We start from the raw sequence: 71,848 nt of genomic DNA on the forward strand, positions 1-71,848 counted from the left end.
AATAAGTCAGAAAAAGAATTCAGAATAAGGGTCATACAGCTCACAAACCAGATGGAGGAAAAAAATCAACAACTTATGTAAGAATCAAGAAGAAATAATGAGTGATATAGCTGCAATAAAAAACACTATGGAAAGTTTCAGCAGTAGACTAGGAGAAGTGGAGGACTGAATTAGCGAATTAGAATACAGGAAAGCAAAACACACCCAAACTGAACTGTAATTGGAGAAAACAATTAAAGACAGGAGAAGAGCCTAAGGGAGCTTAGGGACAACATGAAATGAAGCAACACATGAATAATAGGGGTTCCAGAATGACAGGAAGTGGAACAAGGGTTAGAAAACCTATTTGAAGAAATAATGTCAGAACACTTCCCTGATTTGGGAAGATAAAAGTCACACAATTACAGAGTTCCAAACAAGATGAACCCCAAAACCCCCACACCAAGACATGTCATAATTATTATTTTTTTAAATTAAATCTTTATTGTTCAGATTATTACATTTGTTACTCTTTTTTCCCACCATAACTCCCCTCCACCCAGTTTCCACCCCACCCTCTGCCCTCACTCCCCACCCACTGTCCTCATCCATAGGTGCACGATTATTGTCCAATCTTTTCCCTCACCCCACACCCCTTTCCCTCCCCCCAAGAATAGTCAGTCCATTCCCTTTCTATGTCCCTGATTCTATTACAATCGCCAGTTCATACTGTTCATCAGATTATTTATTCCCTTGATTTTTAGATTCACGTGTTGATAGATGTGTATTTGTTGTTCATAATTTGTATCTTTACCTTTTTCTTCTTCTTCCTCTTCTTCAAGGATACCTTTCAGCATTTAATATAATACTGGTTTGGTGGTGATGAACTCCTTTAGCTTTTCCTTATCTGTGAAGCTCTTTATCTGGCCTTCACTTCTGAATGATAGTTTTGCTGAATAAAGTAGTCTTGGTTGTAGGTTCTTGGTATTCATCACTTTGAATATTTCTTGCCACTCCCTTCTGGCCTGCAAAGTTTCTGTTGAGAAATCAGCTGACAGTCATATGGGTACTCCCTTGTAGGTAACTGACTGTCTTTCTCTTGCTGCTTTTAGGATTCCCTTTGTCTTTTGCTATTGGCATTTTAATTATGATGTGTCTTGGTGTGGTCCTCTTTGGATTCCTTTTGTTTGGGGTTCTCTGCGCTTCCTGGACTTGTAAGTCTATTTCTTTCACCAGGTGGGGGAAGTTTTCTGTCATTATTTCTTCAAATAGGTTTTCAATATCTTGCTCTCTCTCTCTTCTTCTGGCACCCCTATAATTTGGATGTTGGTATGCTTGAAGCTGTCCCAGAGGCTCCTTACACTATCTTCGTATTTTCGGAATCTTTTTTCATTTTGCGTTTCTGGTTGGGTGTTTTTTCTTCTTCGTATTTCAAATCTTTGACTTGATTCTTGCGATCCTCTGGTCTGTTGTTGGGAGTCTGTATAATGTTCTTTATTTCAGTCCGTGTATGCTTAATTTCTAGTTGGTCCTTTATCACAACATTGAGGGTCTCATTAGATTTCTTGAAGATCTTACTACATTTATCGGCGGTCTCACCAGACTTCTTGAAGATCTCACTACATTTCTCGGCGGTCTCACCAGTCTTTTCGAGGGCCTTATTAAGTTCATTGGTGGCTTCTAGACAGTTCTTTAAAGACCTTAAAAGTGTGGTTTTGAACTCTATATCCAGCAGTTTGCTTTCCTCCAATTCTGTCGTTTGTGTCCTGTTTCTTTGTCTCAGCATTTTTTATGCTTCGCTATGTCGATAGAGTTCCTTTCTGTGCTAAGTGTCCCAATTACCTGAGGTAGACACTCGTAGTGCACCCCCTTGTGGGTTTTGTGCACAGTCTTGTTGTAATTAAGCCTTGATTGTTGTAGTTATCACTGTGAGAAATTGAGGAATTGACCTCCAGGCCAATTGGCTGTGAGAATCAGCTGTGTCTGCAGTGGGAGAACTTCTGTGCTGGAGACACCCCTGTGGGGGTAGACTTGCTTCGATGGGGCTTTGGTGCTCACTGAGTCTGCCTCCTGAGTGTGTCTTTTATGGTTCCACGGAGCTGCAAACTGGATCACATGTCATAATTATGATGGCAAATGTTTAGGACAAAGAGAGAATCATAAAGGCTGCAAGAGAGAGACAGAAAGTTACATACAAGGGATCTCCCATTAGATTACCAAATGATTTCTCAACAGAAACACATCAGGCCATAAAAGAGCAGAAGGAAATTTACAAAGTGATGCAAAGCAAGGGACTGAATCCAAGAATACTCTATCCAGCAAGGCTATCATTCAAAATTGAAGAAGAAATAAGGAGCTTCACAGACAAAAAAAAAAAAAAAAAAAGAAAAAAGAAAAAAAGGCTAAGGGAGTTTATCAATACCAAGCCAGTAATGCAAGAAATGCTAAGGAACTAGTGTAAAAAGAAGAAATAAAAAGGTAAGAAAGAACACAGGCACAAAAAATAAAAATGGCTCCAAAAAGTATTATCAATAATAACTTTAAAGGTAAATGAACTAAATGCTCCAATCAAAAGACATTGAGTGGCTGAATATATAAGAAAATATGGCCCATATATATGCTGTCTACAAGAGACCCACCTCAGAACAAGGGACTTACTCAGCCTAAAAGTGAAAGGATGGAAAACATCTTTCTGGCAAATGGAAATGAAAAAATATTTGGGGTAGCAATACTTATATATGACAACATAGACATCAAAACGAAGGCCATAACAGAAATAAGGAGGGCCACTTCATAATACTAAAGGGACTGATACAACAAGAGGATATAACCCTGGTATACATATATGCACCCAATGCAGGAGCACCCAAATACATTAAAAAAAACTCCTGTAAGATATCAAGGGAGAGATCAACAACAATACAATCATTGTAGGAGACTTTAATACACCACTGACATCACTGGATAAGTACTCTAGACAAAACATCAGCAAAGAAACAGCAATCCTAAATGACTCACTAGAGCAGAGGGACTTAATTGACATCTTCAGAACATTTCACCCCAAAGCCATGGAGTATATGTTCTTCTCAAGTGCACATGGGACATTTTCAAAGATAGACCACATATTTGGTCAGAGGCAAAATCTCTCCAAATTCAAGAAGATTGAAATTATATCAAACATCTTCTCAGACCACAATGCCATAATATTAGAAATAAACTACAATAAAAACAATCCAAAAAATTTAAACACTTGGAAGCTGAATAGCATGCTATTAAACAATGATTGGGTTACCAAAGAGATCAAAGAAGAAATGAAAAACATCCTGGAAATGAATGACAACAAAAACACAACAATCCAAAATCTATGGGACACAATGAAAGCAGTCTTGAAATAGAAGTTCATAGCTCTACAGGCCTACCTCAAAATGAAGAGAAAAATGGTAATAAGTTATGTAACTCTACAACTTAAAGAATTAGAAAGAGAGCAACAAGAAAAGCCCAGAGTGAGCAGAAGGAAGGATATAATAAAGATCATAGGGGAAATAAATGACATAGAGACCAAAAAACCAATACAAAAGATCAATGAGACAAACAGCTGGTTCTTTGAAAGGATAAAAAAAGATTTGTGGGGAGCTGGCACAGCCATGGCATACTCATGCCAGCTTAGCCTGATTCAGTTACCCTGAGTAGGGGCTATGAAAGGCTTAGAAAAGACAGACAAGAGAATGAAAGCTGGGTCTCGGTGGGACACTGCTCCTCTGATGGACAGCACCAGCGCCCACAAGCCGTGTCTTTATTTTATAGCAGATGCCACTAGGTAAAGTAAGGGTGTGATCAAGATGTTTACAACATTCTCGTTGGTTTCAATCCTACTCAACTACATGCACCTGAATTCTATCACTCATGCACTTGGGGCCACGTGTTCAGACCATAGGTTCAAGCTTACAGCTATAGCTGTTGGCTAATTGTGCTGGGAGGGCTCTGCCATCCAGGCTGGGACTGGCACGTGGCAATGAGAGGACTGTGCCCTCTCATCAGTCCAAGGCTTGAACCTGTCCAAAACACTGTAGCCGCACCCCACAAAGATTGATGAACCTCTAGCCAGTCTCACCAAGAAGCAAAGAGAGAGGACCCAAATAAACAAAATCAGAAATGAAAGAGGTGAAATAACCACAGGCCCCACAGAAATACAAAGGATTGTAACAAAAATACTATGTACAACTCTATTCCAACAAACTAGACAACCCAGAGGAAATGGACATATTTTTAGAAAAATACAGCCATCAAAAACTCAATCAGGAAGAATCTAAAAATCTTAATAGGCCTATAACTATGGAGGAAATTGAAGCTGTCATCAAAAAGCTTCCAGTAACAAAAACCCAGGGCCAGACGGCTTCACAGGGGAGTTTTACCAAACATTCAAGGAAGAACTAAAATCTATCCTCCTCAGACTATTCCAAAAAATTCAAGAGGAGGGAACACTTCAAAGCTCATTCTATGAAGCCAGCATTATCCTAATACCCAAAACCAGATAAAGGCAACACAATGAAAGAGAATTACAGGCCAATATCCCTCATGAACATAGATGCCAAAATCCTCAACAAAATTCTAGCAAATAGGAAGCAGCATTACATCAGAAAGATTATACACCATGACCAAGTAGGATTTATCCCGGGGATGCAAGGATGGTACAATATCTGCAAATCAATAAATGTGATACATCACATAAACAAATTGAGAGATCAAATCACATAGTCATATCAATTGATGCAGAAAAAGAATTTGACAAAATCCAACACCCCTTCTTAATAAAAATCCTCAGCAAAGGGGAATAGAGGGATCATACCTCAACATAATAAATGCCTTATATGACAAACCTAGAACCAACATCATATTAAATGGGCAAAAACTAAAACCATTTTACCTGAGAACAGGAACAAGACAGGGATGCCCACTTTCACCACTCCTATTTGACATAGTACTGGAAGTGTAGCCATAACGATTAGACAAAGAAGAAGAAATAAAAGGTCTCCAAATTGAAAAAAAAAGAAGTAAAATGGTCATTATTAGCAGATGACATTATACTGTACATAAAAACCCTAAAGACTCCATAAAAAATATTAGACTTAATAAATGAATTTGGCAATGTAGCAGGATACAAAGTTAATGCCCAGAAATCTACGGCATTTTTATACACCAACTAGAGGCCCGGTGCACAAAACTCTGTGCACTTGGGGAGGAGGACGGGGTCCCTCAGCCCGGCCTGTGCCCTCTCGAAGTCTGGGACCCCTCAGGGGATGACCACCTGCTGGCTTAGGCCCGCTCCCCTGGGGATTGGGCCTAAGATGGCAATCAGACATCCCTCTGGCAGCCCGGCAGCCCTTGGGGGATGTCCACTTGCCAGCGGGGAGCAGGCCTAAACTGCAGTCAGACATCCTTAGCGCTGCTGAGGAGGCAAGAGAGGCTCCCACCACCACTGCTGTACTGGCAGCCATCAGCCTGGCTTGTGGCTGAGCAGAGCTCCTCCCATGTGAGAGCACCCTGACCACCACAGGGCAGCTACTGCATTGAGCGTCTGCCCCCTGGTGGTCAGTGTGTGTCATAGTGACCAGTCATTCCCAGTCATTAAGCTGTTAGGGTCAGTTTGCATATTACCCTTTTACTATATAGGATAGAGCCCTGGTGCACGGGTGGGGCCGGCTGGTTTGCCCTGAAGGGTGTCCTGGATCAGGGTGGGGGTCCCGCTTGGGTGCCTGGCCAGCCTTGATGGGATGATGGCTGTTTGAAGCTGGTCACACCCCCTTCAGGGTGGGGGTCCCCACTGGGGTGCCTGGCCAGTCTGGGTGAGGGGCTGAGGGCCGTTTTCAGGCTGGCGGGTGACTGAAGCTCCCAACCTCTCCTTTTTTTCTTTTTCTTTTTTTTATTCTGGGATTTATTTACCTTCTATGGTTGTCTTTGGAGCTGAGAGCTGGCTTTAGCTCTGAGGCCAGCTCCAGCTCTGAGACCTCGGCTGCTGAAAGCAGGTATCTGTGTTTGTTTACCTTCTATAATTGAAACACTGTTGCAGCTCCAGCTCTGAGGCCCGGCTGGCTGAAAGCAGGTTTCTGGGGTTTGTTTAGCTTCTATAATTGCAACATTGTTTCTTAGAGTGCAGCTCAGAGGCCAGCAGTGGCAGGCGGGGAATCTTGGCTTCCTCCATCACTGGAGCAAGCAAGCCTCCTGTTCGCTTCAGCTGCCTGGCTGCCGGCCGCCATCTTGGTTGGCAGTTAATTTGCATATCGCCCTGATTAGCCAATGGGAAGCATGTCAGAGGTATGGTCAATTTGCATGTTTCTCTTTTATTAGATAGGATAGTGAACTTACAGAAAGAGAGATTAAAAAAACAATCCCATTTACCATTGAACCAAAAAAATTAAGATACCTAGGAATAAACTTAACTAAGGAGTTTAAAGACCTGTACTCAGAAAACTACAGGACACTGAAAAAAAAGATAGAGGAAGACATAAACAGATGGAAAAACATACCATGTTAGCTGGAACCGGTTTGGCTCAGTGGATGGAGCGTCGGCCTGCGGACTGAGGGGTCCCGGGTTCGATTCTGGTCAAGGGCATGTACCTGGGTTGCGGGCACATCCCCAGTGGGAGATGTGCGGGAGGCAGCGGATCGATGTTTCTCTCTCATCGATGTTTCTGGCTCTCTGTCTCTCTCCCTTCCTCTCTGTAAAAAATCAATAAAATATATTTAAAAACAAAAAAACCAAAAAAAACAAAAAAACATACCATGTTCATGGATTAGTAGAATCAACATCATTAAAATGTCCATACTACCCAAAGCAATATATAGATTCAATGCACTCCCCATTAAAAAACCAACAGTATGTTTCATAGACCTAGATCGAACTCCAAAAATTTTTTTCTGGAATAAAAAAAGACCCCGAATAGCTGCAGTGATCCTGAAGAACAAAGTAGGAGGGATCTCAATACCAGATATCAAGCTATATTACAAAGCCACTGTTCTCAAACTGCCTAATGTTGGCACAAGAACAGACATATAGACAAATGGAATAGAATAGAGAACCCAGAAATCAACCCAAACCACTATGCTCGATTAATATTTGACAAAGGAGGCAAGAACATACAATGGAGTCAAGACAGTCTCTTCAATAAATGGTGCTGGGAAAATTGGACAGAATTTTATGTATGAGCAAATTTTATGCATGCAAAAAAAATGAAACTAGACCACCAACTTACACCATACACAAAAATAAACTCAAAATGGATAAAGGACTTAAACATAAGACGGGAAACCATAAAAATGTTAGAGGAATCCACAGGCAGCAAAATCTCAGACATGTGCCGAAGAAATATCTTCACTGATACAGCTCCTAGGGCAATGGAAGCTAAAAAGAAAATAAACAAATGAAATTACATCAAAATAAAAAGCTTTTGCATAGCAAAAAGAAACCATCAACAAAACAACAAGAAAGTCCACTGCATGGGAGAACATATTTGCCAATGTTATCTCCAGTAAGGGTTTAATCTCTAATATTTACAGGGAACTCATACAACTTAACAAAAGGAAGATAAACAATCCAATAAAAAAATGGGCAACGGCCCTAAACGGGTTAGTTCAGTGGATAGAGCATTGGCCTGCGGACTGAATGGTCCCAGGTTCGATTCCGGCCAAGGGCATGTACCTTGGTTGCAGGCATATCCCCTGATTGATGTTTCTCTCTCATTGATGTTTCTAACTCTCTATCCCTCTCCCTTCCTCTCTATAAAAAATCAATAAAATATATTAAAAAAAATGGGCAACGGACCTAAATAGATACTTTTTGAAAGAGGAAATACAGAAGGCCAAGAGACATATGAAAATATGCTCAAAGTTACTAATCATCCAAGGGATGCAAATAAAAATGACAAAGAGGTACCATCTCACACCTGTCAGAATGGCTATCATCAACAAATCAATAAACTGACAAGTGCTGGCAAGGATGCGGAGAAAAAGAAACCCTCGTGTACTGCTGGTGAGTATACAGAGTGGTGCAGCCACTTTGGAGAACAGTATGGAGTTTCCTCAAAAAACTAAAAATGGAACTCCCATTTGACCCAGTGATCCCACTTCTAGAAATGTATCCTAAGAAACCAGAAACATCAATCAGAAAGGATATATGCACCCCTATGTTCATAGCAGCACAATTTACAATAGCTAAGATTTGGAAACAGCCTAAGTGCCTATCAGCAGATGAGTGGATTGGGGGGAGGAGGGGTAAGAGATCAACCGAAGGACTAAGCATAACCAATGGACACAAGACACTGGGGGGCATGGGAGGCCAGGAGAAGGACAAGGGGAGAAAAAAAAGGAGACATATAATACTCTTTGTAATATTTTAAGCAATGTAACAAATTTTTTTTTTATTAAATATATTTTATTGATTTTTTACAGAGAGGAAGGGAGAGAGATAGAGAGTTAGAAACATTGATGGGAGAGAAACATCGATCAGCCGCCTCCTGCACATCTCCCACTGGGGATGTGCCCGCAACCCAGGTACATGCCCTTGACCGGAATCGAACCTGGGACCCCTCAGTCAGCAGGCTGACGCCCCATCCACTGAGCCAAACCGGTTTCGGCGCAATGAAACAAAATTTTAAAAAAACAACAACTGGTTTACATCTACACAATGGAATATTATGCTGCTGTAAAAAGGAAGGAACTCCTACCATTTGCAACGGCGTGGATGGACCTGGAGAGCATTATGCTAAGTGAAATAAGTCAGATAAAGATAAATATCACATGATCTCACTCATTTGTGGAATATAATGAACAACATAGACTGATGAACAAAAACAGATCCAGAGACAGAGAAGCATTGATCAGACCGTCAAACCTCAGAGGGAAGGTAGGGGAGGGTCGGGGGAAGGGGGAGAGATTAACCAAAGGACTGTGTGCATGTAAGCATAACCAATGGACACAGACACTAGGGGGGTGAGGGCATGAGCGGGGTTGGAGTTGTGGGCAATAGGGGGATAAGGACACATATGTAATACCTTAATCAATAAAGAATAAAAAAAGACAATACCAAATTTGCTCATGATGATCATCCCATGGTATGATCCAGCGTGCACAGAATCCAGGGCAGTCAGGCCCGAGGCCATGCTGGATCATACCATAAAAGGGCTGAGCAATCTCTTTGGCGAGAGCAGAGATTTCCAGTAGGGCTGTGAACTGCAGAGCAAAGTTCCCCTTTTGGATGTTTCGGGATTAGGAGTTCCTGCCAGACAGATGGAGGTCCCTGATCTGACTGCCTGAGTAGAGAGGAGTCCCCTGGCTGTGCAGGCTGCCTCCTTTCATCTGGTAAGAAGGACAGAGAGCCAAGGATGACCTGAAGTAAGCAGAGGCTAAGTGAGCAGATAGAGAAACAAGCCCTAAGAGAAGCAGAGAACACCTAAACAGCATTTCAGCGAGATGAAGACTGTAGCATACTGCATTGATTAGCGGAAAGGACATGCTATATGTAGGGGCAGTTAGAAGGCAAGAGTTACTTAGAGATTAAGCATGCAGTTGCTGGAGTTAAAAATGTCCAACCCCCCCCCCACCCCCCCCAAAATAAAATGAAATAATGGAAAAGAGACCTGACCTGGTGGCTCAGTTGGTGGGAGCGCCATCCCATGCACCAAAAGACTGTGGTGGATTCAGTTTCTGGTTGGGACACATACCTAGGTTGCAGGCTCCTGCCTGGCCTGGGCCCTGGTCAGGGCTCCTGCAGGAGGCAACCAATCGATGTGTTTCTCTCACATTGGTGTTTCTCTCTGTCTTTCCCTCTCTTTGAAAATCAATGAAAAAAAAATAAATAATCCTAGGGTGAGGATTAAAAGAAAAGGTAAAGGACACAGGGGTGTCACATTCAAACCTGTCTCCCTAAAGGAGGCTTAACCATTGCTTATATACACTATTTGGTCAATTACATGTTGATTTTTTCTTTGCAATTGGCTACACTTCTCTGGTTAAGTTCCTGCCAAACTCATCCTGTTTACCACTGTGTCTGTAAAATATTGTGCTATATTTTAACATTTACCAAGAATAGTATTGAGTAAGAACCCCTCAGGCCTTGATACCCTGACCCATCTAACAGAGGAGACATCAAATATGAGAGACAAGATAAGGTCAGAAGAGATGACCTCCATGGCCAAGTTCTGCTAATGAGACATCCACTAACAAGCGCTCTGAGAGAGAGGACAGGGAAGGGGGAGGGGAAAATCAAGAAAAAGGAAGTTGCACAGTTAAGGAAAGATTTTACTTTGTGAATGAAAAGCTCACTTAGTGACAAGCACAAGAAATAGGAATAAAATATGTTCTTGTACACGTAGATCCATCTTCATGACATTTCAAAGCAACAAGGACAAGAAGATTCCAACACAGTAACATCTGGGGGGCTCAGGTATAGAAACCAGATTGTTACCAGCCCCAGTATAAGCTGGAGGACAAATGGAGCGATGTCTTCAAAATTTTGAGAGAAATTGATTTGAATTGGGTTTTAAAAGTACATTTTTTTTTCATTGATTTCAGAGAGAATAATTGACCAGTTGCCTCCTGTACGCCCCTACTGGGGATTGAGCCCAAACCCAGGCATGTGCCCTTGACCAGAATGGAACCTGGGACCCTTCAGTCTGTAGGCCAATGCTCTATCCTCTGAGCCAAACAGGCAAGGGTTAACTGGGATTTTTAAATGGGCTGGACTTGTACTGGGATTTTTAAATGCAGTTCATCCAGCTATGGACTGAATGGTCAGGGGAAAAATTTTTTTTTTTTTAAATATATTTTATTGATTTTTTACAGAGTGGAAGGGAGAGAGAGATAGAGAGTTAGAAACATCGATGGGAGAGAAACATCGATCAGCTGCCTCCTGCACATCTCCTACTGGGGATGTGCCCGCAACCCAGGTACATGCCCTTGACCGGAATCGAACCTGGGACCTTTCAGTCCGCAGGCCGACGCTCTACCCACTGAGCCAAACCGGTTTCGGCAGGGGAAAAATTTTTTTTTCTCAACATCAGGAATTTAGAAAGTTTGCTTCCCACACACCTTGAAGGTTTGTGCAGACAAAAGTAGGGTGGAAACCAACCAAAGGAAAGATGGGACCTACCACTGGATATGATCCAGAGGAATCCAGTTGGCAGCAGGTAGGGGAGGAGGGTATGGGTGGGAATGCAGAAAGAAGGGCAGGGCAAAGAGCCTCATACTGCATGCGAGAAGTTAGAAATAGTTACTGCTGTTGATGGAACAATAGAGTCGGGTATCTATACTAATAAAAGGGTAATATGCTAATTAGACCGGGAGACCTTCCAGGAGACGTTCTGGATGTCCTTCTGGACAAAGCCATGGTGGTGGGGCCAAGGCTGAGGCCGTTAGGGGCGATCAGGCTGGCAGGGGAGGGCAGTTGGGGGTGATCAGGCCAGCAGGGGGGGCAGTTGGGGGTGAGCAGACTGGGGGGACAGTTGGGGGCAATCAGGCTGGTGTGGGGGGGCAGTAGGGGGCAATCAGGCCAGCATGCAGAGTGGTTAGGGGTGATCAGGCAGGCAGGCAGGTAAGCAGTTAGGAGCCAGTGGTCCCAGATTGTGAGAGGGATGTCCGACTGCTGGTTTAGGCCTGATCCCTGCATGGTTCCTGGAGAGGCTGCAGGCCAGGCTGAGGGATGACCACCCCTGCCCTGTGCACGAATTTTGTGCACCGGGCCACTAGTCTTATATAATAAAAGCCTAATATGATAAGTGTCCAGTAGTCCAGTCAGCCATTCAACCAATCAAAGCGTAATATGCTAATGATATGCTAAGGCTTCTCAACTGCTTGTTCTGACGTGCACTGACCACCAGGGGGCAGCTGCTCTGACAGGTTAGCTTGCTGCTTGGGTCAGGCTGATCCGGACTGAGTGAGATGGGCTGGACACACCCTGGAGCCCTTACGTGGTCCCTCCCCAGCTGGCCAACTTCCCACGTCCCTCCCCGGCCCCAATCGTGCACTGGTGGGGTCCCTCGGCCTGGCCTGCACCCTCTTGCAATCCAGGACCCCTAGGGGGATGTCAGAGAGCTAGTTTCGGCCCGATCCCACAGGCCAGGCCGAGGGACCCTACTGCTGCACGAATCCATCCACTGGGTCTCTAGTACATAGATAAAGGTGTCACTGGCTGAAGAAAAGTAAAAACTGAAAGAAAACTAAAAATAACTTAGAAATGGGATCTATTTATTTAAGTATGCATTCAGAAGTCCTAAAACCACCCCTCTCTTGGGTGCACCAACATTATCAATACACGAATGGAAACATTCAGTGCTGAGGAATCTTTTTGGGACACTGGCTGTTTTTTGCTGCTTAGCATCTGATCTACTCTTCTGAGAATTTTCCTTTGGGAACACCCCTCCTCCACTCCCAGGGATGGGCTGTGATCCAGGCTCACCCACAAAACGCTGAGATTTTTGTTGGAGTGGTTGGAAAAAGAAATTCTTTTTCTTCCTGGATTACTAGCTATAAAAAAATAATGTAAGCCGAAACCGGTTTGGCTCAGTGGATAGAGCGTCGGCTTGCGGACTGAAGGGTCCCAGGTTCGATTCTGGTCAAGGGCATGTACCTGGGCTGCGGGCACATCCCCAGTGGGAGATGTGTAGGAGGCAGCTGATCGATGTTCCTCTCTCATCGATGTTTCTAACTCTCTATCTCTCTCCCTTCCTCTCTGTAAAAAATCAATAAAATATATTTAAAAAAAAAAAAAAATAATAATGTAAGCTGGTGCTCAGCACCCTCTCATGGAGACGGCCTGTCTGAGAGTAACACTAACACAGAAAGCAGAGCTGGGAGGTGGAGGGAGCCAGGCAGAGAGAGAGAGAAGGAATAAGAAGAGGAGGAGGGGAAGGAGGAGAAGGAGGAGAAGGCAGGGGAAGAGGAGGAGGAAGAGGCTTAGCAGGAGGAGAAGTTGAAACCAGACAAAACAGGTTGGAGACCACCTGTCACCACTTGAGCCAAATGAAACAGAGATGGGGTTGGATCATGTATGAGCGTTTATTCCAATAATGCCGGTAGTATGGAGGAGCCATCGGTCAACCCCTTGTTAGTTGGCTGATTATATATGATTGAGGGGTAAGATAGCTACGTGCAGCTGTGGGCTGCAAGTGTAACAGGGCAAGGGGGGGGGGGGGGGTCAGGTCTGCAGTCCGGCCTTCAGGAGCTCAAAGGCGGATAACAAGGTGGCTAATCTGTGATGCTACAAACAGCTCAGCCCTTCCTGGGACTGGAGAATGGTCAGATGGTCAGTGTTCTTGAGGCCAACTTGTGGAGGGGGTCAGGGTCCGGGCACAGCAACCAAATCAAAGTGTGTTCTGTCCTTGGTCTGTTCTCAAAATGTATTTCTTTTCTGAGTCATGGACCCATCGAGGCATCTTATCTTTTTACAGCCTTGTTTCATCCTCCTGTTTCCCAGGGTCTGAAAGAAAACGTCTTATCTATAGTTAGTAAAGTGAATAATCATTAGAGAACTGTGGCTCTATTCTTATTACATGCCCTCCCCCTGCCCTTCCCCTTCCCCCCCCCCCCCCCCATCAGAATCATGAGAGAAAGGAAATAAAGAGCAGAGGGAGGGAGAAGGGAGGAGGGAAGAAGGGAGGGGAGGACGGGAAGAGTGACTGGAGATATGACTGGAGAAGTCTCTGCACTGTTTTATTATCTGAGGTGATAAATCTCTTTTTTGCTTACGCTGGTGTGAGTTGAAATTCTGTTACCTGCCACAAAAGGGCCCTGACTGATTCAATTGCCTTTTTAGAACCAGAAACCAAAGGGTAAAAGTAAGAATGTTGCCAAGCACGGAGTCAGCCCAGCTGGCTGTAACTGCTGAGAGTACACCCCAAAGTTAGAAAGCATTCAAAAGTTTGCCAAAGAGATCCCAAGGAGATCTCTTCCTGATTCTAGGGCTGGGTATAATTGCTTAAAAGTGAGAATGTTACAGGATTCCAGGGTAGGAGGAATAGGGGAAACTGAGACAGAAAAATTAGGACAAGGCCAAATAGTGTGAGTAATTTGCAGCCCGTTTGCAACTAACAAACAGTTATTATCTTCCGCAACCACCGGTGCAGAGCAAATGGTTAAAATACTTCCCTAATGAGAGAATGCAGAAAGGGAGGGGGATGGGGAAAGGAAAAAAGGGCAGTTTTACTTCCTAAGGAGAGAAGCCAGCAGTCTCAAGGCTTGGCAAGATAAAATTGCCAGGATTCTGGGAAGACCACGACAAGAAAACCTTGAGACTTAATCTGTACCAAGATACTCAGCAAAATAATCTTTTGAAACCTATTATAGACAGGAGGAGGGTATATTACTTCTTGAACTTGCTTCAGACACTTGCTTTTCTGAATTAGCCAGAAAAGCCCATCTGTGCTTGAAGCCGGATAAAATAGATTAGCTTGCTTTGCTTTTTCAATAAAGGTGCATGCTTTAATTGCTTTAATAAGTTGGCTTTTCACAACGCAGCCAAGGTCTCTTGTATGAATTCATTTATATGAGAAGTCAAGGATCGAGGCTGGGGACAGCTAGGAGGCTGTCCTGTCTAGTAACACTTCTCTGGTGTCAGTGAGAGGTGCCTGTAACAGGTAAGGCTTTAAAACACAGCAGACATCACGCACAAATTATAAACGAATAACCTGAATGAGTAATTTTTTTGGGGGGGGGGGTAATTTTTTTTTTATTGGAAAACAAATATACAACTTGGAATGGATTTGAGGCAAATTGTTCCATAAGCAGATTTTCTTTAAGTGGCTAAACAAAGTTTAAAAAGCAAGTAACAATAAAAGTAAATAAATGTTTCTGGTACTGGACCAGCAGTACAAAAAAATAGTGTACGAGTACCTGGATAATACACCCGTTTTGCAATAGTGCAACACTTAAGTACATGCTGTTGACTGCCCATAGTCCATGCAGAGTTACAACTCCACACCTCAACAACAACCTGCTGATGGTTCCTAAAGAAAACTACTTAAAAAAAGGCATAACCAGATGTTCCCTCCGTTGACCAACTCCATCTAAGTTTAGATGTGCAGAAGGGCTTAGATATATCCAGAGTAAGCCACATGCAGCCTGTTACTTGATCAATTTTCTAAAAGAAGGTTTCAGGACAATAACAGTAAGATAAGGGAAGAAAACATGGAGAAATGAAGTCCTAATGACTATACTTGCATATATTTTTTTTGATAGTAGGGGGAACCTTTTACAGACAAGTTACAAACAAAGAAAAGGCAAATGAACAATTTTGTACAAGAAATTTAACACATTCTGTACAATATCCCCACTTTGCTGTCATCATTTGTACAAACTCTTCACAGTTTACTTGACCATCACCATCAATATCTGCTTCCTGATCATTTCATCAACCTCTTCATCTGTTAACATCTCTCCAAGGTCTGTCATCACATGGCGAAGCTCTGCTGCACTAACATAGCCATTGCCATCCTTATCAAACACCCGAATGCTTCTCGAATTTCTTCTTCACTGTCTGTGTCTTTCATTTTTCTTGCCATCACTGTCAGAAATTCCGGGAGGTCGGCTGTGCCATTACCATCAGCATCCACTTCATTTATCATGCCCTGTAACTCTGCTTCTGTGGGGTTCTGCTCGAGACCTCATTACCGTTCCCAGTGACCTTGTTGTTATAGTTCCATCACCATCCTTGTCAAATAGTGGAAAAGCTTCTTTGAATTCTGTAATCTGCTCTTCAGTCTTGTGTGTGTGTGTGTGTGTGTGTGTGTGTGTGTTTGTCTCCCCATTTTGGCTGCCTGCTGGGGTCAGTGTGTGTGTATTAGGTTGATCTGCTGTGACTCCCTATCTCTAGTGCAGGACAGTGTCAGAAGCTGTTTGTGACTGGTCCTGAGTACCCTGTTTGGAGCTATCAGCAATCCACAGCGTGTGGCGCCCTCTGCTGGGCCTGAATGCCTTAGGGAAGGACCAAGATGTGCACCAAGGTCTGCTTTTCCTAGCCGCTGGTCCAGAAGGAGATCACATAAAGACTGAAAGTGCATGCATACAAGTCCTTTAGTTGATCTCTTACCCCACTACCTCCTGCCCCCCAACCCTCCCCGGCCTTCCCGATGCATGCATATAAGCATAACCAATGGACATAAGACACTGGGGGATAGGGGAGGCTAGGGGACTGTCTAAGGCGGGGGGATAAAATGGACACATATGTAATACCCTTTGTAATACTTTAAGCAATAAATAAAAATAAAAAAAATAAATAAATAAAAAAGACTGAAAGTGCCCAGAGACCCTCCTCGGCCTTCAGAATGGTTCTTATTCATCCTGATTTGCCCCAGGCTATTGACTCCAAGGTGGGGTGAGGGGTTTCCAACAGGGTGGGGCAATTGTTTGCCCCTGCCCTGCCCAGGCAAAAGCTGTCTGGATGGTAAAGGAGGTCTGCTGGAGGAAGATGGCCCCTGCAGTTTGAGGCAATGACTCAGCACAGGAAACAGGGCAGCTGCCTTCCAAGCTCTGACTCCAGAGCCCCCGACCCCGGATTCTGCTCACACAGCTACAGACCACTCTGTCCTCCCTCTAGAGCCCAAGGTGAGTGGCTGCAGATGGAATTTTGTGTGCTGGCCCTTTAAGTGGGTGCCTACATTGCCAGTGGTCTCTCCCAGGCAGACAGAAACCCTGCTGATTTTCACAGCCAGATGTTGTCTGGGTGCTTTTCTCAGTTCTGGTGCTCTGGCTGCGGGGTCCAGCTTGGGATTTAGACCCCAGAGTTCTCAGTGGGAGCCCGCAGAGCTGAGATGTCCCTCTGGAACTTCAGCTGCTGTCTGTGGGAGCCCGGCCAGTCCTTTCTTGCCTCCGCACTTCCTAGCCATCTTTTTGCAGTCTTCATTTTCCCTCCTTGGTTACCAGGGTTCTCTCCATCTAGTCTTCAGTTGACTATTCAGGGTGTTTTGTCTGTATTTTAGCTGTGATTCTAAAGTGTCAGTGTGGCTTCCACTTACTCTGCCACCATTTTTCCTTCTCCTTGACTTCCTTCTTGATCTCATTGCTCTTTCTCCTGTCACCAAGTTATTGTCACTATCCTGTCCTTTGTGACAATTATTCCCTTGCATTTCTTTTCTTTTTCTTTTTCAATCTATTTTATTGATTTTTTACAGAGAGGAAGGGAGAGGGACAGAGAGTTAGAAACATTGATGAGAGAGAAACATTGATCAGCTGCCTCCTGCACACCCTCCACGGAAAGTAGTGTAAACTACTTGACTTGAAAAAGGATTGATTTTTCAGCCTTGGAGAAATTAGATTTCACAGTATCAACAAAGGCTTTACTAAGACCTATGAAATGACTATATAGATCTCTTAGTCTTCCACTTGAGAGGCTGAAAGGTATCTCATTTCATCCAATATACCTAAAAATTTTGAAAGAAAAAGAAATATTGTGAACGTTGGTAAACCTTTGTCAATATGATTTGAAAACTTTTAAAGTGGAACATTCCAAATAGAGAGAAGTAGCTAACTCAATGTATCATCATTAGCTGTCATTATTATACTTGGACAGTCTTGTTTCATCTACTCCCTCCCTTCCTGTCTTGATTATTTGAAAGCCAATCCAGATATCATATCATTTCATATCTAAACTTCTTAGCCCATAACTTTAAAGCTGTAGGACTCTTCCCTTTATTAATATCACATCCAAAACAATAAATACCTAATAGTAAATATCCAGACAAGGTTCACAGAACATCTCTAGCCCTTAAATCAGTGACGGCGAACCTATGACACACGTGTCAGAGGTGACACGCAAACTCCTTTTTTTGGTTGATTCTTCTTTGTTAAATGGCATTTAAATATATAAAGTAAATATTAAAAATATAAATCTTTGTTTTACTATGTTTTCAAATATCAAAAAATTTCTATATGTGACACGGCACCAGAGTTAAGTTAGGGTTTTTCAAAATGCTGACACGACGAGCTCGAAAGGTGCTCTATCACTGCCTTCAATGCTTGTCACTTTGCCTAAATGACAGCGTGGGTGGGAGGACAGATGTCTTCCTAGTTTCTGTGGAAATGCAAGTCTGCTTCTGTGAGGAAACCTCCTAAACTTGTTTTCCCGCAGGTCACAGCTTGGGTAACCTGAGGGCAGGGTATTTGACAGAAGTAAGAGGGAGACCAGAGCCATAGAATGTCTCAAACATCATGCCTGCCTTGAATTCAATCTACCCTGGCATCTAGAATTACCCTTAAGAAAGAATCTTGATGCCAGAGAGGCACACGGTGGGTGGGGAGATGCGTTTGCTCCAGTCCAGGCCAGTGGCTGGCTTTCATGCTGAGCCCAGCCCTGTGATGGAGACAGAGGAGGTGACACCTTAATTGACCACAGATGCTCTTTCTTCTGGGTCTTTTCCTTTTTTGTTCTCCTCCTCTTCCTCCCCAAAAGGCATTTATTACTCTCAGTCATCTCAGGCTATAATAAAATACTATAGACTGGGTGGTAAACAACCAACATTATTTCTCACTGTTCTGGAGGCTGGAAGGTCTAAGATCAAGGTGCTGGCAGATTCGGTGTCTGGGGAGAGCCTGCTTCCTGGTTGCTGTGTCCTCATCTGGTGGAGAGAGAGCTCCACTCCCTTCTTCTTCTTCTAAGGGCACTAATCCCATCATGTGGGGGCTTCAACCTCCTGCCCTCATCTAGCGCTAATCACCTCCCAAAGGTGCCAGTTCCAGATGCCATCATATTGGGGACTAGGGTTTCAGCACGTAAGTTTGGGGGATACTAACATTCGGTCCATAGCAATTACACATTATCTTCTCATGTGCTCTGACAAGTGGAAGAGAAAAATCTAACTCTAAGATCATCCTCACTGAGGCTGGTCCTGGTAGGCAAATCCAGCTGAGGGAAAAGTGCCATTGGGACCAGCATCCTCTGCCAGACCGTGTTGGAGTCCAAACTGGGAGCCCAGACAGTGAACAAGACCTGCCAGGTGGCCACAGGCACTGGAATGGGAGGAACATCCTGGTGGTTGGCACGGCCTTCATCTTAGAGGCAAAGACCAAGGACCAAGAGATGTACAAGGACATCAGGGACTGCTACCTGCTCTCAGCCCCAGGGCCCCACGTGTTGCTGCTGGTGACACAGCTGGGGCGCTTCACTGCCCAGGACACGGTGGCAGTGAGGAGGGTGAAGGAGGTCTTTGGGGCAGGGGCTGTGGGACATGTGGTGGTCCTCTTCACCCACAAGGAGGACTTAGGGACTCGCCCCCAGTGAGGCGGGGTGGCACCCTTTGAGAAGAGCACAGGTGTTACCTGGCCAAGGAGCAAGCCCACATTGAAAGGCACAGGCGAGACCTGAAGGAGACCTGGAGTCACTGGGTGTCCAAGGTGCTCCTCAGTGTGAAAAGGTGGAGTCCTTTTGCATTATGAGCTTTGTGTTTGTCCAGTTGGGTGCAGCTTATTTCTCATTATTATTTTACTGATCATCTGGCATCATCTTTAATCCTATGTGCCATCTGAATGTCAAAGCATTTCCCAAGTGTCACCTCATGGATTCATGGTTCTGCCTGTCCGCAGTTCAGAAATTAACTCTCATGGTCTGTAGAGGACATGCTTTAGTGTCTATGAGTTCCTATTCCTTCTTTTTTATGGACGTCTGGTTTGGTTCAGGCCTTCATTTGTTCCCAAAGAACCATGGTCCTCAGGAGACAGTGACAACAGCTGAGCTGCAGGGACACCTGATGGGTATGACTGCAATCCCGTGCTCTTTGCCAGTGAGTAGTTCAGGAATAGGCCTGAGACCCAATTCAGGCCAAAGAGAAGTGAGTACAGGTCTGCAGAAGTGGGGACCAGAGGTTTCTGTTTTTCCGGGAGACCCACAGAAAGACACAGCTCCCCTGCTCCTCTGAGCATGGTTGGGTCTGAGTGTGATGCTTGGAACTCCAGCCACCATCCAGCTACCAGCCTGAGGGTGATGGCAACACCTCAAAGGAGAGCAGAGTTGGAACAAACCTGAGGATTCAGAGTCAACCAGCCCTGAAGGGAGGGGCATCAAGGCCAGCATCCTGATCCAAAGTCCTTACCCTCCCCTGCTCAGCCTGCTCTACCTTGAGGGCACAGGGCAGTGAAGGGAGCCACACGTAGGGGGGTGGCCCAAGATAGAAACCTGGTTCCCTCCTCAGTATTGCCGTCAGTGACCATATTTTGTTGATTCCAGCACCTCCTCAGTGTCTCCCATTTGAGTCTTCATTTTGTTATGGCTCAGACCCTGATCCCTGAGATGGAATTCTTTCTTTCTAAATGTTCTCTTGCCCCCAGTTTTACACTCCTACAATCCAGCCACCACATTGCTGCCTCGTGATCTTTCTAAAATATTGTCTGCTAATCTGCTCTGACATGCAGACAATATCTAATGACTTTCTGTTCTCTGCTGACAGCCCTCGAGTCCTGAGGGTGATGCACAGACCCTGGCCCAACCCCGCCCCTTGCTGTACCCTCCCCAGGGGCTGATTCTCATTCCCCCTTGTCCGTGGCCTTCCTCAGCCCAAAGTGTCTCAGTGGGCTCCAGCAGCTCCAGCACCACCCATCTAGGGAGCCCCTGCTGAGCCCGTGTGCTCTCCCTTTGGCCAATGTCTGACCTCCAAATCCTTTCTCTCACACCCCATTTTCCTGCAACTCCATCGTCTATCACACAGTTGCTTTTGGAAGCAGGAACCTTGCATTATTTCTCCTACATTCCTGGGGCGGAGCAGAGAAGCTGACACTCAGTATTTGTGAAATAAAAGTCTGTGCAGCTGGACTGAATTAAGTCCAGGAAGGGGGAGACTTAGGCAGGCTGGACAGTTTGGGAACTGTGTTGGGGAGGTGATCCCTGGTCAGAGAACGCAAGTTCCTTAGGGTGGACAGGGTTTGAAGAGCTTGTACATAACCCTCCCTGTGTGTGTTTGGAGTAAGTAATGTGCTACAGCTGGTCAGATCAAGGCGACACCTCTGTTACCAGTAGAGTTTTGGAGAATAACAGCTGGGTGGCACCACTGAGTTCCTAAGAGTCCTCCCAGACCTAATCATTTACCCATCCAGTCACAGGCTGCCTGGGACAACTGCAGGTCTCCAGTAAAGGGTACAAATGAGCAGAGAAAGGGGGACAGCCATCAAAACAAAGAGAGGGTGGGGCAGGGGCCACCTGGGGACTTCATCTGGCTTCCCATTTTCACTAACTTCATGATCTCTGCCCAGATGTCACCCTAATGCCTGCCCTTTTCCCTTTGCTGCCATGGAGGTGGTGAACACCCCTCCCTCCCCGAGTTCCCCGACATGATTGTACTGACCTTGGGGCTAAAGAGGCTGCTTCACAACAGAGCTCCACTAACAATGGTAATTTACTGTAATCGCAGGTGGGACCACATTGGCCTGGTGCCAGTTTTCAGCCTCCCAGCTAAGAAGGAAAGGCTTTTAGGTATTTAAAAAGTTCAAGAAATAAAAAGAAGAATGTTTAATCGCCATATAAGAAAGTCAATAAAATTCAAATTTCAGTGTTCACAAAGTTTTATGGAATTCAACCTCACACATCACTTACATCTTGTCCATCCATTTCCTTTGTAAGTGACTGAGATCGTGTAGTCTGCTGAGCCTAATCCACTATCTGGCTCTGTTCTATGAAACCCCAGTTCCTATTTCCCCCCCAGCCACTGTCTCTGTTTTCCCCAAGGCCTCACCCCATCCCACCTCTGTGACCATTTTCTCTTCTCCTCACTTGTCCATGTCCCCTCCCACCTTTCTTTCCAGCCCCTTCATGCCTCCAAAATTCCCCCCAGAACTTCCTCTCTCAGGTGGGGATGGTGATGGGTGTCATCTCTTATAGCCTATGATGAAATCAGGGCACATTTCTGAATAATATAAGGAATTCTACACCCAGCTTCTAATGTAATATATTTCTTCCCTCAATGTGTAATATCACAGTCCACTCATCTTCCTTCCTATAAAACCCTCCCAAGTATCCAGGATTGTGTCTAGCTAAGTTATTATTTACCTCCATGATATTTAACAAATCAAAAAAGAAATATATTTTCCTTTGGATTTTATTTATCTAGAAACACTAGGAGAACATGAATGACATGTCTAATGTAAGGAAGAGATATGAAAACTGAACTTAAGCAAAAAGCACATAAGTTTCTTACAAACACAAAAAGAGATGGTGAGTTTGGAAAAAAGAAGCCAATTGTAGAAGTCAGCTGAAAATGCTGCTCAGCGTCTTTAAGGAATACACAACTTAATTAAAAGGACAAAAAAAATAAAAATGCATATCACAAGGAAAGCAGATAACCCAATGTTATTACGCATCCACTTTCTGACTCTGAGGAGCATCTTGAACACCCAGTGATTCTGGGACTCCTTCAGGATTCGCTCTTGCTTTTCAACATAAGCTTTCACCTTGGCCAGGAACCACCTGGGCTCTTCTCTGGGGATGCTGACCCTGCCTTCCTTGAGCATCTGTGCATCCAAGTAGAGCTCGTTTGTGTAGTAGGCGCCCTGGTGCTCCCTCTCCAGGCTCTCGACCACAGCCATCAGCTGCTCCAGCTGCTCCCTCTGCTCCTCTCCAGTGGCCCGGTTGTTGAAGCCACAGTACCTCCTCCCACACTCCTGGATCAGGCTCCTCAGGCTGTGGTTGTCTGTGTTGACTACATAGTCATCCAAGGACCCGTCCCCTAAGTCCTCCTTGTGGGTGAAGAGGACCACCACATGTCTCATGGCTCCTACCCCAAAGACCTCCTTCACCCTCCTCACTGCCACCGTGTCCTGGGCAGTGAAGCGCCCCAGCTGTGTCACTAGCAGGAACACGTGGGGTCCTGGGACTGAGTGTAGGTAGCAGTCCCCGATGTCCTTGTACATCTCTTGATCCTTGGCCTTTGCCTCAAAGATGGAGGGCGTGTCAACCACCAGGATGTTCCTCCCATTCCATGTGCCTGTGGCCACCTGGCAGCTCCTGGTCACGGTCTGGGCCCCCAGCTTGGACTCAAACACGGTCTGGCAGAGGATGCTGTTCCCAGTGGCACTTTTCCCGCAGCCGGATTTGCCCACCAGGACCAGCCTCAGTGAGGATGGTGATGCAATTCGGCTATCTTCTACACTGCCTGAAAAAGAAATATTGTGTGTCTTACTAAGCCAGTGTTGCTTCAGATTTTTTGGTCATGGACCCTCGTGTACCTCGTGGAGGTCCAGCAAATCTGTGGACCTCCCTCCCAGGAAACTGTCTTATCTAAATACATACACAAATTTACTGACAACTGTATGAGGTTCCTGGACCGTAGAAAGTCTACATAGGAAGCCCACGTTGGACCCATAGCCAAGAGTAAGAACTGCTACACTGACGAGGTTATTCCAAACCCTTCAGCCAAACCAGGGAAGATACAGTTTTTCTGAAAGTAAAGGGGTCCCTGTGTTTTTCCAGGGGTGGTTTCTAGGCCATTTTCATGCTAAATAAATGTGAGATTAGAAGGAGGCAGAGGATGAGAACTCACACCTGGCAAAATATTACCACCTCTTTTTCACCCACAAATTCCCAGGCACACATGTGTAGAAGTGCTCAACACCTTCATCATTTATCTAAACCTTGGGATGAAAGGGAGTCTCAGATATGACCTCCCACCCAGGACCAGCAAAGGTCCCTGGGCCTCTGCTCTCTGGGTGGGGAGTTGGATGCTTGAAATTGAGACAACAGAAAGGTCTTAGATAATGTCAAAGGCAAAGCCTAGGAGATGACTCAGGATGGGTGGCTGAAGAGGACTGGAAGTTAAGACCTTTAGTAGTACATGTGATGGAAACGTCACCTGCATGGCTGATTGAGTTACAGGAAGTTAACAAAAGTGATGCTGGCGAGGGAAACACTGAGCCAATAGCTAAAACCTTCAAGGGATGAAGGAAGATGAGAACTGGAGATGTTCTAGAGTTCTTATCAGCTCAAATGGATTCCACATTCACTGTAGGCTTCTAAAATCTATTATTTTATTCCTATTCTATGTTGGTTGGTCCTTTTCTGCATTGTCTGGGATGTTTTTGTAGCAAACATGATTACTAAATCTCTCTGGAAAACTTTTCCATTTCTTCAGCTCATAGCAGACAAGGAAAGAGAAAATTTATTTACAATTCAGTTCAAAATCCTGCAACTTCTGACTTGAAGTTTCATTTCCACATTTCCCACAGGTGATGTGCCTGGAGAGCATTGTACTGGGGGGTCAGGTGTGTGTGTGATGATGGTTGGGAAGGTAAAGATAAAAACGAATATTATATTTTCCTTCTTCAATTTAAAATCACTGGGTTTCTGTCACTGTGTTTGAGGTCGGGGACTGGTGACTTAAAAGAACTTGGCGTCTTTCTTACCTTTTGCCATACTTCCATATTTGCTCTTCGGAAGTCCTTCCATTCTCTTCTGGAAGAAGCATAGGAAAAGAATAAAAGCAAGTGTCTGATACCCTTATAATTAACCCAGTTTTAAATAACTGAAAAGGAGCAAAGGGAATGACAAGTATTATAGTCATTGGTGCAACTTTGTCAGCAACCGGCCGTTTAACACATGCCAGTAAAGTTTGGGTGACCGAGGGAAGGTACTTGCTTGTCAGTCACAACTGGGAACAGATCATTGGGCAGAGTAGGCATGGCCACTGCAAGCACCCAGAGATTTGAGATATTTAATCTCCTAATCAAAAGTGTTAGCTCCAATACCTCCTCCTAGAGCTTGACTCCTAGCCTGGGGACTCTCAGGCTCCTGATTGCTTGCATTTGCCACATGCAATGACCCACACAATGGGCTGATGGACTGCAAATACCCTGATGTTGTGCCTGACCCAAGTCCACCAAGGAAAAGAAACTTTGGACACTGACTTTGCTTCTAGCTCTACTGAGTCCTCAGCTGCTCCTCTTTCAGCACTGCATTGAAGGAAATGGGATTGAAACCCTGGATATAATTCCATGCAAATAAAAATCACTCATCCTGCTGTGTGCGTATCAGAAAATTCTTTTTGCATATCTTATCCTCCCTCTGAGGCCTCTGGAAATGCTTATTCCAGCAGTGCCCCAAGAACCCCACTCCCATTAGTAATCCATGCAATTGTCTGATAAGATTTTACTTGGGAGTTGGTAAGGCCTGAGGGCACCTCCAATTCAGACACCTACTGCGAATTCTCCATCGAGGAGCCATTTTCATTGTTAATTTTCGAACTCACATTATACTTGCAAACATCAATAATTAACTTTCAGCAAACCAGGTGATGCTAACACAGTGCATTGTTCTCACAATGCTTGGTGGCTTTCTTTGTTTAGTTTTGTTACTTAGCTTACAGGAAAGTAGCAAATGTTTAAAAGCAATCAGTTGCGTATGTCCCTCCAACTGGAAAAGGCATGAAGTGAAAAAAGCATTCTTTATGGAATGAGGAGGGGAACATTATCTTATTTTATGTTTTGGAATCAAAGTAGGCTAACTTTCTGGAAACAGTACTGTCTCTCATGTCAGTCCTTGAAGGGCTCATGTCCCAGATCCAACCTTCCCCTGGGAAGGCGCACTGTACTTTTCCTCTTGGCCACTGGATACCCATGTGACACAGCGTGTTGGGCACTGGAAATTCTCATTACTTCAAACAAGCCAATGTCATTTGCAGCAAGGCAATTTCTTTCTCTGTTCTAGCAAGTTTGTGATTAGCCCCCTGAGCAGTTAGTTGGTGGAGAGAAAGGGGTGTCATGGCTGAAGAGAAAACCTCAACACTGAGGACAAATTCAAGAACAACTCACTTCCTGCTCAGTGTTTAATCAACTGTTTTTCCTGGCTGGCTCTGAGGTCCTTGTCTCCTGGTGATCACCATTTTGTGACTCAGTAGATTTAAACAGAAATTGGCACAACCACTGGCTTCAATTGGCATAAATGTTTCCTTCAAATGAAGCATAATATTGTGCCACTCATCTTGGTGTTAGAAAAGGCAAGTATATCATACAGCTACACCTAAGATGAGGTTGTATTTACTTATTCAGTTTTAAATATTATGTGGTTATGAAACATATTTTTAAGTGAAGAAATACACAGTTATAAAACCAAACCTACAATTTGCAATGAACAAATGTAAGTATTTTGGTATTTTTACTGAAGCTTCTCTGTTTGATTAAAAAGCTAACACATTACACATAGAATTTCACTTATTTATTTTTGACTACCCAGTCTCATTCACCCTCCCTCTGCCCTTCAGAGGGAACCAAAATTCTGAGGTTTTTATGTATCATTTCATGTATGTACTTATAGTTATATATACACACACATGTATCTATAGGTTATGTCTAATACTGTTTTTGCATTTTAAACTTTTATATAAATGACATTATTTGTGTAACATTTTATCCAATAATATTTTTAAAAAGAAGGTCCAGTTACTTTTTTAATAATATTTTTATTGATTTCAGAGAGAGGAAGGGAGAGAGAGAGAGAGAGAGAGAGAGAGAGAGAGAGAGACTCAAACATCAAAGATGAGAGAGAATCATTAACTGGCTGCCTCCTGCATGCCCCCCACTGGGGATCAAGACTGTAACACCGGGCATGTGCCCTCGACTGGAATTGAACCCAGGACCCTTCAGTCTGCAGACCAACACTCTATTCATTGGGCAAAACCAAAGAGGACCAGTTACTTTTTTAATATATGTTTTTATTGATTTGAGAGAGACAGAGAGAGAGAGAGATAAATTGGCGTGAGAGAGAAACATTGATCGGCTGCCTCCCGAACATGCCCCAACCAGAGATTGAACCCAGGTATGTGCCCTGACTGTGAATTGAACCTTCGACCTTTTGGTGAATGGGAAAATTCTCAACAAACTGAGCCACTTTATTAACAAACATTTGAGCTGTCTCACATACATGCTTGCTGCAAAATAATCCCCACTTACTACATATCTCTGTGCAACAATTGACCTGGGATAGACAGCTCCCACCTGACTAGATATTGTCAGTATGACTCAAGAGCACCGTGCAAATTCTCACTGACACCAGCCCTGTGTGAGAAGTCCCCAAATCTGCATTTGTACTTGGCAATATTCGACTTTTAAATCACCCTTATAGGCATATATTAGGTTGTCTTCATCCATTTACACTTGCATTTTACTGGTTAGCACTGAATTAAAAAAAGGGTGTTTGTAGTCTGTTTGCTATTCAGGTTGCTTCTGTTATATAGAAAGAATGCTTGCATGTTTTTCTATTCACTTAGTGATTTTTTGGGCCTCCTTAGGAAAACCACCCATTTTCACATCATCAAATGTGAACCTTCCTTCCTTCCTTTCCTCCTTTCTTTTTCCCGTTCCTCCCCCTTCTGCCCTCGCTCTCATAAGCCCAGAGAAGAGCATTTCCTCACCACCCTCTCTTATATACTGTCCTTGACTCTGGGAAATTATACTCTGGCTCTTGCTAAACCTGCTCCAATTCTATGACACATTTTCTACTTTAAATGACCTTCTGTGAGGTTTGGAAACCTCAGAAAATATGTTTGAATCAATCTATCACTGTGGCAAAGACGATGACAGTGGTGACCATGTTGATGGTGAACTTCATCATTGTAATAACCCTTTGTGTGGCCACTTATAACTTTATAAGTTCTTTCCTGTCCATTTTTTATTCTTTTCCTAAATTAATATAGGTTTAAAATTTTGATTAAAATATTAGGAAACTGAACAACAAATGACCAGCCCAAGGTCACACAATTGTCTTGTAGCTAAAACTGAAAAGCAGCTCCTTTTGCCAGCCAATTCTCCTTGGTTCCACAGGAGGAAAGAAGATTAATCCAAATGAGTCCACAGTCTCTTGGACCCCACATACAATGTGGTTGTGTCATGGTCAGGACATAAACTGAGGCTGACAAGCTGGAAGCCTTCCCCCTAACCCACAGAGACACTTGTATTGTAAAATCCATGCTTTTCCAAGAAAAGATTATTCGAAGAGAAAACTGTAGGGGGCAGGAGCTGCTCTGAATTGAAGCATTTCAGTGTAAACCAATCTGGTGTTTTACTGACTTGAGTTTCTGTGTGACCCAAATGGAGCAGGGAGCCTGACACAGAAAGTCAATCAAACTCAGGTAACATTAGCCAAGAGGCAGGGTGGTCATTCTCCTGGACCGTCTTCTGAATGTGTCAGGCGGCAGAGGAGACATGTGTCCACAGGGGAATGGGCTTTTAGGCAGAAATTATCAAATAACAAAGTGTCCTGGGAGAGTGACAAAGGATATTGATGTAGATGCTAAAACGAGTCACAGACAAAATATTAACAGGACTGAATAAAGCCTAGGAGAAGACTGGGGGAAGCATGGCTGACCTGTAGGAATCAGGTGCAGGTCAATCTTGGAGCAGGCAAAGGTGTCAGAGTACGCAAGAATGGGAGGATCAAGAATGGAGGCAGATTCCTTCTCTAAAAGAAAAATTCTAATCTCCAAAATGGGGCCAGGTATTATCAGAGAGTGGCAGGCAGCATGCAAGCTGAAGTTGCAACAGCATTGGCAGGACAATAGGAGGATCTAGTTCAGGCAGGGGGTTGAAAGAAATGAATATAATGCACCTTGATTTTATAATGATTTTAAAATTACAAGAGCCTGATTTTATCATGATGATACCTTATTGTTTCAAACCATGAGAAAGCAGGCTCCCTCCTGCTTGTTTTAGGAAAACCAAACTATTTCTTATCTGCCATTCATAAGTGTCTCCTTCAGTCATCTGCCACAGTCCCCATATTTCTTGGCATTATATTTCCCCTGTTTTGTAGTTTAGTTCTTGTGATTTCTGGATACATCTGTCACATAAGGTTCAGCAGACAGAGGGGTTGTTCTTCTGCCTGAATATGAGTCTGTTCGCCATGCAGCCAGGTCCTACGTCATGTCAGAGGAAAGGTGTGTGTTATTGGGGGAGAATGGAGTGGTTTCCAGAAAGACATGGTCATGAGACAATGTGTACTCAGGGGACTCCTGTGGAGCGGTGTGCAGTGGGGCGAGGATAAGAAGTTTAGAGGGAGAAACTGAGAAGCATACCCCCGACCCCAAGCGGGGCACCTGGGGAGGCTCAGTTTTCTCATCCATCAAGTGGGATGAGAATATTCCCAAAGCTGCGTGAAACCTTTTGAGATTCCAAGAATGTCCAATAGGCTAAGCAGTAGGCAATTAGCTGGAAAGCTCCATGTGCTCAGGGCGAGTGATTCCCAGGCCGGCCACCCCCCCCCCCCCCCCCCCCCCCGCCAAACCCGTGGCTGCTCCCAGCGTCACCATCATAGTCCCCTTTCACCCATGGGTGAGCCCAGAAGGGGTAACCTGTGTGAGGTCACAGGAGCAATGAGTGGCTCTGACTAGGCTGTGGGATCTCAGACACCCAGGGTTGTCGGTACCCTCCCCTGTCTCCCCTTACCTGGTGGGGTGCAGCCAGCGGGCGCTGGGCGGCCTGGGGAAGGTACTGAGTGGCCTGGAGAAGTATGAGCTCTTGCAGGCAGTGAACTCAGAGGAAGCCAGGAGGATGCAGTTAAACTAGAGTGGTCTGGAGGTCGAATGTTCCAGGCACAGCTGCTGTGAATGAAGAAGAAAGGCGTGGGGTCCCGGCAGCCAGGAGCAGGTCCTCCAGATGGGTGGAAACTGCTGTAAACAGGACCCAGCAACCAGCGAGGGGCCGCGTGCTTGTCCCCTTATGGGACGCTTCCTGTCAGAGCCTGCCAGCTGCCAGGCACCTCCCATTTCCTTTTTATGATTTGTTAAAATAAGCAGTATTTAGAGGAAGAGGCTATGCAGGCAGTGACTGACCTCCCTCCTCCATCAGAAATAGCCCCTTGACACAGGAGTTACCATGGGGCACCCCCTCCCAACACTCTCCTCAGCACTCTTCCCAGGAACACCTGCCTAGACCTACTCCCCATGCCCTTCTCCAGGCTCTGCTTCCAGAATGTTCCTGCTCACTATGGACAGATAGGCACCGCTGGTCCACAGAGGGCCTGGAAGACCAACTCTAAGGACAGGACTTTGATGGGCTCCCCAGCCGCAGGTGCTGGCTGCCCCCTGTCTGCCATTGGATAGAGCAGCGCATTGGGCTCATAAGGACTGGAGTGTTATGATGGGCAACCGGGAGCAGGGCTGTCATTCCTCTATTTGTCAACTGGCCACACATTTAAGGCTGGACCAGTGAACACAGAACAATGACCTTACAAAGATAGATGGAGAACACAATATGGGCTTAGGCTCCCACATTCTGTTGGTCAATTCCAATAGTTTTATTTGGAATATTTGCAAGTCAAGGAAGCTCTTCTTATAGGTGCTGTTTTATACTGATTATTAAACAAGAAATTGATTTATAGCATCAAGGATTTACATAGGTGAGGTCATAGTGCCTAACCTTGTACTCAGGAGGAAAAAGTCCTGTCAACCACAGCCTGAAAGAACACTTTACTAGATGGAATGGTGGATTGCAGCTGTTTTATAATAAGAAGATGCCGGTGCTAGAAAGTTCAGACTATGGTCAGAAGTCTGTAACTAGGAGCCTCGTATATAGAGGGGTATGGGAAGGTCAACGTCACCATTCATTTTTCACACACTTGCTGATCCCATTTTACATGCCAGGCACTGTGTTACCTACTGGGGACAAAGATGGAAAGGTCAGAATCAAAGTATCTGAAAAAGAAAATCACTAAAGAAATGCTACTGACCATGAGGAGAAACTGTTAAGCCTCTCTAAGAATATATGCTTCAAATTATTGAGAGCACAGTGTGAGAATCAGATTGTCGATGTCATTTATTCCCTCTCTTTGCAGTTTATATAAACACCTGCTATCATCATTATAATAATACTAGTGGCCAGATGCACGAAATTTGTGCCTTAAGGGCATGGGGGGAAGGGGTTCCCTCAGCCCAGCCTGCACCCTCTCCAATTGGGAACTCCTTGGGGGATGTCCAACCACCAGTTTAGGCCTGATCCCTGGCGGTCAGCAAAGATGGGACCTTGCAGGAGGGAGGGCCAGTCTATTATTATCAGCCCTTTACCACCAGTGACATCTTGAATTGGAAACATCACACCCCAGCTTATTCTGAAATACCTCAGGCCATGACAGACCTCCTAGAAATGATCTTCCAGACCCAGAAGCCCACCTGAGTGGCCTGCAAGCAGCTCCTTTTCACGTTCTTTAACACTGAGGAGTGCATGAGAGTAGTAACAGAGGCTTGGAAGTGGCTCCAGACCCAGGCCCCAGCAGGAATATTAGATTCAGACAGATGGGCCATGAAGGCCTTCCCAGATGAGGAACCTGATTAGAACCCGATTTCAGAAGATGGAAGGACCAGGCTAGAAAGATATCGGCTGGCCTTCCTCCAGGGGGTCAGGGCCGGAGCCAAGAAGCACACCAACATGGGTAAAATCTCTGAGGTTTTCCAGAAGCCTGACAAAAGTCCAGCAGCTTTCTATGAGACACTATGTGAGGCATATGGGATCTACACCCCCTTTAGACCTGAGGACCCAGAAAATCAAACCATGGTAAATGCCGTTTTTGTAGGCCAAGCTCAGCCTGACATCAGGATAAAATTACAGAAACTGGAGGGGTTTGCAGGAAAGAATGCTACTGAACTGCTAGAGATAGCTAATAAGGTTTTCATCAATCAAGACAGTGCAGCAAGGAAGGAGGAAGAAAAGAGAATACAAAGAAGGGCCAATATAATAGCAGCGGCTTTTAGAAGCTCAGGCTCCCAGACAGATCAGCAAGGATACAGACCAGGGCGAAAAGGAAGAACGAGCCTGAGACCAGTGTGCCTATTGTAAGGAAACAGGAAACTGGAAGAATGAATGTCTCAAACGGCAAAGTAATGGACTGGGCCCCCTGGCCCCCTTTTCTGCCCAGTTGTTATCAACCAGAGCCACCTGAAGCAGATCTCACTGGGATAGCGATGGCTGATTCCGACTAGGACAGACCCAGACCGGGCTCACTTCAGCTAGGCCCCCACAAGCCCATGGTCAGAATGAAAATTGGGGGCCAGACTGTGAACATTATGGTTGATACAGGAGCTGAGCACTCAGTAGTTACTCAGAAAGTACTGCCTCTCTTGAGAAAGGAGGTCACCATTATTGGAGCTACTGGGAACCAGACCCGTAGACCATTCTGCCGCCCTTGCCGATGCCAACTTGGTGGTCATTAAGTAATTCATGAATTCCTGTACTTGCCAGGCTGTCCAGTGCCTCTAATAGGTAGAAACCTTTTAGCCAAATTGGGGGCAGAAATCACTTTTGCTCCAGATGGCTCAGCACAGCTTCGCCTAAGGGAAGGGACCTCCCCAATGATCCTGTCCTTAGCAGTGCCAAGGGAGGAACAATAGAGCCTTTATACCCCCCAGACAAAGGCCTCACAATTAGAATCTGAATTAGAGAAGGAATTCCCACTGGTCTGGGCAGAAGGGAATCCTCCAGGCCTGGCTAAGGACCACGCCCGGGTGCTAATCGAGTTAAAGCCTGGGGCACAGCCTGTTAAAATGGACCAATATCCAATTCCAAGGGAAGCATGCCTAGGAATCCAGGTCCACTTAGACTGGCTGCTCCAGTGGGGACTTGTTAAAGGATGCAGGTCTCCAGGGAACACGCCTCTCTTGCCTGTCAAAAAGCCTGGGACTAATGACTACCTCCCGGTGCAGGATCTATGGGCTGTTAATGAGGCTGTTATAACCCTGCATTCAGCACTGCCGAACCCCTACACTCTTCTGGGACTCATCTCATCAGAGGCAGAATGGTTTACATGTCTAGATCTGAAAGATGCCTTTTTCTGTCTTCGATTAATGCCTTCCAGTCAGCCTCTCTTTGCTTTTGAATGGGAAAACCTAACTACAGGGGCAAAGGAGCAGTTCACCTGGACCAGACTGCCACAAGGGTTCAATAACTCCCCTACTCTTTTTAGTGGAGCACTAGCATCTGATCTGTCTAAGTTCCCAGGACAGGTGTGTTCTACCCCAGTATATAGATGACCTCCTGCTGGCCAGTTCCACATGAGCTCAGTGCTGGGAGGGAACACGAGCCCTTCTGAGACGACTAACTGAAACCGGTTATTGGGTGTCTAAGAAAAAGGCACAGATTTGTCAGAAAGAAGTCAAGTAGCTAGGCTTCCAGATCACCCATGGGAAACGAAGGCTAGGGACTGAAAGGAAGCAGGCAATATGTACCATCCCAGTCCTTAGTACCTGGTGGCAGATTCGGGAATTCCTGGGAGCGGCAGGATTCTGTCGAATTTGGATCCCAGGGTTTTCAGACCTGGCCAAGCCTCTCTATGAAGCTTTAAGAGGAGAAGAGAAGGCACCCATAGACTGGGGTCCCAAACAGGAGAAAGCCTTCGTCACCATAAAGGCAAAGCTCACTGAGGCCCTGGCACTAGGGCTACCAGATGTGATGTGAGACTTGAATCTTTTTGTTCACGAGAACAGCAGGGTAGACCTAGGAGTTCTAACCCAGGAGTTTGGACCCTGGCAAAGACCAGTAGCCTATCTCTCCAAGCGGATTGACCCAATTGCCTCTGGGTGGTCCCCATGCCTCAGGGCCCTTGTAGCCATGGCATTATTAGTCGAGGAAGCAGATAAGCTTACCCTGGGACAAAACTTAAATGTAAAAGTACCTCATGCTGTTGTCACCCTGATGGAAGCAAGGGGGCAGCACTGGCTGACTCATGCTCAAATGACTCAGTATCAAGGGCTGTTATGTGAGAATCCGTGGGTACGATTAGAAGCAGTGAGAACACTTAATCCTGCCACCTTTCTACCCATCGCTGAGGGGGCCCCTGAGCATGATTGCCTGAAAGTCCTAGAGGAGGTTTATTCCAGCCGGCCAGACCTAAGGGATAGGCCCCTGCAAAACTCGGACTTGGTATTATTCACAGACGGCAGCAGCTTCTTAGATGAAGAAAAAAGACGAGGCTGAAATGCAGTGGTAACAAACTTGGAGACAATTGAAGCACAGACCCTGCCTGAAGGATGGTCAGTGCAGAGGGCAGAACTTTGGGCCCTAGTAAGAGCCCTAGAACTCAGTAAGAATAAGCGTACCAACATCTACACTGACTCGCGCTATGCCTTTGCTACCCTACATGTCCATGGGGCCATATGTAAGGAAAGGGGGCTCTTGACAGTAGGAGGAAAAGGAATCAAAAATCAGAATGAGATTTTAAAGTTACTAGAAGCAGTCTGGGAACCTAAGGAAATAGCCGCAATCCATTGCAAAGGTCACCAGAAAGGGAAAGACTCAGTATCAGAAGGAAACCAGCATTCTGACGCCGCAGCCAGCTGGCTGCTAAAGAACAAGCAGCACCAGCACAGATCATGTTGGCCCCCAAATTACCTGAACCTCCAAAATACACTCCTCAGGAAGAGAAATGGGCCAAGAAAGAAGGGGGCAAGAGAATGATGGAAGGCTGGTGGATACTCCCAGATCATAGGGTCTATGTCCCAGAACAGTTAGCCCATAACGTAGTCCTCCATCAGCATGAACTCACTCATTTAGGAAAGGCTGCCCTAGAAGCTTTGTTAGGCAGGTACTACCTAATTGCCCTCCTTGTGTGCCTCAGTCTCTCAGCGTTGCCTCTTCTGTGCTCAGAACAATGCTAAACAGGGTCCTGTGGGACCGATAGGCGTCCAGTGCTGTGGGCTAGCTCCTTTTGAGGACTTAGAAGTAGATTTTACAGAAATAGGGCCTAGCAGAAGGAATAAGTACCTGCTAGTCTTTGCTTGCACCTTTTCAGGTTGGGTCGAGGCATATCCCACTCACACTGAAAAGGCGAGAGAAGACACTAAGGCAGGGGTGGGCAACCTTTTTGTGAGTGCGTGCCAAAACCAGCAAAATCTCTGACTCCAAATTCTTCTGCGTGCTAACCCTAATTTTTTGAGAACATGTTATGCCTACTTGATATCTCTTAAGGTGTACGTATGTGAAGAACCTTGAAGAAATAATAAAATTCATTCGAGCGACAAAAACACAGTATATGATGATGAAAAATACATTTATTTTTTAATATATACATGTACACTGATAGTCTGACAGAAAACTTTATGACTCCGTTTGATATTATCAGTGGGACTTTTGCTGCTGCATCACTGATGACAGAGATTTTACATCAGGTTTATATTTCATGACCTTCAGAGATATGCACAAGCTACTACTTTCATCCGTCCGGCTATTCCTATTACGAGACTTAACAAAATTCATCACTGAGAGCAAAGATTCACAATTGTAAATGGAAGATTATAAGAGAGGATTTTGCGTGCCAGCAAAAGTTACTGGCGTGCCATGTTTGGCACACATGCCAGGAGTTGCCCGCCCCTGCACTAAGGCATTGCTGAAGGATATAATTCCACTGTATGGAATGCCTCTGACCATAGGGTCCGATAATGGCTCAGCCTTTGTAGCAGAAATAGTACAACAGGTAGCCAAGGTTTAGGAATTAAATGGAATCTACATACAGCTTACAGGCCTCAGAGTTCAGGGAAAGTGGAGTCCTTGAACCGGACTCTAAAGCAGGCTATGGCTAAGCTATGCCAAGAGACAACCTTACCCTGGACAGATATCTTGCCTCTTGTACTGTGGGTATGCTGTGCCCCAAGGGCCAGAGCAAGTTTCTCTCCCTTTGAAATTCTATACAGTAGACCCCCTTTTTTAAATTTGGCCAAAGGGAGAATGGGGGAAATAGGAAACTTAGAAATCCAGAAACAACTACAAGGACTTGGAAAAACTCTCTTTGAGGTCCAGAGGTGGGTTACTGACCGACTACCCATCTCCCTAGGAACAGCCATACATCCTTATAAACCTGGAAACCAGGTTTGGGTAAAGGATTGGAAAAAGGAGCCCCTCAAGCCCACCAGTTATATTAACCACACCACAGCTCTTAAAGTTGCAGGACTAAACACCTGGATCCCCCACTCCCGGGTGAAGGCAGCCCACAAGCCAAGTGACATCCATTCTCAGTGGAAGGTGACCTCTGACAAGAAACACCCCCTGTGGATCACCTTCAAGAAGACAACAGAGCTGGCCGAGCAACCTGCTCCAAGGAATTCAGATAACACCCTGCTGAATTCTCCCTAACACGAACCTTTCTTATCTCCTCCTAAAGTAACATGCTCTAGTATTTCTGGATAATCACTGGTTTTATCTAATAATTCTTATTTTGTCTTTTTATGAGTGCCAGTGGAATCCGAGGCTAGTACCAGGAGGAGAACTCATCTGCTCTTGCTGGGACACAGAAGCACCATAAAATTACTGCTCCCCACACAGCAAGGAAACAAAGGCCTCATCATAAATTGTTGGATTACACCTTGTCATGCCATCCTTTGCTCCTTGCTTAGAAACTCGCTACCCAAATATGCTAGACCAGCTAGTCCACAAAAAATCCCAAAGCCAGATTTTTGTTAGCTATACTTATCAGCCTGTGGCATGTTTCGACTCTACTACCAAATGCACTTGGGGGGAGAGGGGAAATTGTAATGGATGGAAAAAAAAAATTAATAGGACCTTTCATGGCCAATGTGCATCTAACTAATGTTGCTCCTATTTGTTTCAGCAGTACGCAGGACCAACATCCAACAGGTCACCTCCCAGATGAACTATGCAACTCTGCCCCCAAGGCTGAAAATACCACCTACCCCTGGTGCCTCCTGCAGGAACATTCTACTGCTTACCTCTGCCTGCCTGAAACCAAAAGAACTCCCTACAAACCCCTCTGAGAGGAAGAAGCGGAATGCTAACTCCTTGGTCATCGTCCCTTTCCAGCAGGAAGTAGCTAAGAGTGTTTGTCACCCCTGTTCACCATAACAACACATGGCCGTTGCTCCACAAGGCTAAAAAAAGTGTGTGGGAAAAGGTGTGTGTGAGGGGGTGGGAATGAGGAGGAAACTAGTCTTGCAAGGTGTGTCAGGCCATGAAAACTGTGAACAATGCACTGCCCTGGGGGAGGGGAGAAAGGTCATTATTGCTGGCCCCAGGACAGATCAGCAGATATGGCCTGGGGATCCCCAACACCTGGGGGTCTTCCTATAAGCCCATGAAAGGGGACAGAACCATATCTGCAAGACAAAGACCCCAGAAAGTTATGAAAAAGGAAGCCCTCTGCATGTTTCTTCACTCTGTTTTGGAAATTATTCCCGGAGTCCACTATTGTTAATAAACGGGGTCCCTCCCTTTCTCTAGGAAGTGTGCTTGGTATTTCTTTGGTCTTCTGCAACAGTGTCAGTGTAGCTTCCACTTACTCTGCCACCATTTTTCCTTCTCCTTGATTTCCTTCTTGATCTCATTGTTTTTCCTCCTGTCACCAAGTTATTGTCACTCTCCTGTCCTTTGTGACAATTATTCCCTTGCATTTCTTTATATTTTTACTACCCATGTCTTTTGTTCTAAATAATATTTATTTTTAGTTTGTGTGGACAAAAGGGACCACGTGCTAACCTGACAAGCTCAGGGGAGGTCTGCATGGCAGTCTTGTAAACTCAGAGACCTAAAGAAATCACAAAGGATGGTGTGAAATTAAACTTTAACTCAAAGCAGTTATGGTGGGTAGTTATGTTCTACGTCGGTATCTTTACTGGCAAGGTCAACCTTTACCTAAACTGATCTTATCTGTCTTTTTGGATCTATGATAACATTCCCTTGAAATGTCTGGGTAACTTGTAACTTCCCTTTTTCTGGAGACCCTGGAGCACAACCAAATGTGCTGGGTGCCAGGACATATACCACAAATTCTTTTATTATCATGTTAATTGTTCCTGCACCTACCTAAGTATGTGTCCATCATTTTACTTTTTATCCAATCCCAGGGGTTTCCCCTCTTTGCTTTCTCTCTAATCTGTCACCAATGGATTTCATGTAACCCACCTATGTCCCTTCCTTTGATTACAATGTATAAATACAGATGTAACCCACCATTCTCTGGAGCATTATCTCAGTTCTTTGAGGTTCTGCTTCCCAGCATATGTCGACAGTTTGCCTCAAATAAACTCACAAAAATTCTTTATAGGTTTCAGTGTTTTTTTTACATTAACATTTCATTCAATATTAACAGTGATAAAAATATAATCAGACTATTCTTCTGGAAACTGCTTCTTTTATTCAACATAATATATATGAGATTAAAAATTTTTATTTTATTTTATTGTTTAAAGTATTACAAGTAGTAGTACATATATCTCCCTTTTTCCCCCATTGACCTCCCTCTGGCCTCCCCTATGCCAACCCCCCTCCCCCCAGTGTCTGGTGTCCATTGGTTATGCTTATATGCATGCATACAAGTCCTTTGGTTGATCTCTTACCTGTATGTGAGATTTAACGATGCCAATGTAAGTAACTATGTTTTGCTAACTTTTACTGTTGTGTATTATTCCATTATATGAGTATTCTATTTGTTTATCTAATCTACTGTTCATGGGTATTTGGGATGTTTCTAGCTTTTTTCTCATATGACCTTTCTTATGAAAATATCCTGATGCACTCTCATGGTCTTCCAACTATTTTTGCTTGTGTATTTAAAAAAAAATATTTTTAAAAATCTAGGTGCTTTATTGAACATTTTTACATTTAACTTCTAAATATTTTTTTCATCATGAATGTTTGCAAAGAATGAAATTTCTATCACATTGTAGACATTGACATTTAAAAATATAATAGCGACTTCTTTTTAAAAAATATAAATAACATAGAAATTGGATACCCACCATAAGTAATTATAAAAATATACAAACAAGTTCTTTTCTAATAGAAATTTTACACTGTTCCTTTTTTCCCCTGACTTCCCATTTATATCCCCAACAGAATTGTATCATGGATTTTTATGGTGGAAATTCTTAATCACCCTAGTTTACATTTCTGCCACAAAAATATCCAATATAATAATCCTATGTAATAAAGAGTTAATATGCAAATTGACCATCACACCCTAGCACAAGATAGCCACCCCCATGTGGTCACAAGATGGCTGCCACAAGATGGCTGGCAGGGGAGGTCAGTTGTGGGCAATCAGGCCAGCAGGGGAGGGCAGTTGGGGGATACGAGGCCTGCAGGGGAGGGTAGTTGGTGGAAACCAGGCCTTTCAGGGAGGGCAGTTGGAGGCAACCAGGACTGCATGGAGGCAATTGGGGGGGGTCCAGGCCTGCAGGGGAGGACAGTTGAGGTGGACCAGTCCCGCAGGGGAGGGTAGTTAGGGGCAACCGGGCTGGGGAGGGCAGTTGGGGGTGACCAGGCCAACAGGGGAGGGCAGTTGGGGGGCGACCAGGTCGGCAGGGGAGGGCAGTTGGGGGTGACCGGGCTGGCAGGGGAGCAGTTAGGTATCTATTAGGCTGGGAGGGGATTGGTTAGGGTGTGATCAGGTTAGCAGGCAGAAGCGGTTAGGAGCAATCAGGCAGTCAGACATACCCCGAGGGGTCCCAGATTGGAGAGGGTGCAGGTTGGGCTGAGGCACATTCCTCCCCACCAATGCATGAATTTCATGCACTGGGCCTCTAGTATATGAATATTGATTAAAAGTTCTGTGACCATAAAGCTTTAAGTGTGAAACATCTCTTCTGTATTTAGTTATCATTATTAAAGTACTATTGGCAAACAATTGATAAAAGCAATACAAACATGTCGTAACATTTGTAAAATAATTACTTAACGGTAAATCTTTTAGTTTGGAAATGCACTGCACCTCTCAGTAGAATGGATGACACTTTTCCCCATTTATTTCATACTAGAGGCCTGGTGCACAAAAATTTGTGCACTCGGGGGGTCCCTCAGCCCAGCCTATTCCCTCTTGCAGTGTGGGACCCCTTGGAGGATGTCCACCCCAGTGGGGACCCTCACCCCATGGAGGTTTGGCAAGCCTGGGTGAGGGGCTGATGGCTGTTTTCAGGCTGTCCACACCCCCTTTAGGGTGGGGGGTCCCCACTGGGGTGCCTGGCCAGTCTGGGTGAGGGGCTGAGGGCCGTTTTCAGGTTGGCCAAGCACCCTGGCGACGTAGGCTCCCAGCCTCTCCTTTTTTTCTTTTTTATTCTGGGATTTATTTACCTTCTATAATTGAAACTTTGTTGCCTTTAGTGGAGGCCTGTGGAAAGCTTGGCTTCCTCCATCACCAGGGGCAACCCACTCCTGCTCGCTCCAGCTCTGTGGCCATGGCTGGCTGAAAGCAGGTATCTGGGGTTTGTTTACCTTCTATAATTGAAACTTTGTTGCTTTCAGTGGAGCTCAGAGCCGGGCTGTGGCAGGCCGGAAATTTGGCTTCCTCCATCACTGGAGCAAGCAAGCCTCCTGCTCGCTCCAGCTCTGTGGATGCTGGCCGCCATCTTGGTTGGGTTAATTTGCATATAGTCGCTCTGATTGGCTGGTGGGCATGGCTTAAGGCACAGCAAAAATACGGTCAATTTGCATGTTTGTCTTTTAGTAGTATAGGATATGCATGCTTCTTTGTTAGAATGAGACAGTTTTCAGATCAATTATATTCCTATTTTTGCTTCAATCAGTACAGGCACTGACAAACCTTGTTCACATAAATAAATAAATAGAAATAGAAACAATTTTGTTATGGCAGTTCCACTCAACTCCTTGTATTCCTTCCAAGATAAATGCCAAAAAACCACATAGCAATGTATCATTAATTTTTAAGTAACTATTAATAGATATATCTCCCTTCTTTTTTGTTGAAAACAACGTAGTGTAAATTGCTTGACTTGAAAAAGGATTGATTAGTCAGCCTTGGAGACATTAGATCTCACAATATCAAAAAAGGCTTTACTAAGACCTATCAAATAACTATATAAATCTCTTACTCTTTTGCTTGAGAGGCTGAAAGGTATTGAAAGAATAAAAGAATGTTACAAACTGCACAGGCCCAGCTGCCAGGCCTAGCTGCCTGTTTTACCTCGACTCCCCAGGCTTCCCCCACTAGAGATAGGAACAGAGGGAATGATGCCCTGCCCTCCCTAAAGCTGTTCCAGGAGATAGCCCCAACACAAAGGGCAGGCTGAGTAAACCGGGCTTCAATCAACCCTTGAGATAAACAGGTTGTGAAAACACCAGGCAGGAATGCCCTATCAAGGCACAAACCAGACCCCTTTGGAATTTCTTTGTTCTCCTCTTACCCTCCTGCATGCAACCCCTCCCTGATGTGTGATTTTTGCATATAAATAGCTGAAAGACTCCTTGCTGGGCGCCCAACTCCTCTGCTCCTGCGTGAGTAGAGTTGAGCCCCAGCGTGCTGGAATAAAGCCTCTTGCTGATTGCATCAAGTGACTTCTCCTGCAGTTGACTGGGGTCGCTGTCGATCTGTAGGACAGAGTGGGGGTCCCTCTCCGGGGGTCTCACAGTATCTCATTTAATCCAATATATCTAAACTTTTCGAAATAAAAAATAAATAAATATTGTGAACGTTGGTAAGCCTTTGTCAATATGATTTGAAACTTTTAAAGTGCAACATTCTATATAGGGAGAAGTAGCTAACTCAATGTATCATCATTAGCTGTCATTATTATACTTGGACAGTCTTGTTTCATCTACTCCCTTCCTTCCTGTATTGATTATTTGAAAGCCAATCCAGCTATCATTTCATATCTAAACTTTTTAGCTGTAACTTTAAAGCAGTAGGACTCTTTCTTTTATTAATTTCACATTCAAAACAATAAATACCTAACAGTAAATACCCAGACAAGGTTCACAGGCTATCCCTAGACCTTAAATGCTTGTCACTTTGCCTAAATGACAGCGTGGGTGGGTGGGTGGGAGGACAGAAGTCTCCCTAGTTTCTGTGGAAATGCAAGTCTGCTTTTGTGAGGAAATCCTAAACTTGTTTTCCCTCAGGCCACAGCCTGGGTAACCTGAGGGCAGGGTATTTGACAGAAGTAAGAGGGAGGCCAGAGCCATAGAATGTCTCAAACATCATGCCTGCCTTGAATTGAACATTAACTGGCATCTAGAATTACCCATAAGAAAGAATCTTGATGCCTGGGGGGCACATGGTGGGTGGGGAGATGCGTTTGCTCCTGTCCAGGCCAGTGGCTGGCTTTCATGCTGAGCCCAGCCCTGTGATGCAGACAGAGGGCTAATTGATCACAGATGCTCTTTCTTCTGGGTCTTTTCCTTTTTCATTCTTCTCCTCTTCCTCCTCAAAAGGCATTTATTACTCTCAGTCATCTCAAGCTAAAATAAAATACCATAGACTGGGTGGTAAACAACCAACATTTATTTCTCACCGTTCTGGAGGCTGGAAGGTCTAAGATCAAGGTGCTGGCAGATTCGGTGTCTGGGAAGAGCCTGCTTCCTGGTTGTTGTGTCCTCATCTGGTGGAGAGAGAGCTCCACTCCCTTCTTCTTCTTCTAAGGGCACTAATCCCATCATGTGGGGGCTCCAACATCCTGTCCTCATCTAGCGCTAATCACCTCCCAAAGGTCCCAGTTCCAGATGCCATCATATTGGGGACTAGGGTTTCAGCACATAAGTTTGGGGGATACTAACATTCGGTCCATAGCAATTACACATTATCTTCTCATGTGCTCTGACAAGTGGAAGAGAAAAATTTAACTCTAGGACAGTAATGGCGAAACTTTTGAGCTCGGCGTGTCAGCATTTTGAAAAACCCTAACTTAACTCTGGTGCCATGTCATATATAGAAATGTTTTGATATTTGCAACCATAGTAAAAAAAAGACTTATATTTTTGGTATTTATTTTATATATTTAAATGCCATTTAACAAAGAAAAATCAACCAAAAAAATGAGTTCGAGTGTCACCTCTGATACGCGTGCCATAGGTTTGCCATCACTGCTCTAGGATCATCCTCACTGAGGCTGGTCCAGGTGGGCAAATCCGGCTGTGGGAAAAGTGCCACTGAGAACAGCATACTCTGTCAACCTGCACTTGAGTCCAAACTGGGGGCTCAGACTATGATCAAGACCTGCCCGGTGGCCACAGGAACATGGAATGGGAGGAACATCCTGGTGCTTGACACACCCTCCACCTTTGAGGCAAATCCCAAAACTAAGCAAAGTACAAGGACATTGAAGACAGCTACCTGCTCTCAGCCCCAGGGCCCCACGTGTTGATGCTGGTGACACAGCTGGGGCGCTTCACTGTCCAGGACACGGTGGAAGTGAGGAGGGTGATGGAGGTCTTTAGGGCAGGGTCCATGAGACAGGTGGAAGTCCTCGTCACCCACAAGGAACACTTGGAGACTTACCCCCAGGGAGGCTGGGAAGCACTCTGGGAGAAGAGCACAGGTATTACCTGGCCAAGGAGCAAGCTCACATTGAAAGGCACAGGCGAGACCTGAAGGAGACCCAGAGTCACTGGGTGTCCAAGGTGCTCCTTAGAGTAAAAACATGGAGTCCTTTTGCATTATGAGCTTTGTGTTTGTCCAGTTGGGTGCAGCTTATTTCTCATTATTATTTTACTGATCATCTGGCATCATCTTTAATCCTATGTGCCATCTGAATGTCAAAGCATTTCCCATGTGTCACCTCATGGATTCATGGTTCTGCCTGTCCCCAGTTCAGAAATTAACTCTCATGGTCTGTAGAGGACATGCTTTGGTGTCTATGAGTTCCTATTCCTTCTTTTCTATGGACGTCTGGTTTGGTTCAGGCCTTCACCTGTTCCGAAAGAACCATGGCCCTCAGGAGACAGTGACAACAGCTGATGGGTATGACTGCAATCCCGTGCTCTTTGCTAGTGAGTAGTTCAGGAATGGGCCTGAGACCCAATTCAAGCCAAAGAGAAGTGAGTGCAGGTCTGCAGAAGTGGGGACCAGAGGTTTCTGCTTTCCCGGGAGACCCACAGAAAGACACAGCCCCCCTGCTCCCCTGAGCATGGTTGGGTCTGAGTGTGATGCTTGGAACTCCAGCCACCATCCAGCTACCAGCCTGAGGGTGATGGCAACACCTCAAAGGAGAGCAGAGTTGGAACAAACCTGAGGATTCAGAGTCAACCAGCCCTGGAGGGAGGGGCATCAAGGCCAGCATCCTGATCCAAAGTCCTTACCCTCCCCTGCTCAGCCTGCTCTACCTTGAGGGCACAGGGCAGTGAAGGGAGCCACACATAGGGGGGTGGCCCAAGATAGAAAGCTGGTTCCCTCCTCAGTATTGCCGTCAGTGACCATATTTTGTTGATTCCAGCACCTCCTCAGTGTCTCCCATTTGAGTCTTCATTTTGTTATGGCTCAGACCCTGATCCCTGAGATGGAATTCTTTCTTTCTAAATGTTCTCTTGCCCCCAGTTTTACACTCCTACAATCCAGCCACCACATTGCTGCCTCGTGATCTTTCTAAAATATTGTCTGCTAATCTGCTCTGACATGCAGACAATATCTAATGACTTTCTGTTCTCTGCTGACAGCCCTCGAGTCCTGAGGGTGATTCACAGACCCTGGCCCAACCCCTCCAGTTGCTGTACCCTCCCCAGGGGCTGATTCTCATTCCCCCCTTGTCCGTGGCCTCCCTCATCCCAAAGTGTCTCAGTGGGCTCCAGCAGCTCCAGCACCACCCATCTAGGGAGCCCCTGCTGAGCCCGTGTGCTCTCCCTTTGGCCAATGTCTGACCTCCAAATCCTTTCTCTCACACCCCATTTTCCTGCAACTCCATCGTCTATCACACAGTTGCTTTTGGAAGCAGGAACCTTGCATTATTTCTCCTACATTCCTGGGGCGGAGCAGAGAAGCTGACACTCAGTATTTGTGAAATAAAAGTCTGTGCAGCTGGACTGAATTAAGTCCAGGAAGGGGGAGACTTAGGCAGGCTGGACAGTTTGGGAACTGTGTTGGGGAGGTGATCCCTGGTCAGAGAACGCAAGTTCCTTATTGTGGACAGGGTTTGAAGAGCTTGTACATAACCCTCCCTGTGTGTGTTTGGAGTAAGTAATGTGCTACAGCTGGTCAGATCAAGGCGACACCTCAGTTACCAGTAGAGTTTTGGAGAATGACAGCTGGGTGGCACTTTTGATTTCATAAGACCCATCCCTAACTTAATCACTTGCCCATCTAGTCCCAGGCAGCCTGGGGCAACTGCAGGTCTCCAGTAAAGGGTACAAATGGGCAGAGAACGGGGGACAGCCACCAAAAGGAGAGGGTGGGGCAGGGGCCACCTGGGGACTTCATCTGGCTTCCCATTTCCACTAACTTCATGACCTCTGCCCAGATGTCACCCTAATGCCTGCCCTCTTCCCTTTGCTGCCGTGGAGGTGGTGAACACCCCTCCTTCCTCGAGTTCCCCGACATGATTGTACTGACTGTGGGACTAAAGAGGCTCCTTCACAACACAGCTCCACCAACAATGGGAATTTATTGTAAAAGGGGGTGTGACCACATTGGCCTGGTGCCAGTTTTACAGTCTTTCAGCTAAGAAGGAAGGGCTTTTAGGTATTTAAAAAGTTGAAGAAATAAAAAGAAGATTGTTTCATCACCACATAAGAAAGCCAGTGAAATTCAAATTTCAGTGTTCACAAAGTTTTATGGAATTCAACCTCACACATCACTTACATCTTGTCCATCCACCATTTCCTTTGTAAGTGACTGAGATCATGTAGTCTGCTGAGGCTAATCCACTATCTGGCTCTGTTCTATGAAACCCCAGTTTCTTTTTTCCCCCCAGACACTGTCTCTTCTTTCCCCAAGGCCTCACCCCATCCCACCTCTGTGACCATTTTCTCTAGTCCTCACATGTCTATGTTTCCTCCCACCTTCCTCCCCAACCCCTTCATGCCTCCAAAATTCCCCCCAGAACATCCTCTGTCAGGTGGGGATGATGATGGGTGTCATCCCTTACTCCTTATGATGAAATCAGAGCATATTTCTGAATATTATAAGGAATTCTACACCCAGCTTCTAATGTAATATACTTCTTCCCTCAATGTGTAATATTACAGTCCTCTCACCTTCCTTCCCTTAAAACCCTCCCAAAGATTCCAGGATTGTGTCTAGCTAAGTTATTATTTACCTCCATGATTTTTAACAAAACAAAAACGAAATAGTTTTTTCTTTGGATTTTATTTATCCAGAAGCACTAGGAGAACATGAATGACATGTCTAATGCAAGGAAGAGAAATGAAAACTAAATCTAAGCAAAAAGCAAATAAGGTTCTTACAAACATAAACAGAGATGGTGAGTCTTGAAAAAAAGAAGCCAATTGTAGAAGTCAGCTGAAAATGCTCAGTGTCCTTGAGTCATACACAAGTTAATTAAAAGGGCAAGAAAAATCAGAAGGCATAACACAAGTATAGCAGTTAACCCAGTGTTAGAAAGCATACAGTTAGTGACTCTGAGGAGCACCTTGGACACCCAGTGACGCTTTTGCTCTTCAAAATGTGCTTTCACCTTGTCCAGGTAACACCTGTACTCTTCTTGAGTGATGTCATCCCTGCCTTCCATGAGCTCCTGTGCATCCAAGTAGAGGTCGTTTGTGTAGTAGGGGTCCTTGCGCTTCCTCTCCAGGTTCTCGACCACAGCCATCAGCTCCTCCAGCTGCTCCCTCTGCTCCTCCCCAGTGACCCGGTTGTTGAAGCCACAGTACCTCCTCCCACACTCCTGGATCAGGCTCCTCAGGCTGTGGTTGTCTGTGTTGACTACATAGTCATCTAAGGACCCGTCCCCTAAGTCCTCCTTGTGGGTGAAGAGGACCACCACATGTCTCATGGCTCCTACCCCAAAGACCTCCTTCACCCTCCTCACTGCCACCGTGTCCTCGGCAGTGAAGCGCCCCAGCTGTGTCACTAGCAGGAACACGTGGGGTCCTGGGGCTGAGTGCAGGTAGCAGTCCCCGATGTCCTTGTATATCTCTTGATCCTTGGCCTTTGCCTCAAAGATGGAGGGCGTGTCAACCACCAGGATGTTCCTCCCATTCCATGTGCCTGTGGCCACCTGGCAGCTCCTGGTCACGGTCTGGGCCCCCAGCTTGGACTCAAATACGGTCTGGCAGAGGATGCTGTTCCCAGTGGCACTTTTCCCGCAGCCGGATTTGCCCACCAGGACCAGCCTCAGTGAGGATGGTGATGCAATTCGGTTATCTTCTACACTGCCTGAAAAAGAAATATTGTGTGTCTTACTAAGCCAGTGTTGCTTCAGATTTTTTGGTCATGGACCCTTGTAGTATCTCATTAAATCTGTGGACCTCCCACCCAGGGAACTGTCATATCTAAATACATACACGAATTTGCTGACAACTGAAATGAGGTTCCTGGGTCATAGAAAGTCTACATAGGAAGCTCACGTTGGCCCCATAGCCAAGAGTAAGAACTGCTACACTGACAAGGATGCTCCAACCCTTCAGCTAAACCAGGGAAGATATAGTTTTTCTGTTAGTAAAGTGGTCCCTGTGTTTTTCCAGGGTTGGTGTCTAGGCCAGTTTTGTGCTAAATAAAGGTGAGATTAGAAGGAGGCAGAGGATGAGAACTCACACCTGGCAAAATATTACCACCTCGTTTTCACCCACAAATTCCCAGGCACACATGTGTAGAAGTGCTCAACACATTTATCTAAATCTTGGGATGAAAGGGAGTCTCAGATGTGACCTCCCAATAAGGACCAGCTGAGGTCCCTGGGCCTCTGCTCTTTGGGTGGGGAGTTGGATGCTTGAAATTGAGACAACAGAAAGGTCATAGATAATGTCAAAGGCAAAGCCTAGGAGATGACTCAGGATGGGTGGCTGAAGAGGATGGAAGTTAAGACCATTAGTAGTACATGTGATAGAAAGGTCACCTACTTGGTTGATTGAATTTCAGAGAGTTAACAAAAGTGATGCTGGCGAGGGAAACACTGAGCCAATAGCTAAAACCTTCAAGGGATGAAGGAAGATGAGAACTGGAGATGTTCTAGAGTTCTTATCAGCTCAAATGGATTCCACATTCACTGTAGGCTTCTAAAATCTATTATTTTATTCCTATTCTATATTGGTTGTTCCTTTTCTGCAGTGTCTGGGATGTTTTTGTAGCAAACATGATTACTAAATCTCTCTGGAAAACTTTTCCATTTCTTCAGCCCATAGCAGACAAGGAAAGAGAAAATTTATTCACAATTCAGTTCAAAATCCTGCAACTTCTGACTTGAAGTTTCATTTCCACATTTCCCACAGGTGATGTGCCTGGAGAGCATTGTACTGGGGGGTCAGGTGTGTGTGTGATGATGGTTGGAAAGGTAAAGAAAAAAATGAGTAGTATATTTTTCTTATTCTGTTTAAAATCACTGGGTTTCTGTCACTGTGTTTGACATGAGGGACTGGTGCCTTTTAAGAACTTGGAGGATTTCTTACCTTTAGCCGTAGTTCCATGTTTGCTCATCTTAGGTCCTTCCATTCTCTTCTAAATAAAAACAGTAAAAGAATGAAAAGCAAGTGTTTGATACCCTTATAATTAACCCAGTTTTAAATAACTGAAAAGGAACAAAGGGAAAGCCAAATATTATTATAGTCATTTGTGCAACTTTGCCAGGAAGCTGTAGTTTAACGTATGCCCAGTAAAGTTTGGGTGACAGAGGGAAGGTACTTGCTTGTCAGTCACAACTGGGAACAGGTCATTGGGCAGAGTAGGTGTGGCCACTGCAAGCACTGGGAGATCTGAGATACTTAATCTCCTAAACAAAAGTGTTAGCTCCATTGCCTCCTCCTAGAGCTTGACTCCTGGCCTGGGGACTCTCAGGCTCCTGATCTCTTGCATTTGCCACATGCAATGACCCACACAGCAAATACCCTGATGCTGTGCCAGACCCAAGTCCACCAAGGAAAAGAAACTTTGGACACTGACTTTGCTTCTAGCTCTACTGAGTCCTCAGCTGCACCTCTTCCAGGACTGCATTGAAGGCAATGGGATTGAAACCCAGGATATAATTCCATGCAAAAAAATAAACAAACAAACAAAAACAGTCATCCTCTTGTGTGAGTCTCAGAAAATTCTTTTTGCACATCTTATCCTCCCTCTGAGGCCTCTGGAAATGCTTATTCCAGCAGTGCCCCAAGAACCCCACTCCCATTAGCAACAGAGAAAAACAATCCATGCATTGTCTGATAAGATTCCACTTGGGAGTTGGTAAGGCCTGAGGGCACCTCCAGTTCAGACACCTAATGTGAATTCTCCAAAGAGGAGCCATTTTCATTGTTAATTTTCTAACTCACATTATACTTGCAAACATCAATAAATAACTTTCAGCAAACCAGGTGATGCTAACACATTGCACTGTTCTCACAATGCTTGGTGGCTTTTTTTGTTTTGTTTAGTTTTGTTACTTAGCTTACAGGAAAGTAGCCAATGTTTAAAAGCAATCAGTTGCTTATGTCCCTCCAACTGGAAAAGGCATAAAGTGAAAAAAGCATTCTTCATGGAATGAGGAGGGGAACATTATCTTATTTTATGTTTTGGATTCATAGCAGGCCAACTTTCTGGAAAAAGTACTATCTCTCATGTCAGTCCTTGAAGGACTCATGTCCCAGATCCAACCTTCCCCTGGGAAGGTGCACTGTACTTTTCCTCTTGGCCATCGCATACCCATGTGACAGAAAGAGTGCCGGGGACTCGAAATTCTCACTACTTCAAACAAGCCAATGTCATTTGCAGCAAGGCAATTTCTTTCTCTGTTCTAGCAAGTTTGTGATTAGCCCCCTGAGCAGTTAGTTGGTGGAGAGAAAGGGGTGTCATGGCCGAAGAGAAAACCTCAACACTGAGGACAAATTCAAGAACAACTCACTTCCTGCTCAATGTTTAATCAACTGTTTTTCCTGGCTGGCTCTGAGGTCCTTGTCTCCTGGTGATCACCATTTTGTGACTCAGTAGATTTAAACAGAAATTGGCACAACCATTGGTATGAATTGGCATAAATGTTTCCTTCAAATGAGGCATAATATTGTGCCACTCATCTTGGTGTTAGAAAAGGCAAGTATGTCACATACAGCTATACCTAAGATGAGGTTGTATTTACTTATTCAGTTTTAAATATTATGTGCTTATGAAACATATTTTTAAGTGAAGAAATACACAGTTACAAAACCAAAACCTACAATTTACAATGAACAAATGTAAGTATTTTGGTATTTTTACTGAAGCTTTTCTGTTTGATTAAAAAGCTAACACATTACACATAGAATTTCATTTATGTTTTTTTGACTCCCCAGTCTCTTTCACCCTCCCTCTGCCCTTCAGAGGCAACCAATATTCTGAGGTTTTTATGTATCATTTCATGTATGTACTTATAGTTATATATACACATGTATCTATAGGTTATGCAAAAACATTTTAAACTTTTACATAAATGACATTATTTGTGTAACATTTTATCCAGTAATATTTTTAAAAAGAAGGTCCAGTTACTTTTTAAAATAATATTTTTATTGATTTCAGAGAGAGGAAGGGAGAGATAGGGAGACTGAAACATCAATGATGATAGAGAATCATTGACTGCCTGCCTCCTGCATGCTCCCGAATGGTGATCAAGCCTGCAACACCCGGCATGTGCCCTTGACTGGATTTCGAACCTGGGACCCTTCAGTTCAATGCTCTAGCCATTGAGCCAAACCAGACGGGGCGAGGTACTTTTTAATATGTGTTTTTATTGATGAGAGAGAGAGAGAGAGAGAGAGAGAGAGAGAGAGAGAGAGAGAGAGAGAGATAAATTGATGTGAGAGAGAAACATTGATCGGCTGCCTCCCGAACATGCCCCAACCAGAGATTGAACCCAGGTATGTGCCCTGACTGGAAATTGAACCTTCAACCTTTTGGTGAATGGGAAAATGCTCAACAAACTGAGCCACTTTATTAACAAACATTTGAGCTGTCTCACATACATGCTTGCTGCAAAATAATCCCCACTTACTACATATCTCTGTGCAACAATTGACCTGGATAGACAGCTCCCACCTGACTAGATATTGTCAGTATGACTCAAGAGCATCGTGCAAATTCTCACTGACACCAGCCCTGTGTGAGAAGTCTCCAGTCTGCACTTGCACTTGGCGATGTTCCATTTTTAATATTTTTTTTTATCACCCTTATGGGCATATATAAGGGTCTTCATCCATTTACACTTGCATTTTACTGGTTAGCACTGAATTAAAAAAAGGGTGTTTGTAGTCTGTTTGCTATTCAGGTTGCTTCTGTTATATAGAAAGAATGCTTGCATGTTTTTCTATTCACTTAGTGATTTTTTGGGCCTCCTTAGGAAAACCACCCATTTTCACATCATCAAATGTGAACCTTCCTTCCTTCCTTTCCTCCTTTCTTTTTCCCATTCCTCCCCCTTCTGCCCTCGCTCTCATAAGCCCAGAGAAGAACATTTCCTCACCACCCTCTCTTATACACTGTCCTTGACTCTGGGAAATTATACTCTGGCTCTTGCTAAACCTGCTCCAATTCTATGACACATTTTCTACTTTAAATGACCTTCTCTGAGGTTTGGAAACCTCAGAAAATATGTTTGAATCAATCTATCACTGTGGCAAAGACGATGACAGTGGTGACCATGTTGATGGTGAACTTCATCATTGTAATAACCCTCTGGGTGGCCACTTATAACTTTCTAAGTTCTTTCCTGTCCATTATTTATTCTTCTCCTAAATTAATATAGGTTTAAAATTTTGATTAAAATATTAGGAAACTGAGAAACAAATGACTGGCCCAAGGTCACACAATTGTCTTGTAGCTAAAACTGAAAAGCAGCTCCTTTTGCCAGCCAATTCTCCTTGGTTCCACAGGAGGAAAGAAGATTAATCCAAATGAGTCCACAGTCTCTTGGACTCCACATACAATGCGGTTGTCCGTGGTCAGGACATAAACTGAGGCTGACAAGCTGGAAGCCTTCCCCCTAACCCAGAGAGACATTTGTATTGCAAAATCCATGCTTTTCCAAGAAAAAATTATTCGAAGAGAAAACTGCAGGGGGCAGGAGCTGCTCTGAATTGAAGCATTTCAGTGTAAACCAATCTGGTGTTTTACTGACTTGAGTATCTGTGTGACCCAAATGGAGCAGGGAGCCTGACACAGGAAGTCAATCAAACTCAGGTAACATTAGCCAAGAGGCAGGGTGGTCATTCTCCTGGACCGTCTTCTGAATGTGTCAGGCGGCAGAGGAGACATGTGTCCACAGGGGAATGGGCTTTTAGGCAGAAATTATCAAATAACAAAGTGTCCTGGGAGAGTGACAAAGGATGTTGATGTAGATGCTAAAACGAGTCACAGACAAAATATTAACAGGACTGAATAAAGCCTAGGAGAAGACTAGGGGAAGCATGGCTGACCTGTAGGAATCAGGTGCAGGTCAATCTCAGAGCAGGCAAAGATGTCAGAGTAGGCAAGAATGGGAGGATCAAGAATGGAGGCAGATTCCTTCTCTAAAAAGAAAATTCTAATCTCCAAAATGGGGCCAGGTATCATCAGAGAGTGGCAGGCAGCATGCAAGCTGAAGTTGCAACAGCATTGGCAGGACAATAGGAGGATCTAGTTCAGGCAGGGGGTTGAAAGAAATGAATATAATATACCTTGATTTTATAATGATTTTAAAATTACAAGAGCCTGATTTTATCATGATGATACCTTATTGTTTCAAACCATGAGAAAGCAGGCTCCCTCCTGCTTGTTTTAGGAAAACCAAACTATTTCTTATCTGCCATTCATAAGTGTCTCCTTCAGTCATCTGCCACAGTCCCCATATTTCTTGGCATTATATTTCCCCTGTTTTGTAGTTTAGTTCTTGTGATTTCTGGATACATCTGTCACATAAGGTTCAGCAGACAGAGGGGTTGTCCTTCTGCCTGAATATGAGTCTGTTCGCCATGCAGCCGGGTCCTACATCATGTCAGAGGAAAGGTGTGTGTTATTGGTGGAGAATGGAGTGGTTTCCAGAAAGACATGGTCATGAGACAATGTGTACTCAGGGGACTCCTGTGGAGCGGTGTGCAGTGGGGTGAGGTTAAGAAGTTAAGAGAGAGAAACTGAGAAGCATACCCCCGACCCCAAGCGGGGCACCTGGGGAGGCGCAGTTTTCTCATCCATCAAGTGGGATGAGAATATTCCTTCAGCTGTTTGAAACCTTATGAGACTCCAAGAGGATCCAATAGGCAGTAGGCAATTAGCTGGAAAGCTCCAAGTGCTGTGGAATGTGCTGGGTTGTGGGCTCAGGGCGAGTGGTCCCAGGTCTGTTTCCCCCACTATACACCCGGTGTTGCCCCAAAACCACACTCAGAGTCCCATCTCACTCAAAGGTGAGCCCAGAAGGGGTAACCTGTGTGAGGTCACAGGAGCAATGAGTGGCTCTGACTAGGCTGTGGGATCTCAGACTCCCAGGGTTGTCGGTACCCTCCCCTGCCTCCCCTTACCTGGTGGGGTGCAGCCAGCGGGCGCTGGGCAGCCTGGGGAAGGTACTGGGTGGCCTGGAGAAGTATGAGCTCTTGCAGGCAATGGACTCAGAGGAAGCCAGGAGGATGCAGTTAAACTAGAGTGGTCTGGAGGTCGAATGTTCCAGGCACAGCTGCTGTGAATGAAGAAGAAAGGCGGGGGGCCCCAGCAGCCAGGAGCAGGTCCTCCGGATGGGTGGAAACTGCTGTAAACAGGACCCAGCAACCAGCGAGGGGCCGCGTGCTTGTCCCCTTATGGGACGCTTACTGTCAGAGCCTGCCAGCTGCCAGGCACCTCCCATTTCCTTTTTATGATTTGTTAAAATAAGCAATATTTAGAGGAAGAGGCTATGAAGGCAGTGACGGAACCCCTCCCCCATCAGAAACAGCCCCTTGACACAGGAGTTCCCATGGGGCCCAACACTCTCCTCAGCACCCTTCCCAGGAACACCTGCCTAGCCCTGCTCCCCATGCCCTTCTCCAGGCTCTGCTTCCAGAATGTTCCTGCTCACTATGGACAGATAGTCACCGCTGGTCCACAGAGGGCCTGGAAGACCAACTCTACGGACATGACTTTGATGGGCTCCCCAGCCACAGGTGCTGGCTGCCCCCTCTCTGCCATTGGATAGAGCAGCGCATTGGGCTCATAAGGACTGGAGTGTTATGTATGGGCAACCGGGATCAGGGCTGTCATTCCTCTATTTGTCAACTGGCCACACATTTAAGGCTGGAGCAGTGAACAAAGAACATTACCTTTCAAAGATAGATGGAGAACACAATATGGGCTTAGGCTCCCACATTCTGTTGGTCAATTCCAATAGTTTTATTTGGAATATTTGCAAGTCAAGGAAGCTCTTCTTATAGGTGCTGTTTTATACTGATTATTAAACAAGAAATTGATTTATAGCACCAAGCATTTACATAGGTGAGGTCATAGTGCCTAACCTTGTACTCAGGAGGAAAAAGGCCTGTCAACCACAGCCTGAAAGAACACTTTACTAGATGGAATGGTGGATTGCAGCTGTTTTATAATAAGAAGATGCCAGTGCTAGAAAGTTCAGACAATGGTCAGAAGTCTGTAACAAGGAGCATCGTATATAGAGGGGTATGGGAAGGTCAACGTCACCATTCATTTTTCACACACTTGCTGATCCCATTTTACATGCCAGGCACTGTGTTACCTACTGGGGACAAAGATGGAAAGGTCAGAATCAAAGTATCTGAAAAAGAAAATCACTAAAGAAATGCTACTGACCATGAGGAGAAACTGTTAAGCCTCTCTAAGAATATATGCTTGAAATTATTGGGAGCACAGTGTGAGAATCAGATTGTGGATGTCATATGACATTTAGTCCTCCTCTTTTCAGTTTATATAAACACCTGCCATCATTATTATAATAATACTAGTGGTCCGGTGCACGAAATTCGTGCACTGGGGTTCCCTCAGCCCATCCCACAGCCTCTCCAATCAGGGACCCCTTGGGGATGTCTGACTGGTTTAGACCCGATTTGTGGAGATCAGATATCCCTGTTACAATCTGGGACTGCTGGCTTCTAACCATTCACCTGCCTTCCTGCCTGATAGCCTCTAACTGCCTCTGCCTGCCTACCTGTTCACCCCTATCTGCCCTCCCTGCCAGCCTGATCTCACCGCCAACTGCCTCTGCCTGCTGGCCTGATCTCACCCCTAACCACCCTCCCCTGCCAGCCTGATCTTGACCCCACCTTCCCTCCCCTGCTGGCCTGAGTGGCCCTAACTGCCTCTGCCTCAGCCCTCCCCACCATGGCTTTGTCTGAAAGGAAGTTGGACGTCTGGAAGTAGGCCAGTTGATCCTGTCTAATTAGCATATTAATTTTTTATTAGTATAGATAGATTATATAGGATAGAAATGCTTAAGTGTGTGTTTCGGGGGAGTCTTTTTTCAGCAGGTGGAGTTGCTCTTGGCAGACAAAAATACATAATCCTTATACCTGGACTGATAGCCAGCCATATGCACTATGCTGCCAAAGTAGTCATTAAAAAATTGAACCGCTTTGTTACACCTTACACCAAACAGCTGTTGCCCTTAAAACCCTCTCCAGCCCCCACCTTAGCTTCTGCCTTCGTAGTTCACCCAGATTTGGTTCTAATTGGTCAGTTTCTATGCCAGTCAGCATCTAAAGCTCCACCTCTTTGGTTGCCATTGGCTCCTGGCACTTCACCCAGATTTGCCTCTGATTGGTTGGTTTCTATGTCAATCAGCATCTGTGGGCCTATCTCTGGGCCTGGTCAAAGAGGTGGGACTGATCAGCAGCCCCCAGGTGGCCCAGAGAGAAACAGGCACAGCTGCTGGTGAACCCTAAGTGAAAGAGAGGTAACGGCTGATCAACACCTGCCATAGAGGCTGTGGATCAGACCCTGCCTCTCTCTCTGCAAGCCTCTCTCTGGGCCTGATCCACAGCCCCCTTGGAAGTCAGTGTTGGGTCTCTTCACCGCTTGGGCTGTAGTCAGTGCTGGGTCACCATGGTAACCCAGCACTGACTTCTGGTGTTTGGTTGAGCATTGGTTGTTACAGATGTTACAAATCCTGGCTCTTTATATATATAGATTTTTCACAGTAATAATCATGAAGCATCCAAACTTGACTTGTCTTCCTAAAACAACTGACAAACAACTGGGAATTTCATGTCACTCTTTGTGCAATTGCCATCCCCTGATGGTAGCTGTCTGAGAACTTTCTATCAGTAAGCAAATGCCAAAATATTGAAAAACTCAACAATTTAAACAGAGAGGGACTGTGGTTATCTTTGTATTGTCAAGTGTACTGAAAAGACATGAGCTCTCCAGAGCTAAAGTTCTGATAAACTTAGTTCTGTAGCTGTTGATTATTTGGAGACTTTAAAAATCCTATTTTGCCAAGATGTTTCTTCACAATAGAATTTGATCTCTGGGGCCCATGTACATTTTTAGACCTAACATAGAATCTTAGTCACATGAGACTGAAACAGGAACATTTAGTGAGGTACAATTCAAAATGCTCTTGGAATTCCGTTAATTCAACATAACCATGTTCATTCTCAACTCCATCATAAAATGTCTTAATTTAAAAAGATATCAAATATTTTAAACCATGCCATTTCTTTTTGGACTTGATCAAAATAGTTTATTTTGTCTTAGTATAATGATGTAACCATAGTATCAAAGAATTAAGTAATGATATTCAAGGACATATATGTAGTAGAAAATGGGTAAACAGGTGAGTAGAGAGCAGTTTACAGTGGATAGAAAGCTTGGACTGTTGAAAATACCCAGTAAGAAAAATAAGTTCTAATTCTGATTTTGTCCTTAGGAAATTGTTTAACTCAGTAGGTAATTTTCCTGTTCAAATCAAAGGAAGTTAATGATAATTATCCCTTATATCTCATGAGGTTGTTTTCATCATAAAATATTAAGAATTGTCCGTCCCCAACATGTTGGCTCCTCCCTGGGCCCCTCAGGTTGTCAAAGGAACCCTTCCCAGGTGTGGAGGCCCTGCATGGACTGGCATAACTGCCTAAGATGTTAAAAGCAGGAATTAACAATGGACATATTTCTAGCCATTCTTCACAGAGCCCCTCACTGCAGCCCACCCTAACCCAGCAACCTACCTTGAGCCTCCCTGGGCCGTTAACCCCATTTGACCTTAAAGCCAGGCACATAGTCCCATCCTCTGTTTGGCTGGTATGAAGACAATGATTTAATTTAAAATGTTCTGTCACATTCAGAAATATAAATAAAGAAATCTCTATTTTTCTTCTTTCTCTCTCTCTCTCTCTCTCTCTCTCTCTCTCTCTCTCTCTCTCTTTCTTTCTCTGTTTCTTCTTTCTTTCTTTCTCTCTTTCTTTTCTTTCTTTCTTTCTTTCTTTCTTTCTTTCTTTCTTTCTTTCTTTCTTTCTTCCTTCCTTCCTTCCTTCCTTCCTTCCTTCCTTCCTTCCTTCCTTCTTTCTTTCTTTCTTTCTTTCTTTCTTTCTTTCTTTCTTTCTTTCTTTCTTTCCTTCTTTCTTTCTTTCTTTCTTGTTTCAAATCCTAAGGATGTCATCTGGTTCTCCAATGATCTGGACTGAAGAACTTTCATGGGCTGACCCATCCCCTGTCAAACCTGATGGTATGCCCACACCAGCCTCACCTTGGTGCTCTGCAGCTTCTGCCAAAGCACCAGTCACTCACTCGCATCTCCAAGAGCAGACAGGGGCTCATTTTTTCTTTTGCATAAGAACCCAGATAGAAGACATTTCATGTGATTTTCCCCAAATCCTACTTCATTTTGGAAAGACGTGAACCATAATGCATGCCAGAAAACTGGGAACAATGTTACTTTCAATATTGTTTCATCTATCTTTTTGGTAGTAAATCATTTTAGTAGTAAATAAACCAATGTATCAGAAGTCAACATTGTCATGCATGACCCTGACATTTCTATCATGGATGAGAATAAAAATCTATAAGGATTACAAAGGGAAATACCTACCCTTTGTAAGACCTAAAAAAAATACTAAGGTGGGCCAGTCTCTGTGTGGCCTCAATGTTTGTGTCCTCTCAATAGTCAAAGGTTGGAAACCTAATGCCAAAGGGGATGGCATTAGGAGGTTCCTCATGGCTGAGATCAGTGCAGGAAACGGATTAATGGCAAAGAGAAAACAATTGTAACTCTGGCAGCAAGGATTCAGGATCTGGAGAAGGAGCTGTGCATAAATGGATATACTAGACAAGAAATATAACTTTAGAATACATGCGGGGGCCAGATGGAAGCTCACTCTCTAGTAGAGTGACTCCTTGAATCTCCAGACCCATAGCCTTTTTTATTGGAATACACATTTGCCCTTTAGCAAAGAAAACAGACATATCAAAGGTAAAGTTTGGTAAACAATAAAAGGATTATCAGGTTAGGATATTTCCTTCAGCCATTCAGCCAGCAATAGGTAATATGCAGACTTTCAGTCCTTGCTGAAATATCAAAGTCAATTAGCCTTCTAAGGACTTCTCGAATTTGTATGTTAATTACTATTTGATCTTTGCCTGCTGCAAGTACCCTTGAAAAGAGGCCCTAGAGAGCTGGCTTGTCCCTTCCACTGAAGACACAAATGAAAGTTGTCAGTCCCCAGGAGAGCCTTCACCGGAGCCTAACTATGCAGCAACCTGATCCTGGACTTCTAACCTGCAGACTGGAAGACGCATTTCTGTTTTTTATAAGCCACCTAGACCATGGCATTTCCTTTCTTTCGTTTCTTTCTATCTGCCCTAATGGAAGAAGACAGTGTCTAAATTTATAAAAAGTTCTAAAAATAAAAATGATTGCTTTCTCTTTGCCATGAATCCATTTTCTACTAAAATCGACCAACAATTTTACTATTTTTCAAGAGAGAAAAGATGCATGAAGACTACTAAAACACTTTAGGACATTTTAAAGTTAGACAAATTTATTTTAAAACCTTGCACCTCTGGCCAAAGGGAGACTTGAAAACTTAAGTGGACTTTGGGCCTTTGCAAAGTTGATAGTGTTCAGTTTTCTGTGTCGTTAAATTTCTGTCTGAAGTCACAGGATTCCTGTGGCAGGAAGTTTTAGTTTCTGCTCAGCTGCAGGCTCTTCTCTGGCCAGGTTACCTGCATTTTTAGACCTGTCCTGTGGGTTCTGGCTTCCGTGTGAGCCTGGCAAGCAGCATGCTGAACAGGAGCTAGTACCCTAGTCTCTGGCACTCCACACTGGGCCTGCCAGGCTCTGGGCTACCAGGTGCTGCTGCTCCATGGGGCACAGGAAGCCTCAGATCTCGCTGCAGATCTGACATTTGAAAAAGAATGAGAAGAAGTAGCTGGGTTGGACAAAGAGATCCCAGATTTGACAAAGCCTGTGTCTGTGCAGTAGAAGGTTCTGGGGCAAAGACTGACCCTTAGCCATGTCCTGCTTGGGCAGATGCTGGGAGCTCTGCTGAGCTGGGCCTGGGAAGGGCATGGCTTCTGCTCAAAAGCTAAGGTGGGTTCTGACTGTCACAGCTGGAGGCTGTCAGCTAACTGTGCAGAAAACCAAATTTTCTTTTCTTCTTTTGATTTTTTACACTGTACATTAGATTCTTAGAAGGACACAAACTACTGAAAGTGACTCAAGAAGAAATAAAATCTGAATTTACCTATAACAAATAAAGAGGTTATATTAAAAAAAACAACAACAAACTACCACCAAAGAAAAGCCCAATACCAGATGGCTTCACTCATGAATTCTACTAAACATTTAAGGAATTAACACCAATACATTACAGACACTTTCAAAAACCAGGAGAGAAGGAAGTACTTCACCATTCATTCCACGAGGTCAGTATCCTTCAAAGATATGTAAGAAGGAAGGAGAAAATGGCGGCTAAATAGGCAGACTTTTCAGGTATCTTGTCCCAGGGCCAGCCTGGAAATACAACTAAATTGGAAATACAACATTCACCTGGAATTTCCAATTGTGGTTCAGCTGAAGAGGTGACTTATAACAGGGAAGAACAGAAGGCACCTGGAGATCGCGAGAGGGGGGTTGCCCCTAGAGGAGGGACCTGAGCTTCTGGGAGAACTGTTCTGGGAGCACACACACCTGCCTACAGCAGTGGTGGTGGCTGTGGCTGTGTACATGGCCACAACATGCAGCAACCGTATCATCCAAGCAGCTATGAAAGGTAGCAAGACTGCTGGTGGCAGTGGAGTCTAGATCTGGAATACCAGAGCCGGTGGGGTAGAGAACTGCAGCTTCAATTGCCTTAAAAAAAAATCTCTAAACGCAGAGCACAGGACTTTTCAGTTGCAGCTACACACACAGAGCATTGGTGAAGGAAGGGATGCTTGGACTTGAGGTGCCTGAGGACAGGCAGGGGTGGGAAGCAGGGCAGGGAGACTTGGAAAAGCAGTAGCCAGGAGTCCTGCATTGGGTCATTCATATGCTTCCAAACTGAAACTGCCATTTTCCCTGGGAGGAGATACCTCCTCCCAGTAGCCTCAGGGCAGGTGATATAGCCTGCCACACCTTGCGTTTTGAGCTTTACTGAAGAAACAAAGGCTGAGGCCAAGCTTATGGGTCTGAACAGTCTCACAGAGCCCTCAGTGGAGGAGGGGCCACCCACCCCACTACTCTAGGAACCAGACTGATAAAAACTCCAAGGTCACAGCTGACTCCATTGGTCTCTATACAAGGATCTCTGTCCATCCAAGGGCAGAGTAATATTTTGGGCTACTCATGGAGGAGTAGGCTGGGACAGGAAAAACACCCATTATATTCCCTGCAAGTGAAACAGCACCAACCCCACCTAAAGCCCTGTTAGAAACAGACTCTTGAGTGATTAAGATTGACAGCTGGTAGACAGGCAAAGAGGGCAGATTAGCTCCTTCTGCTTGAAGCCAAGACCTCTGAAGACAGACACAAGCAGTGGGCTTAGAGCTTCAAGTAGGATGCTAAAAACCAAAGGACAGTGCCTGACAGTGATTATTAGCACCTAAGTACCTACCAGGAAGTCCAAAATTGGCAGACAGAACAGAAGAGTGGGGTCCTATTCCCCCACTAATGCCAGCTCCCACGGGGCATTAAAACTTGGCTGAAGTGAATGACACTTCACTTCATTTAAAATAATTTTCATTGTTTATCTTTTGCACTTTTTTCTTCCTCTCTTCTCTTTTTATCCCTCCCCCTTTTCCTCTCCTTTTTCCTTTTTAGTTTCTCCTCTTTCCTTTCTTTTCCTCCCTATTTTAAAATTGATCTTCCTTATCTATCTGCTTTATTGATTTGTTATTATTCTAGTCCAGGGGTGGGCAAACTTTTTGACTCGAGGGCCACAATGGGTTCTTAAACTGGACCGGACGGCCGGAACAAAAGCATGGATGGAGTGTTTGTGTGAACTAATATAAATTCAAAGTAAACATCATTACATAAAAGGGTACGGTCTTTTTTTTTTTTTTTAGTTTTATTCATTTCAAACTGGCTGGATCCGGCCCGCGGGCCATAGTTTGCCCACGGCTGTTCTAGTCTGTTGTTTTGTTCATATACCTAATTTTCTCTTTCCTGCTGTTACTCAATTTCTCTTTCTCTTTATTTTTTTTTACTACTAAATTTATATATTTTTCTCTCTTCTCTTTCTATTTTCTTCTATCCTAATTTCTTAAATTGTTTCACTTCCTAAATTTAGGCCTATCAGCTCTCTCCTCTATTATTTTCAATTTTCTTTCTTTCTTGTCTTCTCATTTTTCTCATTTCTTCTCTCCCTTCTTTATTCTAAACTGTGATCCTTCCCCTACTCTTCTAATTCTTTTTTTCTTCTAATTCTTTAATGTTATTTTTTTTATTTAATCTCTGCATCTACAAATTCTGCTCCCACTTTTTCTGGGTGTTTTTTGTTAATGCTTTTTGGTTTATTTGTTTTTTTGTTGTGTTTTCTCCTTAAATTTCTTTCTCCCCCTCCCATCATTCTTGCTCTCCTTTCTCTTTCCTAATTCCTTTTCTCTGGTGGTCACTTTTGTTGGGGCTTCAAGGATCTTATGTACATTCATGTTCTGTTCCTTCTGTGTTGTGTCTTGTCTTGTTGTATATTGTGCTGTATGGTCAGTGCCTGCACAATGGCTGGCATGATGTGGCAGGGAGCGAGCCACATAATTAGACACCTTGAGAGGAGACCATCCATTAATGGGACAAGACCATGCAAGACACAACCAGAACAGGATAACCCGAATATCTCAATTAGGAGGCCTTCCTAGAACATAGCCCAGGAGACCTGAGAGACTGCACCACTGGATCCACAAAATATCTAATATATAGCCAAACCCAAAAAATCTGGGTGGCATAGCAGTTTGATCTAATACATAGAAATAAATACAAAGGATCAGCAAAAATGTGGAGACAAACAACTCCCAAATGAAAGAAAAAGAAGAAGCACTAGTAAAGGAACCAAATGAAATGGAGGCAAGTAATTTGTCAGAGAAAAAAATTCAGAGCAATGGTTATAAGGATGCTCAAACGTCTGGATGAGAATTACATGTAACTTAATGAGAATTATAAGGAGCTGAATGATAAATACACCAACATGAGTAAGAATCAAGGGGAAATGAAGAATGACATAACTTTAATAAAGAACACATGGAAGGTTTCAACAGTAGACTACAAATTGAGGACTGAATCAGTGAGTTAGAAGACAATATAGAAAAAAAACACCCAAACAGAGCAGCAACTGGAAAACAATTAGAAAACAGAAAGAGAGTCTAAGGGAAATCTGGAACAATATGAAATGGAAAAACATCCGCATAATAGGGATGCCAAAAGGAGAGGAGGCTGAGCAAGGAAGAGAAAACCTGTTTGAAGAAATAATGATAGAAAAATTCCCTGATTTGGGGAAGAAAAAAGTCACACAAGTCTAAGAAGCACAGAGTCCCAATCAAGATTAACCCCAAAAGATCTACACCAAGACACATCATAATTAAATTGGCAAACTTAAAAGACAAAGAAAGAATCTTAAAGGCTGCAAGAGAGAGACAGAAAATTACCTACCATGGATTTCCTATTAGACTATCAACTGATTTCTCAACAGAAACACATCAGACCAGAAGGCAATAGCATGAAATATACAAAGTGATGAAAAGCAAGGGACTAAATCCAAGATTACTCTATCCACAAGGCTATCATTAAAAATTGAAGGTGAAATCAGGAGCTTTGCAGACAAAAAAGGCTAAGGGAGTTTATTACCACCAAACCAGTAACTCAAAAAATGCTAAAGGGACTGTTGTAAAAAGAAGAAATAGAAAGGGAAAAAGAAACAGAGGCAGAAAGAATAAAAATGGCAACAACAATACCTATCTATAATAATAAAAGCCTAGGTGACCCTTGTGCACAATGTTGTCACAAGATGGCCGCCACAAGACGGCCACATGCACAGTGGAGGTGGGGCCCGGTGGCTAGTCTGCATGGTGAGGCCTTGGGGTCCTGTGGCTCCACATGGCACGTAGGAGTCTGGTCCCGGCATCTCTGCTGCCTTGTGTGGAGGAGGCAGGTCCTGGAGGAGGAGGTGGGTCATAGGAGAGGAGGGAAGTTGTGGGCAATCAGGCCAGCAGGGGAGGGCAGTTGGGGGCAATCGGGTCAGCAGGGGAGGGTAGTTGTGGGCAATTGGGCCATCGGGGAGGGCCGTTGTGGGCGATCAGGCTGGCAGGGGAGGGCAGTTGGGAGTGATCAGGCTGGCAGGCAGGAGAAGTTAGGGTCAATCAGGCAGGCAGGCAGGCAGGCAGGAACCAGTGGTTAGGAGCCAGCCGTCCCGGATTGTGAGAGGGATGTCCGACTGCTGGTTTAGGCCCGATTCCCCAGGGGTCCCAGATTGGAGAAGGTGCAGGCCAGGCTGAGGGACACCTCGCCCCCCCCCATGCATGAATTTCATGCACCAGGCCACTAGTATATATATATATATATATATATATATATATATATATATATATATATATCTTACTTAATAATAGACAAAAATTTAAATTGACCGTACCTTTGCTAAGCCCACCATTGGCTAATCAGAGTGATATGCAAATTAACCACCAACAAAGATGGCGGTTAATTTGCATAGGTAGGCTCCAAGCAGTGGAGCGAAGGCCGGCGGAGCAGTGAAAGCCTCATGGCCCTGGGGCCGAGCAGCGAAAGCCCTGGGGCCGGCAGAGCAGTGAAAGCCTCACAGCCCTGGAGATGGTGGATAAATGAAAACCTTATGGCCCCGGAGCCGGTGGAGCAACGAAAGCCTCACGGCCCTGGAGCTGGTGGATAAATGAAAACCTCACGGCCCCGGAGCCGGTGGAGCAACGAAAGCCTCACAGCCCCGGGGCTGGCAGAGCAATGAAAGCCTTACGGCCCCAGGGCCGGCTCTGGCCAGAGCCCAGCCAGAGTGAAGGCCTGGGTACTTGGTGCCGGAGGAAAACCGGTGCCAGCAGCCAGGGGAAAGGAACGCCTATTGCATGAATCTCTTTGTGCAACGGGCCTCTAATATATATATACATATATGCTTAAGCAACTGACCGGCCAAACGGCTAAACGACCAGTTGACCGGTCACTATGACATGCACTGACCACCAGGGGGAAGATGCTCAATTCAGGAGCTGCCCCCTGGCAGTCAGTCTGCTCCCACAGTCAACCTCCCATTGTCCCTTCCCCTGCCAGTGGGCCCCATCAGCCCCAATCTGGACTGGGCGAGATGGCCTTGATTAGCCCAGATCACTGGCCAGGCCAAGGGACCCCACCTGTGCATGAATTCACACATCAGGCCTCTAATCAATAATATTAAATGTAAATGAATTAAATGCTCCAATCAGATGGCACAGGGTAGCTGAATGGATAAGAAAACATAACCTACCCTAGCTGGCTTGGCTCAGTGGATAGAGTGTCAGCCTGGGGACCAAAGGGTCCTGGGTTTGATTCTGGTCAAGGGCACGTACCTCAGTTGCAAGCTCCTCCCTTGCCTGGGCCCTGGTCTGGGTGCATGCAGGAGGCAACCAATCAATGTGATTCTCTCACATCGATGTTTCTCTCTGTATTTCCCTCTCTCTAAAAGATCAATGGAAATATATCCTCCAGTGAAGATTAACAACAAAAAAACAAAAACAAAAAGGAAACATGAACCATATATATATATGTGCTCTATAAGACACCCACCTCAGAACAAGGAACTCACACAGACTGAAAGTGAAGGATGGCAAAAATTTTTTCAGGTAAGTGGAAATGAAAAAAAAAAAAATGGGGTAGCAATACTTATATCTGACAAAATAGAACTCAAAATGAAGGCCATAAAAAGATATAAGGAAGGTCACTTCATAATGCTAAAGGGATCCATACAGCAAGAGTCTTTAACTCCGGTAAAGACTCCGGTATATGCACCCAATACAGGAGCATCCATATACATAAAAAACTGGAGGACATCAAGGGAGAGATCAACAACAATACAATCATAGTAGGGGACTTTAATACCCCATTGACATCACTGAATAAATCTTCTAGACAAAAAATCAACAAGGAAACAGCGATTTTAAATAACATACTAGATCAGATGGAATTAATTGACATTTTCAAAACATTTCATCCCAAAGTGACAGAATGTACATTCTTCTCAAGTGCACATGGGACATTTTCCAAGATAGACCACAAGCTAAGTCTCTATAAATTCAAGAAGATTGAAATCATATCAAGCATCTTCTCAGACCACAATGGCATGAAATTAGAGATCAGGTACAGTAAAAATGCTCAAAAACAGTCACATGGGGACTAAATAGTACACTATTAAACAATGAATGGCTTACAAAGAGATCAAAGAGTAAACAAAAAACATTCTGGGAACAAATGAAAGCCAACACACAACAACCCAAAATCTATGGGACACAGCAAAAGCAATCCTGAGAGGGAATTTCATAGCACTATAGGCTTACCTGAAAAGACAAGAAAAACTGGTAGTAAGTTATTATCTACAACTAAAATAATTAGAAATAGAACAACAAGAAATACCCCTCCCCCCCAAAAAAGAGAAAAAATCCCAGAGTAAGTAGAGGGAAGACAGAAATTAAGATTAGAGCAGAAATAAATGACATAGAGACCAAAACAACAATACAAAAGATTAATAAAACCAAGAGCTTCTTGTTCGAAAGGATAAACAAGATTGATGAACTTCTAGCCCAAATCACCAGGAAATAAAGAGAGAGGACCCAAATAAAAAAAATCAGAAATGAAAGAAATGAAGTAACAGCTGATCCCACAGAAATACAAAGGATCTTAAAAAATACTATGAACAACTTTATTCCAACATATGGGACCATCTGGACAAAATGGACATATTCCTAGAAAAATACAACCTTCCAAAATTCAATCTGGAAGAATAAGAAAACCTGAATGTGAGGAAGTACAGGACTTTATTAAAAAGTCTGTAAGGAGGAAACTCCAAAAGGACCTTCAGGGAAAGTTGGCTAAAGACAACCGCCCCTGCCTTGACTTTTCCAAACAAGTCTGAGACCCTGGGTATTTACTGGAATTTTTATGCTTAGTCTTAAGACATCCTTGCTTAAAGGACATTGCAGATGCATGTGTCTTCTCAAGGATTCTTACCCTACTGATAGAATCTAGTAGTTAATTTTAGTTCAAGCTACTGTTACAATAAAAGCCTGAGGAAGCAGGTGAATGGGGCTGTTTGGTTTCTCTAGCCAGGCAGTCCCTTAGCCCTCTTTTTCACAGAAATGTTTGTCAGAGTAATCATTCATCCATTGCTCAGGGTCTGCTGGTCAGCCCTGACAGCTGAATAGGTCAATAACTACTGATGAAATTGGAGTAGTAATAAAAAAAGCTCCCAGCAAACCAAAGCCCTGATCTGGATGGTTTCACAGGGGAGTTTTTAGCAAACATTCAAAGAAGAAATAACACCTGTACTCCTCAAACTATTCCAAAAAAATCCAAGAGGAAGGAACCCTTCTAAGCTCTTTCTATGAGGCCAACATTACCCTAATTCCAAACTCAGATAAAGATATTAAAAAGAAAGACTACTAAAGGGCAATGACTGTGATGAACATAGATGCTAAAATCCTCAAAAAAATTGTAGCAAATTGGATCCAGCAACATATTAAAGAGATCATACACCATGACCAAGACCAAGTGGTTTTTTTTCTGGGGAGGCAAGGCTGGTACAATATTCACAAATCTATAAAAGTGATACAGCACATAAACAGATTGCAAGACAAAAGTCACATAATCATATCAATTGATGCAGAAAAAGTGTTTGGCAAAATCCAACACACTTTTTTTGATAAAACCTCTCAGCAAAGTGGGAATAGAGGGATCATACCTCAACACAATAAAAGCCAGGTATCATAAACCTATAGCCAACATTATACTCAATGGGAAAAACTAAAACCATTTCCCCTAAGAACAGGAACAAGACAGGGATGCCCTCTTTCACTACTCTTGTTCAACATAATACTGGGAGTCCTAGCCATAATGATCAGACAAGAAGAAAAAATAAAAGGCATCCAAATTGTAAAGTTGGAAGTAAAACTCTTATTATTCACAGATGACATGATACTGTACATATAAAACCCTAAAGACTCCATAATGGTTGGGTTTAATAAATGAATTCAGAAATGTAGCAGGATACAAAATTAACACCCAAACATCCATAGCATTTTTATACACCAATAATGAATTGCCAAAAAGAGAAACTAAAAAAAACCCCCACAAAACAAATTAAACAATCCCATTTACCAATGTATCAAAAATTAATTAAGATTTTTTTTGGAATTAAGATTATTTTACTTAGGAATAAACTTAACCTAAGAGGTAAAAGATGTGTACTTTGAATTCCACAGCATGTTGAAAAAAGAGATAGAGGAATATATAAAGAAGTGGGAGAATATACTATAATCATGGATTGGTAGAATCAAAATCATTAAAATGTCCATACTACCCAAAGAAATCTACAGATTCAATGCAATTTCTATTAAAATACCAACTGCATAGTTCACAGATCTAGAACCAAGACTCCAAAAATTTATATGGAACCAAAAAATAGCCCCAGCTATCTTGAGAAAGAAGGACAATGTTGGAGGAATCATAATACCATATATCAAGTTATACTACAAAGCCACTGTGCTCAAGATAGCCTGGTACTGGCACAAGAACAGGCATGCAGATCAATGGAACAGTACAGAGAACCCAGAAATTGACCCCAGCCATTACATTCAATTAGTATTTGACAAAGGAGGCAAGATTATACATTGGAGCAGAGACAGTCTCTTCAATAAATGGTGTTGGGGAAATGGGACAGATACTGCAAAAAATGAAACTAGACCACCAACTTACACCATATGCAAGAATGAACTCAAAATGGATAAAAGACTTAAATGTAAGAGGTGAAACCATAAAAACCTTAGAAGAAACCATAGGCAATAAAATCTCAGACATCTCTTATAGCAATATGCTTACCGATACATCCAGGACAATGGAAACTAAGAAGAAAATAAACAAATGGGACTACGTCAAAATAAAAAGCTTCTACACAGCAAAAGAAGCCATCAACAAAATGACAAAAGAGCCCATTGCATGGGAGAACATGTTTGCCAATGATACATCCAATAAGGAGCTAATATCCAAAATATATAGGGAACTCATACAACTTAACAAAAGGAAGACAAACTATCCAATTAAAAAATGGGCAACGGACCTAAATAGATACTTTTTGAAAGAGGACATACAAAAGGCCAAGAGACATATAAAAAAATGTTCAAAGTCACTAATCATCCAAGAGATGCAAATCAAAATGACAATGGGATATTACCTCACACCTGTCAGAATGGCTGTCATCAACAAATCAACCATCAAGTGTTGGCGAGGTTGTGGAGAAAAGGGAACCCTTGTACACTGCTGGTAGGAATGCAGACTGGTGCAGCCACTGTGGAAAACAGTATGGAGTTTCCTCAAAAAATTAAAAATTGAACTCCCATTTGACCCAGTGATCCCACTTCTAGGAATATATCCTAAAACCAGAAACAGTAATCAGAAAGAATGTATGCACCCCTATATTCATAGCAGCACATGTTACAATAGTTAAGATCTGGAAACAGCCTAAGTGCCCATCAGCAGATGATTGGACAAAAAAACCCCAAAAAACGGTAGTACATTTACACAACGGAATACTACCTGTCAATAAAAAAGAAATACCTCTTACCATTTGCAGCAGCATGGATGGGCCTGGAGAGTATTATGCTAAGTGAAATAAGCCAGTCAGAAAAAAGATAAGTATCACATGATCTCACTCATATGTGGAATTTAATGAACAAAATAAACTGATGAACAAAAATAGACCCAGAGACATAGGTGCATGATCAGACTGTTGAACCTCAGAGAAAAGACAGGAGAGGGTGGGTGGGAAGAGATCAACCAATGAACTTGTATGCATATATGCATAACCTGTGGACACAGATAATGGAGTGGTGAGGGTCTGGGTGGGGGCACGAGAGCAGATGGGAAAGGTTAATGGGAAATAAAGGAGAACTTATGTAATACTTTCAACAATATAGATTAAAAATATTTTTATTGATTTCAGAGATGAATGGAGAGGAGAGAGATAAAACTATCAATGATTAGAGAGAATTTTTGAATGGCTGCCTCCCGCATGCCTCCTACTGCATGCCCCCTATGGGGGAGCCCACAACCATGGCATGTGGCCTGACTGGGAATTGAACCCTGACCTGGTTTATATGATGACATTCAACCACTGGACCACACTGGCTGGGCCATCAGGTTTAAAAAGAAGATATATTTGCCCTAACTGTTTTTGCTCAATTGTTAGAACATTAGCTCTGCACTGAAGGGTCCCAGATTTGATTCTGGTCAAGGGCATGTACCTCGGTTGCAGGTTTGATCCCTGGCACTGGGTCGGGGCGCATGCAGGAGGCAACCAATCAAAATGAGATGTTTCTTTCTGTCTCTGGCCCTTCCTTCCACTTTCTCTAAAAATAAATGGAAAAAAATATCCTTGGGTGAGGATTAACAACAACAACAACAAAAGAAGACATATTTGTGCTTATTTTTGCTATCCTTTTGTTTTTCTATGAGTAAATGACTCAATTCAAATCTTCTAGCTGGAGGAAAAGCTCTGTCTCTTTTTAAATTTTCTCCAATTGGCTTTCCTGTCTGTTTGCTGGCTGCTGCTAGTTATCTCAGTTGTGTGATTGCTTTCAGTTTCTTTTTCATGCTTGATTTTATTCTCTATCTCATGATGTTGGCCAAGAAAAGAAGTTTTGTGCTGTGCTTCCTGTTTTTCAGCTTTTGGTCTTATCGTCCTTTGTCTTCTAGGTGACTGGGTTTGAGATTGGCTTATACTTTGCCCTTGTGGTTTCACATTCTAGGTGGCTTCTGGTGCGGCTTGAGACCAGGGACTTGTTTTTTGCTCAGAGGTTTTGAGTCTAAAGGTCGTTCCAATATGGGTTCCTCGCTGGGCACTTCACTAACAATTGCTGGATAAGTGACCAAGTCCATTGGAAATACTTTGTCTGAAAATTTCTGCAGGGAAAGGCTAGCCTAATGCAGAACCTTGTACTGGTGTGCATGCTAACAGTTGCATTGAGCTCCTCCCATCTGGGTACTGAGAAAAGTATGTAAAATTAGAAGCTACTGTTTTGGAAATAAGTTTGTGTATTTTAGCACTCCACACCAACCTGTGTCTTAAATTTAGGATCATATAGCAAGAAGCAACAAGCAAATTATTGCCTTGAGAGGAATTTGGCTACAAGGCCAAGCTCATCATAAATGGGGTCATTTTAGTCATTGCACTATGGCATTTTCTTCATTTGTTGCAAGTTGAAGAGTGTAATCCACAGCAGGAAAGTATTGTTTTCTTGGCATCTGTACTAGCTCTTGTTGACTCACCAGCAACTCTCAGATCCTATATCTCTGAATCTGTCTTGGGCTTAGACACCTTTGTGACTAAAGTTTTATGATACTGAACTCAAGGGCTTCACACTTGGGATGTTCTATTTAAGCACAAGACTTGGTTGTCATATGGTAGTTCTATTTCCTTCAGCGGGTAAAGAAGATGAGGGATTCACATCCAAAGCTCTGTCTCCCCAAAGAGAGGCTTAGCCATTGCTTTTATTTTTAATTTATTTATTTTTTTATTACATATGTGTCCTTATCCCACCATTACCCCCAGACAGCCCCCCCACCCCTTGCGCCCTCACCCCCCTGTTGTCCGTTGGTTAGGCTTATATGCATGCATACAAGTCCTTTGATTGCTCTTGCCCCCTTACCTCCACCCTCCCCTACCTTCCCTCTAGGGTTTGACGGAGCCATTTCTTTTATACACTATTTGGTCAATTAGTGTATAAAATTAGTGACCAAATAATAATTTGGTCAATTATTGATTTCTACTTCGCAGTAGCTATACTTGTGGGGTTGGGTTCTGGTCAAGCTCATCCTGCTTACAGCTATGCCTGCAAAACACTGTGCTACATTTAAACACTTAGCAAGATGCATTTAGTAAGTGCTGCCCTGACCTTAAGATCCTTGTTCTATCTAACAATGACACCCACCAAAGCAAGGTACAGATTTATTCTAATAACAGGAAATTCACCCTTATTGAAATCCCACTAGATGGTAGCACATTATCCTTTCAATGTGCTGGTGAGTTCAGTTTGCTAATATTTTGTCAAGGGTTTTTGCTTTTTTTTTTTTTAATACATTTAATTGATTTTTTTTACAGAGAGGAAGGGAGAGGGATAGAGAGCTAGAAACATCGATGAGAGAGAAACATCGATCAGCCACCTCCTGCACATGTCCTACTGGGGATGTGCCCGCAACCAAGGTACATGCCCTTGACCGGAATCAAACGTGGGACCCTTGAGTCCTCAGGCTGATGCTCTATCCACTGAACCAAACCGGTTAGGGCTTGCTTATCTTTTTTAAAAAAACCAGCTCTTAGTTTTGTTGATATTTTCTGCTATTTTCTGATCTCTATTTCCTTCCTCTGCTAACTTTGGGCTTTGTTCTTTTATTTCTGGTTCCTCTATATAAAGTTAAATTGTTCATTGGAGATCTTTCTTCTTTCT

At 44.1% G+C, this 71,848-nt stretch overlaps 2 protein-coding genes and 1 pseudogene across 4 annotated transcripts; all 3 read right to left on the reverse strand.

Annotated features, from left to right (window-relative positions):
* Nucleotides 1-15,200: 15,200 nt before the first annotated feature.
* LOC308527293 (calmodulin-1-like) lies at nucleotides 15,201-15,732 on the reverse strand (annotated as a pseudogene). Its single transcript has one exon. The product of its transcript is annotated as a calmodulin-1-like (transcript).
* A 5,717-nt stretch (nucleotides 15,733-21,449) lies between these two features.
* GIMAP5 (GTPase, IMAP family member 5) lies at nucleotides 21,450-29,615 on the reverse strand. 2 transcript variants are annotated; one of them, XM_081102694.1, is made up of 4 exons: nucleotides 29,374-29,615; nucleotides 28,593-28,844; nucleotides 24,343-24,391; nucleotides 21,450-23,096 (listed from the first exon to the last, which is right to left on the reverse strand). In XM_081102694.1, exons 3-4 carry the CDS (start codon nucleotides 24,383-24,385, stop codon nucleotides 22,219-22,221), a joined length of 921 nt encoding a protein of 306 aa, XP_080958820.1. In that variant the 5' UTR covers nucleotides 24,386-24,391; nucleotides 28,593-28,844; nucleotides 29,374-29,615; the 3' UTR covers nucleotides 21,450-22,218. The 2 variants fall into 2 exon arrangements, with proteins under 2 accessions (XP_080958820.1, XP_080958819.1); XM_081102693.1 differs by lacking the exon at nucleotides 28,593-28,844 and having other exon boundaries at nucleotides 29,374-29,605.
* Nucleotides 29,616-45,227: 15,612 nt separating this feature from the next.
* On the reverse strand, nucleotides 45,228-54,368 carry LOC308527383 (GTPase IMAP family member 5-like). The gene is made up of 3 exons (XM_081102703.1): nucleotides 53,254-54,368; nucleotides 48,208-48,256; nucleotides 45,228-46,978 (listed from the first exon to the last, which is right to left on the reverse strand). The coding sequence occupies exons 2-3, from the start codon at nucleotides 48,248-48,250 to the stop codon at nucleotides 46,113-46,115; spliced, it is 909 nt and encodes a 302-aa protein (XP_080958829.1). The 5' UTR covers nucleotides 48,251-48,256; nucleotides 53,254-54,368; the 3' UTR covers nucleotides 45,228-46,112.
* Between the last annotated feature and the right edge of the window lie 17,480 nt (nucleotides 54,369-71,848).

Source organism: Myotis nattereri (assembly GCF_964212035.1).
Source record: "Myotis nattereri genome assembly, chromosome: 11".
In the NCBI taxonomy this organism is placed as follows: Eukaryota; Metazoa; Chordata; class Mammalia; order Chiroptera; family Vespertilionidae; genus Myotis; species Myotis nattereri.

Excerpts from the sequence above, each read along its gene's own strand:
- LOC308527383 (XM_081102703.1), bottom strand. The coding sequence starts at position 48,250 with ATGGAAGGACCTAAGATGAGCAAACATGGAACTACGGCTAAAG. Across the intron at positions 46,979-48,207 it reads ACATGGAACTACGGCTAAAG|GCAGTGTAGAAGATAACCGA; the intron begins GTAAGAAATCCT and ends TTTCTTTTTCAG.
- GIMAP5 (XM_081102694.1), bottom strand. The coding sequence starts at position 24,385 with ATGGAAGGACTTCCGAAGAGCAAATATGGAAGTATGGCAAAAG. Across the intron at positions 23,097-24,342 it reads ATATGGAAGTATGGCAAAAG|GCAGTGTAGAAGATAGCCGA; the intron begins GTAAGAAAGACG and ends TTTCTTTTTCAG.